The 68633-nt window shown below is 46.5% G+C and overlaps 1 protein-coding gene across 4 annotated transcripts; it reads right to left on the bottom strand.

Annotated features, from left to right (window-relative positions):
- Positions 1-8582: 8582 nt before the first annotated feature.
- SLC6A20 (solute carrier family 6 (proline IMINO transporter), member 20) lies at positions 8583-47636 on the bottom strand. 4 transcript variants are annotated; one of them, XM_011981089.1, is made up of 12 exons: positions 47604-47636; positions 47356-47515; positions 33078-33218; positions 31037-31128; positions 26787-27014; positions 23506-23616; positions 22207-22448; positions 21230-21392; positions 16546-16750; positions 13968-14127; positions 10911-11076; positions 8985-10178 (listed from the first exon to the last, which is right to left on the bottom strand). In XM_011981089.1, exons 2-12 carry the CDS (start codon positions 47474-47476, stop codon positions 10029-10031), a joined length of 1779 nt encoding a protein of 592 aa, XP_011836479.1. In that variant the 5' UTR covers positions 47477-47515; positions 47604-47636; the 3' UTR covers positions 8985-10028. The 4 variants fall into 4 exon arrangements, with proteins under 4 accessions (XP_011836482.1, XP_011836479.1, XP_011836480.1 ...); XM_011981092.1 differs by lacking the exon at positions 47604-47636 and having other exon boundaries at positions 8583-9501; positions 47356-47595; XM_011981090.1 differs by lacking the exon at positions 47604-47636 and having other exon boundaries at positions 47356-47595.
- Between the last annotated feature and the right edge of the window lie 20997 nt (positions 47637-68633).

The raw sequence follows: 68633 nt of genomic DNA, 5'->3' as shown, positions 1-68633 counted from the left end.
AACCAACACCTCAAAGATCCTGTAACATTAGGAGGACCCTCACTCGTGGGAAGTGAGATGAAATTCCTTGGAAATGGCTTGCTTTTATGTCCATGTGCTCGCTCTCGTTCTCTCTCTCTGTCTCTAGCTGAAATTTGGAGCACTTCTGGAGTAATGTGGGTTCTCTGTATTAACAGTTGTTTTCTGACAGTGGATCAGAAAATATATATATATATATGTATATATATCTTGAGAATAAATTATATATACATATATCAGGATAAATTAAATATTTAAAATATTATCTTCCCATAATTCATTTTTCCAGTTTCCTAGTGAAATAATTTCAAAATTTGGTCATTAATTTGAGAATTAATGAAGTGTCCTTGTACTCCCAACCAGGGACTGCAAGGGATGTGAGATACGTTCCAGCTCTGAATGACCTCAGTGCATCTATCACTGCATAACAAATTACTCCAAAACTTACTGGCTTAAAGCAACCCATATTTATTCGTATTTATCATCTCACAGTTCCTGTAGGTCAGGAATTTGGGCATGATTTAGCTCTGTCCCCCATTTCAGGGTCTCCCACAGGCGCCAGTCAAGGTTCAGCAGGAGCAGGGTCCATTTTAAAGATCACTCTCGTTGTTGGCGGGTATATTAGTTCGTTTTCATGCTGCTGATAAAGACATACACAAGACTGAGGAATTTACAAAAGAAAGAGGTTTAATTGGACTTACAGTTCCAAGTGTCTGGGGAAGCCTCACAATCACGGCGGAAGGCAAGGAAGAGCAAGTCACATCTTACGTGGATGGTGGCAGGCAAAAAAATGAGAGAATGAGGAAGATTCAGAAATGGAAACCTCAGATAAAACCATCAGATCTCGAGAGACTTATTCACTACCACTAGAACAGTATGTGGGAAACCACTCCCATGATTAAATTCTCTCCCACTGGGTCCCACCCACAACAGGGAATTCAAGATGAGATTTGGGTGAGGACACAGCCAAATCATATCAGCAGGATTCAGTTCCTTGTGGGCTGCTAGACTGGTCCACTTGCTGGCTATTAGCTGAAAACCTCAATTCCTTGCCACGTCGGCCTGTTCAACATGGCAACTTGGTTCATCAAGTCAGCAAGAGAGAGTCTGCTAGCAAGGGGGAAGTCACAGTGTCTTTTTTCTTCTTTCTTTTTTTTTTTTTTTTTGAGACGAAGTCTCGCTCTGTCGCCCAGCCTGGAGTACAATGACGTGATCTCAGCTCACTGCAACCTCCTCCTCCCGGCTTCAAGCGATTCTCCTGCCTCAGCCTCCTGAGTAGCTGGGATTATAGGTGCCTCCACCGTGCCTGGCTAATTTTTGTATTTTTAGGAGAGACGGGGTTTCACCATGTTGGTCAGGCTGGTCTCAAACTCCTGACCTCAGGTGATCCACCCACCTCGGCCTCCCAAAGTGCTGGGATTACAGGCGTGAGCCACCACACCTGGCCAACAGTGTCTTTTATAACTTAATCTGGAAATTGTTATCCCATTACTTTTACTGTATTCTATGCACTAGGAGTCACTAGGTCCAGCTCATTCAAGAGGAGGGGAATAACACGAGCACATGAATACCAGGTGGCAATCTTTGGGGGCCATCTTAGAAGTCTGCTGACCATAGTCAGTAAGGAGCGAATACAAAGGTGAAGTGCAGAGCTATTGCTGGAGGGAGTCAGGTGGCTTCCTGGAGGAGGTGGGGCTTATGCTAGGACCTAGGTGTTCTGGCTATCTAATGCTGTGTAGCAAATTAGCCCCAGAAAGAAAGAGCGGGAGGGAAGAATGAAGGAGGGGGAGGGAGAGGAGGGACACAGACACAGCAGGTATACCATGAACGCCCTATCCAGGGCAGCTAGTTGAGTTCCGCAGAGCCAGGGCACAATTCTGCTATTATCCTTAACTCCTGGCTATGTTTCCTTCTTTGGAAGAAGTGTTGGGAAAGGCACCTAGCTTGTAAGAATTCAATATTCCACCTCAATCTAAAGCTTTACTGTTTTCCTCTGTATGCTTTTGGGCATCTGGAGCATGGTTGGGGAGAACAGAACTTGCACCTTGGAAACCCATGCTCTCCTTCCCACTGCCATCCCTACATCTTCCCAGAGATGACCACTAGCCTTGCATTTCTTCCTAGTTTAGCACATAGTATGTATCACTAGATACGTAATATCTATATAATGTATATGTAATATCTGTATTGTTTAGTTTTGCTTTTTTTGAAGTGTCTAGAAATGGCATCATTCCATATGCATGATACAGCTGGCCTTTGAATTCGGCATTGTTCTAAGATTCATTTACACTGATGGTTTTAGTTTGAGTCCAACCTGTTGTTGTCTGCCTTGTTTATTTGTTTGTTTGTTTGTTTGTTTGAGACAGGATCTCTCTCTGTCACCCAGGCTAGAGTGCAGTGGTGCAATAGCTCACTGCAACTTCTGCCTCCTGGATTCAAGCAATTCTCCTGCCTCAGCCTCCCAAGTAACTGGGATTACAGGCATGCGACACCATGTCCAGCTAATTTTTGTATTTTTAGTAGAGACAGGGTTTCACCATGTTGGCCAGGCTGGTCTCAAACTTCTGGCTTCAAGTGATTCACCTACCTCAGCCTCGCAAAGTGCTGGGATTATAGGCATGAGCCACTGCGCCCGGCCAACTGTTGTTTACTTTGAATGACTATATTACAATATATGTATTCATTTGGATCTATTTATGATGGTCATAAATCATTTTTTGTCTAGTCTAATATTGATGGATATTCTGGTTGTTTTTGGTTGTTTGTTTTTGCACTAAGTACTGCTGTGAGCATTGTATATGTCTCCAGCTCACACCGGAAATGGTATCTCTATGCTCCATGCCCAGTGGTAGAATTATAAGCCTGAAATATATAAGGTAACATGAAATTCTCTTCTAAATTGCTTGTGCCATTCATATTGCTCCCAGTTCCACATTATCACCAATGCTTGGCACTGTCAGACTTCTTAACTTTTTAATCCAGTAGGTATAAAAATCGTATCTCAATTTTGGCATTTCTCAGATCACTAATGAGATTGAGCATCTTTTCATAGTTTTGACATTCTTTATATTTTAGAAAATAATTATTTGTTAGTTGTATATACTATAAATATCTTCCCTCTATTTTTAACTTGTCTTTTCATTTTCTTATGACTTTTGATGAACCAAGTGTATAAATGGTATTGAATTGACCAGTGTTTTCCTAGCACATTTTGTGCTTATGTAAGACAGTATGATGTCATCTGACAGAGTCCAGCGTTCTTTTTCCTCTAGAGTTATCCAGTTGCTGAGGATGTTGTTGAATCTTGTCCCTCCTGGTCTGCAGTGCCACCCCTATCGTCTCTCAAGTCCGCTCTGCTTGTGGGTGTTGGGGCTTTCTATTCTCATCTATTTGCCGGTATGTTTTCACTGCTGAGAACGCATCTTGCAGGATGGTTCTGTCGCTGCCGTGAGCTCTGGGCTCCTCAGTCTGTTAGGCAGAGAGCTTGATGTCATGCATTTTCCTGACCTGCAGTACGGTTTTGGAGTAATGTGGGTTCTCTGTGTTAACACTTGTTTTCTGACAGTGGATCTGTGGTGAGAACTGTTTGCAAACACTGGATTACACAGAGTTATCTAACCTGCGGGACTTGTCAGAGGTTTGAGAAGTGACTCTCCTGGAGGAGGTATCTACCGTGCAGCAGCACCCAAACTTTGTAGCCTGTGGAATCTTTTGTTCCTAGAGCATCTCATAGGACCAGCCTTCATGGGATTCATTTTGTGAAAGGCCAGCATGGAGGTGACTACTCTGGCCTTGAAGCTGAAAAACATGGGCTGTAATCTATTTGGACCTCACTTGAGTATTGAATCTGATGGCACCTTAATGCTAAATTTTAAAATTCTTATCCAGGTGGCAGTTCCCTAAGATCCAAGCACATACACATGTACATCTGCACTCACCTCCTGAGAGATCCGGGTAAGTCTACGAGTGGGGAGTCTTCCTTGATGTCCGGCTCTCATCCTTTCCTGCCTCTGGCCTTGTTCCTCTGGGCTGGACATCCATGTAGAGGCTCCACGATGTGATCTCACTGGGGGGACCAATTAGTAAAGGGCTGTGACATGTTTAAGTGAATTCCCTGGTCCCAGGTGAAGGAGTTAGGTGGTCTGTTTGTTCCTAACACTTGCCTTGATAGATTATTCTGAGCAGGAATTTGCTTTTTGTTTTTGTTTAGCCAAAAGTCCAGGTGTTTGTCTTTCTCCACTCACTATTTTCAGTGATGCATGCCTATTGCCCTTTATTCTAGTTGTACAAACCTAAAGTATCATTCACTAAAATACTGTGTTAACATTTTGTGTCCTAAATCAAGCTCCTATTAGAGTTGGGTTCAAATATAGACTGACATTAGGAAAAGTAGAAAGTATAAGTGGTAAGTCATGTTTAGCAGAATTTAGGATGTTCTCTCTGAGCTTCTGGGACCAGATTCTCCTGGGTTTTGTTTTTGTTTTTTTGTTTTGAGACAGGGTCTTGCTCTGTCACCCAGGCTGGAGCACAGTGGTACAACCTCTGCTTCCCAGGCTCAAGTGACTCTCTCACCTCAGCCTCCCGAATAGCTGGGACTCCAGGCATGCATCACCAGGCTTGGCTAATTTTTGTATTTTTTTGTAGAGACAAGGTTTTGCCATGTTGCCCAGGCTGGTCTCGAATTCCTGGGCTCAAGCAATCCGCTGGCCTGGGCCTCCCAGTGTTGGGATGACAGGCGTGAGCCACCACACCTGGCTGCTCCATTCCCTGTTGATCCCTCCTCTCTACTTTACAATGCTGTGAGTCAGGAATTCAGGCATAGGTTGGCTGTGTGATTCTTCTGTTCCAGATGGCACTGATGGAGGTCACTCAGTGGGATTCATTTGACAGATTGGCTGGTCTGTCTGGCCCAAGCTAGTCTGGTGCCCAGGCATGGCTGGAAGGTAGACTGAGCTGGTCCTGTGAGCTGGAGTACAGCAGTGTCAGGGTGGTGGGCCTTCATTCATGGCAACTTGGAGCTCCCCAAGTGAATGTTCCGGCAAACCAGGTCGAAGCTGCATGGCCACATGATCTAGCCTTGAATGTCAAATGGTGTCCCTTCTATCATACTCTTTTGGTTGAAGCAGTCACAAGCCCACCTAAATACACGGAGCCTATCCCTCCATGGGAGAGGTGGAAAAGCACATGTGGCCATGTCTGAAAACACGTTGGAGTTCCTGTAGGCCTTGGTCGCAGGCCCTCTTCATGTATACTCACCCTGGATGACCTCGTTTAGACCTGTGACTTTAAATAACATCTCCCCACTGTGACTCCCAAATTTATATCTCTAGCCCAGACATAACCCAACCTCCAGATTCTTATGTTCAACAGGTTACTGGATATTTCCACCTGATTCACAGACATCTCAAACCTCACATGGTCAAACCACTCCTGAGTTTTACTCTGTAGGCCAGCTCTGTTCCCCACTTTCCTCATCTCCAGAAATGGCACCAGTATCCACCCAGCAGGTGAAGCTCTTTATCCCCCTTTCCCTTAGCTGGGCATCCAACCCAGCAGCACGACTTGGCAACTTTCCCTCCAAAGTATAGCTCAAGCTTGCCTATTTTTCTCCATATCCATTCCCACATCCATGCTGCCATCATCTTCCATGGGTTTACTACAGTAGCTTCTGGAGTGATTTTCCAGCCTCCCCTTATGCCCCACTCCCATCCATCCTCCGTGGCAACAGTGATCTTTCAAATATAAATCAGATCTTGCCAGACCCCACAGTGAATCCTCAGTGGCATTGTTTCTCTTCAAGGAAAATGAAGCTCCTTGCTGTGGCCTGCGAGGCCTTATGTGATCTGGCCCCTGCTCACTCCTCCAAGCTCACTTCCCATCACTCGCTTTCCCATTCCAACCACAGGCCTCCTCTCTGCTCTTTCCCTCCTCAGGGCCTTTGCATCTGCTGTCGCCTCTCCTGGACAGACCTTCTAGGAATTTTAATGACTCATTTGTTCTTTAAATTTCAGTTCACAAAGCTCCTCAACCGCTTAAAGTACTGTCCTGTTAACGCCACCACATCGGGCCATTTATTTGCTTCTTAGACATGATCACAGTCTGTAATCATATCATATCTATTTGTTATGCATCATTGTCTCTCTCCTTTTCCAGAATGTAAGTGCCATGAAGGCCAGCGACTGTGTCTATCCTGTTCACCATTGCCCCGGCGCATACCAAGGGACTGGTTTGTAATATACTATTTGGGTGATCTCAAAAAAGCCTGATCCACCCACTCTGCAGGAGGGTGAATAATAGAAAAGTGACCCACATGTAAGAGACTGGTCAGGAAATTCAGGTTAAGAATTTCCTATTTGTAGATCCACTTTTTGCCTTGCAAAGGGATGTGTAAATCTGTTATTTTTTTCTTCCCCTGACTGATACAGGGCAGAAAATTGGCTTATTTAATTCTTTACCCTGGCTTTTCTACCGATAAAGTGGCATAAGTTAATTTTTCCATGCAAAGTAACTCATACAAAAATCAAATACAATAGTTTACACACTCCTCCCCCTCAGGTGAGGCTCTGAGGTCACATTCAAACCTCATGTGGTTGTGCACGGCCCTGGCCAAAAGGAGACGCTGAGATGGGCAAGACTGCCCGGGATACTCTCAAAAGGAGTGGCAAGATTCTGCACCAATTCCAAGGGGCTCACATTCTGTTTTAAATCTGGCCAATTAGAAATTTTTTTTCTAACTTTTCTTGTGGACTCTCTCATCTTCCCATGATAGACTTCATCCACTGCATTGGTGCAATCTCATGGGTTACATGAGGAGGTTACATGGAAAAGCGTGGTGGAAAAAAAATTTGGATGGATTTGCCCCCTCTTATTTTCCATTTTTTCAAAATTAGCTTATGTTTCTACATGAGGAAAATCTTGTGTTGAGAGAGGTCTTAAACTGTATCCAGTAAGTGACAAAAGCAAACCCAAAAATAAAAACTGTAGATACACTTGCTTAGTTATTTACTATGACAATTGCTAAAAAACAAATATTTCCCTACTCAGTTTCTTGGAGCTAAATCAAGGTTTACTATGTTTCCAGTAAAAACAGAAAACTTTCCGGAGTCTGTGATCTGGCCATCGCGCCATGGTGACTACTAAGGGCACAGGGATGGAATGTCCCTTTTTCTCTCCAGCTTATTGGAGGGTGAATGGACAAATGTCGACATGGCCACTTTTGTGCAGTACCTAGGAAATGGCTAAGAACACTTTTTGAGATAGGATTGATTACTGGCTCAAGAGGATTCTTTTTTTTTTTTTTTTTGAGACGGAGTCTCGCTCTGTAGCCCAGGCTGGAGTGCAGTGGCCGGATCTCAGCTCACTGCAAGCTCCGCCTCCCGGGTTCACGCCATTCTCCTGCCTCAGCCTCCCGAGTAGCTGGGACTACAGGCGCCCGCCACCTCGCCCGGCTAGTTTTTTATGTATTTTTAGTAGAGACGGGGTTTCACCGTGTTCGCCAGGATGGTCTCGATCTCCTGACCTTGTGATCCGCCCGTCTCGGCCTCCCAAAGTGCTGGGATTACAGGCTTGAGCCACCGCGCCCCGCCTCAAGAGGATTCTTGAGAAATGCTCTGCTCTTCATGAAATTCACAGAAACGAGACATTTTCATCTGGAGCACATTATTCTGTAACAGTGGTGCTTCATCTGTTTGAGTTCCATGAGCAGAAACTATTCTGTAGAAGTAGCTCTTCCATATAATTGGAAATGCTCAAAAATGCTTTTTTAAAATTTATTTATTATTTTTTGTTTTTGTTTTTGTTTTGAGACGGAGTCTCGCTCTGTCACCCAGGCTGGAGTGCGGTGGCGTGATCTCGGCTCACTGCAAGCTCCACCTCCTGGGTTCACGCCATTCTCTTGCCTCAGTCTCCCGAGTAGCTGGGACTACAGGCGCCCGCCACCATGCCCAGCTAATTTTTTATATTTTTACTACAGATGGGGTTTCACCATGTTAGCCAGGATGGTCTGGATCTCCTGACCTCGTGATCTGTCCACCTAGGCCTCCCATAGTGCTGGGATTACAGGCGTGAACCACTGCGCCCAGCCCAAAAATGCTTTCAAATTTTTAAGTCATTTTATAAAATGAAAATATTCCTCAATGTACCACCCATATCCTTTCTTTTTTAAAGGGGTCCTCTCGATTTGGCTGCACATTGCAATCACCTAGGGAGTTCTGGGGACTATGGAGGCCCAGGTCTTGCTTCCAGAAGGTCTGATGGGTGGCCCCAGGGTGTGGTGTGGGCATCTGGAGTTTTAAATGCTCCAGAGGTTGGAATGGGTTGCAAGGTGGGGACACTGAGTAAGGTCATGATATAGGACATTCATCTTTTCATTCCTGAGGCTACCTGGTGTTCAAGGCTTACGCACCCCGACTGATGGCTGATCCCAGGTGGCCCCGAGTTGTAAGACAGTGACCGTGAGTGGGGGTTGAGAGGAGGGCCAGACCCTCCAGGATTCAGAGCAGACTCTGAATGGAGAATGGCGATGAGTTTTACCAAGCATACTGCTTGTGAACATATTGTTAACAAGGCACATCCTGCACAGCCCTAAATCCATTAAACTTTGATTCAATACAGCACATGTTTCTGTGAGCGCAGGGTTGGGGCTAAAGTTACAGGTTAACAGCATCTCAAAGCAGAAACAATTTTTCTCAGTACAGATCAAAATGGAGTTTCTTATGTCCTCCTTTTCTACATAGACACAGTAACAGTCTGATCTCTCTCTCTTTTCCCCACAGGGACTAATGTGATATCAGAGATACGGTGTGTCTTCAGCTACAAGATGCTCTGTTTGAATTATATACATTTCAGAAAACTTATGTACAGATGAATCATTTAAAATGAATTGTAAGTGGTATTGTGGTCTTGATAGAGTTGGCCACGATGTCCAAATGTAATATTAAGCCTATGGGAAAAGTCAGATCCACTTCTTTTTTTTGAGTCAGTCTTGCTCTGTCACCCAGACTGGAGTGCAGTGGCATGATCTCAGCGCACTGCAACCGCCACCTCCTAGGTTCAAATGATTCTCGTGCCTCAGCAGCCAGAGTAGCTGGGATTACAGGCCTGTACCACCACTCCCAGCTAATTTTTTTTTGTATTTTTAGTAGAAACGGGGTTTCGCCATATTGGCCAGGCTGGCCTCGAACTCCTGACCTCAAGTGATCCACCTGCCTTGACCCCCAAGGTGCTGGGATTACAGGCGTGAGCCACCATGCCCAGCTGAGATCCACTTTCATCCTCACAGTGGCTCCTGACTCCTTTTCCAATGCACCAAGACACCACGGAGGGATGTCTGCGCAGACTTCTAATGTGGTTTGCGGTTGCAAACTGTCGTTGGGGCAATTTTTTGTAGAAAAGTCTGGTCCTGGACCCACTGTCAGAGAACTTAGAGAAAGGTTCCCTGTGGGGGTCCCAAACAAAGATCTTCTTTCTTTATAACCTGTCATCCTAAGATTTAAAGGGTGGAAGGGGAACACAGAAGTTGCATATTCACTACAACTCAAAAAAGAAGATAATTAATTTTGCACCAGTGACAAATATGTCATCTTAGGCACTTCGAAACTCCTTAAATGGATCTAAAAATATTTGTCCTCTAATATTTTGGTGTCTCTTCAGCCAAAAACAAAAATTGCTTAAATTTGGTCCCATAAGAATTATAGTCATATTTCCGTTCGCAATGTGCCCTAATTCTAGGACTTTCCTGGAATGAAGGACCACCGTTATCTTTGAGAATGGCTTTCATAGCCCGCCCCCTTTGATGACGAGGAGGCAGGCGACGGGGAGGAAGGGCGGCCTCCGGAGGGTGTGTGTTCTCCCAACGGAGTCTTCTTCCTGCACACCTTCCTCATCTTGTTTAGACGCTCAGGAAGTTGACGGGCTGAGCACTTCTGGCTTAAGCATTTGAAAAAGCAGCAGAGGAGTTTCCGCCTGTAAATAGTATCCGTAAAACTGTGAGCGGCTGGGAAGCCCACATCTCAGGCCACGGGGGCCGCGTCTCCCGTCTTGAGGTGATGCAGAACAAAAGTCCCCAGGGCCACCAGGGGGATGCACATGGTGGAGGAGGCCACAAGCAGCCCGATGACAGCCAGCGCATAGGCCGGGTAATCTTTGGTCACAAGCTGGCCCTGAAAGGAGAGACTGAGTGTCAGCAGAGAGCACCTGCTGAGAGCACTGCCCCTGGGCCTCAGGGCCGCCACCCGTGATGTGGAGGCGGTGTGACGTGGGCAGAGAGCATGTGGGGCCGGTGTCCTTACTCCTGGGGCCACCAGCTCCGCAATTCACTAGCACATGTGCCAGGGGCCTAACCGCCCTCACCTTCTTTTTCTTCCATAAACTAGGAATAACAGTAACTACTTGAACCAGTGGGTGTAGAGCTATTGTTTGGAGCTACCCATAATGAATAATCATGGTAATAATCAAGCACCTTACGTCTAAGGCAACATTCAGGGCACCTAAAATATAGGGGACTACTCTTAGCCCGGAATGGAACTTTCCATGAAGGTAGCAATGTTCTCTATGAGTGCTGTCTGCTGTGGTGGGCGCGGAGGGCAGCGCTGCTCAAGAGGCAGGAGCTGGCGCCTTCGCAGCGGGAGTTTTTCTCAGCGTCCAGGGGACAGGTCGATGGGGAAGCTGTGGAGCAGTGCCTTCCTCTCGCCCCACTGAAGCATGTATCTAAAAACTCAAAGCCCAGTTCCTCTGTCCTGGGCTATTTCTAAAATGCCTCAGTGATATTTCCATGTCGTGACAAATAACCTACCCACACTATGGAAACAGTTCCCTGGTTTCAGAAAACGAATGGCCCATGCTTTTGGGTGACCATGGGGGCCCAGCACCAGCCCTACAGAGACAGCAGATACCTGGGAGGCATCCCAGGCTTGGTACTTCAGCGTCCCCGTGAGGATGTAGTCACTCAGGTAGAAGACAAAGAGGCTGACAATCAGTAGTGGGCTTACGCCAGCCCACATCACCTTCCAGTACCAGCTCACAGCTCGGCCAGTCATGGCCTTAAGATCACTTTCAAATCTATTTGGAAAACAGGGAGAGAAAGTCTGGATTATCCAGGCTGCGGAGGTGAGGGTGTCCAGTTTACCCGTCCCTATTCACAAAGGAACATTCTGTTCTAGGTGGTAACTGATGTCTGACTTTGGCCACTGGACTCCTCTGTGACACCTTCTTGAGAGAGCAGTGCTGCGGTGGGGAGGGGAGAAGGGCTGAGACTGCCCAGAAAGGGTGACGGAGCAAGCACCCTGTGGATAGTGGACATCAGAAGATGCCTTCCTAGTGCCAGCCTTCAGACGAAGGTTGCTGGCATAGCCCAGAGGGCAGCTTCCAGGAATGGTGGGCACAGGCAGCAAGGGAGGGACATTTGTTGGGCTGGTCATCAACGACAGGGCTTCTTGGGCAGCTCTGCCCACCCCCCAACCCAGCCCGCTGCTGTCAGTCAGTGACTCCCTTTCCCAGTAAATGCCACGGAGCAGAATCACTTGGTCCACTGAAACCAGAGCAGGTTTTCTGGGACAGAAGAAGAGCCAACCTCGGACTGAAGGCCTTCCTGTAGCCCTGGCCTGTTGGAGCTGGTCTAGAGCGGCCAGGGCAGTGAGGCCCAAAGGCGTTGCCCACAGCCACCATCACCATCTCCATCATTCCTGTAGCTCTCTCGTTTCCCTCTTCTTTACTTTTAAACCTACATTTAGCAGCAACACAACAGCAGCCAGTTTCTCATAGACTTGACAGGCTAAGTACACGTATTTTTGAGTACACATACACAGTATAAAAAGTATCTTTGGCATTTTGGGAGATGTTGGCCCAACGAAACTCCCCATTTCACACAGGAGGAACCAAGGCCCAGGGTTGCGATGCCATCTGCCTTAGGGCTTGGTAAAGACCAGGCCCAGAACCTGGGTTGGCCTCCTGCCTCCAGCCCAGAGCCTTTAAACCTGCTCCCTACAGCGGGAGAGGCAGCCTTGGCGGGAGGGGCTGGGGTGGTGTGGGTGTGACATCACCGGCTGCAGCCACAGCCCCTCCCTCCCTGGGACCTGCTGCATGTCCTGGGTGTCCATGCAAGGCTGTGCGGAGACCACCACCTGCCCTTTGCTGCTGCTGACATAGTGGGACTCTAGGCTGTAGGCCGTGAAGGCTCATGTATGTGACGTGGAAATCTGGGGCTTTCAAAAATCGGACAGGTGAAAAAGTGTTGGGGGTCCTCTTGTCCCTTCACACCCCCATTACCCCCCGCTTTCTGGATGGAGAAAGTTGGGAAGAGCTGGCTGCAGAAAAGCCCTAGGACACTGTCGCTGGGTGGTCACTAGATGGCGGTGTCCCCTGAGCAAGCCGAAGCACTCCCCATCTACCACTTACAGTCAGTCCACCTACAACATCTCCAAGGCACGTTTGTTTCCGCCTGTCTCCCTTTGCCAGCCCCTTTTTGATGGACTTGTGCCCCTCACCCATCTAGTGACCTCCAGTGGGCCCTAGGTTCTGTTCCTCTCTCCCAACCTTCTCTTTTTATCCTGAAACACTCACCCTCTCAGTGACCAATCTCTTTCTCCCTCTAGACTGGCATTTCCTAGGTGACCAGGGGTTTTCCCAGTTTTAGCACTGAAAGTTCCACATCCCAGAAAACCCCTCAATCCTGGGGAAACAGGGAGAGTTGGTCCCCCTAACGCTAGTGTCCTTGAAATGTTAGTAGCTAAGGGTGGGAGTGGGGTGAGCGGAGGGTGAAAAGGCATTCCTTGACCAAGTAAGTCTGGAAATGCTGCAATTCTAACCCTCTCTTTGGGATCCATAACTGTCTTTAAGACTCTGAGAAGTCCTACGGGAAAGACATCGATTTGGCTTTGTTTAACTTATGTCCTGAAATGAATGGACCATGGGAGATTCCGCAGCATGGCACAGGACCCTGGCCTTTGCAGGGACATAGCAGGGAATGCTGCTTCAGGAATGCCTGCCTCCCAGAGTGTTGTCAGTGTCTTCCTCCCCACCCCGAACCAGCATGGAGGATCAAAAAGACTGGGGAAGAGGGCAGAAAACAACGTGGCACAGCCTCCTCGCCCAAACCGGTGCCCACTCGAGCAGCGCTGCCCAAACTGATGTGCCTCAGGCCCCCCGGACATAGCGTGAAGATGTAGGATCTGATTCAGCAGGACGGGGTGGGTCCGAGCTTCTACAGTCCCAATGAGCGCCTTGTTGCTGCTGCTCCCGCTCTAGGGACCACACTTGGGGTAGCAAAGCTCTCTAGGCCAGTGATTCTCAAAGCGTGGGTGCCAGACTCATCTGGGAACCTGCTAGAAATGTGAATTCTTGGCCCTCCCCAGGCCTGCCTGATCAGAACCTTGGGTGTGAGTCCCGCAGCTGTGTTTGACCAGCCCAAGGGACTGTGAGGCACACTCGAGTTTGAAGGCTGCTCTAGACCGGTGGTTCTTGCCCCAGCTGCACATTCCATCACCTGGGGAGAATGAAAACATTCCAGTCCTGTGCTGTGCACTGGGATTGAGAACCTCACTGACTAAATTTTCAATCTGCCAAATTTTCTAAGGTCTAAGTTATCAACTGCACTTTGGTCAGGGTTCTGGGAAAATACTGATGTTGGCCAATGATCAGAGCATCCAGTGCCTGGAGGCACAATTCCCTGCCCCAGTAAGCTGTGGGGGTCCAGCAGGGTCGACCCTAAAACATCCTGTGATACAAAGCAAAAGTACGGGAATAGAGAGAAAGATATTCACTGAAGCAAACTGAGCGTGGAATAGGGGCAGAGCATTAGCTGAGATCTGCGGGCAAAGAACAAACATTGAGTAACGATGCCAAGCTTAAGGAAGAGGTGAAGATGTGTATCAAGAAACAGCTGTTTTCCTTGAGGGGTGTGGCCTCTGTGGCTGTGTTTTCCCTGCGCAACTAGGGGTCCTGGGCCTCCTCACCTCCTCAACCCGTACACGTAGCACACGGCAATCGTCTCCACCAGCACGATGAGCAGCAGGGACAGTGTGGCCGCGTAGTCGTTGAATATATCAAACCAGTAGTTCCCAGCCTCCATGGTGAACACCATGCCGATGGCACAGTTGACAAGGCACACCAGACCTGGGGGCCACAAGACCAGCTGCTCACCTGCCCAAAACCCCCCACTACTGCTCACCAGTTCTCTAAGGGACAGCGGGGCCACTGGCCCTCGGGGGACCTTGGCTGATTGGTTCATCCACATGGGTTGAAAGAGCTGTTGTGGGTTGGACTCTCTGAAGGTGTGTGCCATGTGTGTGGGGCAGGGGGCACAATGGTGTCCCGAAGTGTGTCAGCAGGAGTCACTGATGTTGACTCACTGAGCTGCCCTGCAGGGGAGGCAGAGCTTCAAGCTCAATGAACAAGCAGACGTGGTGGGCACTGCCATTCCAGGATCCCGCCCAGGCTGTGGGTCTGCAATTATAACCCTCTCTGTTTATCCCAACAACTCAGCCCTGGAGCTTATGAGAAAAGAATCAGGGGAGGAGGCTTGAATATGGGGTGGCCCCATAAGGACTTCCTAGAGAGGACTTGCATCCACCAAGAAGGGGGTGGGGCGGGGAAGAGACACATGTCCACCAAGATCCTCCCACGTGCCAGGCACTTGCAATGCGTTGGACCCTTAGGCCTCTGAGGCAGATTTCCGGAGCCCCCTTTCACTGATGGGAAGGCAAGGCTCAGAGATGTCCAAGGCTCCCCCGACGTCCCATAGCATGTCAGTGGCAGAGTGAGGATTCAGACCCAGGCCCTTTAGCTTCCAGAACCTGGGCCTTCATCCCAGTCTCCTCCAGTTGCCTCCCCTGGGGACCCCATGCGTGTCTGAGTCTAGAGCCCACACCTGCCCTTTCCACTACCACACCGTACACTGCTAGCTACCGAGCCCTCCTGCCATCCTGATGGGGACACACAAGGAGAAAGGGACCATGTGCTGGCCAAGGGCTACAGGCACACCTAGTGTTGGCTACAGAGACCAGGTCCGAGGAGGGGGGCTAAGTGCTGCTGGACTCTGAAGAGGTGGGGGCAACTCCAACTGGAGTGGTCGGGGCTTGAAGGAGATGGCCTGGGAGCTGGGTTTGATTCGTCCTGCATGTGGAGGAATGGTGTCTTCAGAGGCAGAGGTGTAGGCCACAGGGTCCTCGAGGCACTCTGGTTGCAGATGGGCCAGGGAATGAAACCATGAGAGATGTAATTGGAAAAGCCAGCTCATTTCCTAAGAACTGAAATGTCCATCAACAGCAGAATGGATAAAGAAACTGGTATGTGATCTTACAATGGATTATTATATAGGCAGAAAAAGGGGCAGACGATCGCTGCTCGAAACATGAGTGGATCTCACAGGTAGATTCTGAGTGAAGAAAATAGGTGCAGAGTATGTACAACAGGACTTCGTTCATATGAAATTCAAGAACAGAAAGGCCAGGCGCAATGACTCATGCCTGTAATCCCAGTAGTTTGGGAGGCCGAGGCAGGTAGATCACTTGAGGTCAGGAGTTTCAGACCAGCCTGGCCAACACGGTGAAACCCTGTCTCTACTAAAAATACAAAAATTAGCCAGGCATCATGGTGTGCACCTGTAATCCCAGCTACTCAGGAGGCTGAGGCATGAGAACAGCTTGAGCCTGGGAGGCGGAGGTTGCAGTGAACCAAGATCGCACCATTGCACTCCAGCCTGGGTGACAGAGTGAGACTGTCTTTAAAAAAAAAAAAAAGGAAAAAAAAACCCCTAAAATGTAGAAGTCAGAATAAAGGTGAACTCCAGGGGTGCATACTTCCTGGGAAGGGGTGTGAAGGAGCTGTCTAGGGTGCAGAAAATGTTCTGTATCTTGACCTAGGTGGTGGTTCCTCGAGTGGACACATATGTAAAATCCACTGAGTTTGCACTTAAGAATTGTACACTTTATAATGGTCATACTTCAGGCTGGGTGTGGTGGCTCACGCCTGTAACCCCAGCACTTTGGGAGGCTGAGATGAGCGAATCACCTGAGGTCAGGAGTTCAAGACCAGCTTGGCCAACATGGTGAAACCCCGTCTCTACTAAAGACACAAAAATTAGCCAGGCGTCATGGCGTGCACCTGTAATCCTAGCTACTCGGGAGGGTGAGGCAGGAGAATCACTTGAACCCGGGAAATGGAGGTTGCAGTGAGCCAAAATCACGCCACTGCACTCTAGCCTGGGTGACAGAGTGAGACCCTGTCTGAAATATATGTAATATACTTCAATGAAAACAAACAAAAACAACAGCAAGTTCTCTCCTAGCCTGGAGAACTTCGAATGTCAGGTTGGGGAGTTGGGTCGGGGTGGCCACTTCACTTCCCTGTGATGTGGAGAATGGAACGCACAGGATGAATCATGTGGCCCAGGTCCTGGATTGTGAGAAGACGTGGCAGGACCATGGTGAGGTGGCTGCAGCCCCCTCATGACCCCTGAGGGAACTCTCCCTTGCTCACTCCCATGCCCTGGCCCTCCTGATCCCCGCCCCCTCCACTGGCTGGCCTGCTGACCTGAGATGGCCTCCTTGGGCAGGTGGCTGGAGATGATCTTGCTGTCTGTCAGAGGGGTAAGGATGGCCGCTGTGTTTCCCAGCATGCTCCCAATGCCCAGCATCAGCAGCATGAAGAAGTAGAGCACCGACCACAGCTGGGACACCTCCATGTTTTTAATGGCCTCCGTGTAGACGATGAATGCCAGGCCAGTGCCCTGGACGGCCTGCCCAGGGTGAGAAGACACCAGTTACATGCATGAGGGACTTACAGTCTTATTCACACATTCAGTGCTAAGCAACGTGGGGTACCTTGGAAGTGGCCATGAGAAGCCACATTGTGAGGTTGGAGCTTCCATCTGCAGACCAGCCCCTTACACTTAGCTGGGTCGAAAAGGAAAGGGAGCTGCTGGGAGCTCATATATGCAAAGCACGTGAGAACTTGCAGCCAGCCTGCAACACTGAGTTCCCCTCTCCTGCCCCAATTTACGTAAATTCTGGATGAAAAAGAATAAAACAATGCATAATTTCTGCTTCTAATGTGATGACTGACTAGGTGTCCTGAAACCTCTGTGGCTGGGACCTGAGGAGGGAGGGTGGGGCCAGGGCAGCAGGAAGCAGAATTGTGGAGAGCCAGCTTGGTCAGCAGGCAACCAGGAGGGCCAGGTGCTCAGCGGTCAGGTCCCTGTGTTGGTAACGCTGTTGCAGAGATGTTAAACTATGGAAATTGAGGCTGGAACTCCTGCTTAAAGACAATCCCCCAAGGGGCTCAAAAGGGATAATAAGTTGTGTGTACTCCCTGGCTACCCACAGAAGAAGCAAAAACAAGCCCTCCCTGGGTAGAAGCCCCCCAATTTAGACACATAGGTTTCCCAGAGATTAAGCAAAGTGCTCATAAACAGGGATTTACAAACCCACAAGGAGAGAAGTCACTGTGAGTGAAGAACTAGCAAGAATAAGAAATAAGATTTAGAACAACCCTCCCCAAGGGTGGCAGATGTTGGATTGTCAGATTCAGAATTGCTATGGACTGAACCGTGTCCACCTGAAATTTGTATGTTGAAACCCTAGCTCCCAATGTGACTGTATCTGGAGATAGGGTCTTTAGGAAGTAATTAAGGTTAAACGGAGTTATAATATTGGAGCCTTAATCTGACCAGACTGTGGTCTTATAGCAAGAGGAAGAGACAGAGAGAACTCTCTATTGTGTGAAGACACAGTGAGAAGATAAGTATTCTTGAACCAGGAAACAGGCCTTCATCAGAAACCAAACCCTGCTGGACCTTGATCTTGGACTTCTCAGCCTCCAGGACTGTGAGACATAAATTCCTATTGCTTGCTGGGCACAGTGGCTCATGCCTATAATCCTAGCACTTTGGGAGGCTTAGGTGGGAGGATCACTTGAGCTCAGGAGTTTGAGATCAGCTTGGGCAACATAGCAAGACCTCGTCTCTACTAAAAGTAAATAAAAGAAAATAAATTTATGTTGTTTAAGCCACCCAGTCTATGATATTTTGTTATAGCAGGCTGCATTGACTAATACAAGAACACAGGTCAATTCTATAGCATACCAGCTGCTCAGAGGCATACTGAAAATAGTTGGTTTCATGTGCTAACAACAAGGGAGTGACTACTTGTAGAGAACTTAAAAACAATAGTAAAAATCTACAAAAAGTTGATATACTTTTTATTATTATCATGAGCCAGCAATTCTAAACAGTGTTAAAATACTGCTCTCCTTCTCTTGCCTATGGCCACGACTGAAACAGTTATGTATGAAATGTTTAACGAAACAAAGAATAACATTACAAAGATAAACATGTATCAAGAAACTATTGGGATGGACAAATAAATTGGAAAAAAATAGCATCTATATTAAAAATATAGTTATTGAATTAAAAGGTTCAGTTGACAATTAAATACCAGATTAGATGCAGCTGAAAAGAGAGTTAGTGAACTGAAAGATATATCCAGGAATGACTCAATAAGACAAAAAAGGATAAGAAGATGGGAAAAATAAAAGAGAGGTTAAGAAACCTGTAGGACAGGAATGAAAAAGTCACATCTAATGAAGTTCCAAAAGGAGAAAAATGAGATAATCAGAGACAATGATTATGAGATAATAGGTACGAATTTTCCAAAACTGATAAGAAACATGGATCCATAGATCCAGGAAGCCCAACCTCACCTAGGCCTAGAGTGGATAAATAAAAATATATTCATGCCATGTCTAGATTGCAGAGGCCAAAGACAAAGAGAAGATCATGAGAAAGAGAAAAAACTGCTTGCTTACAAAGAATGAAATAAAATTTCAACAGCAACAATGGAAGCCTGAATCACATAGCAAACATCTTCAAAGTGTTGAGAGAAAATAACTGTTAACCTGGAATTTTCTACGCTGAGGAAAAATATCTTTAAAAGACAGATGCCAATTACAGAATAAAATTTAAGAAAACTGCTCTAAATGAAAGTATTTTAAGGAAAAACCTTTGGAGACACTGGGATGCAAGAAAGAATGGTGAACAAATAAAATGGCAAACATGTAGGTAAATACAAGAGCTGTATAAAATAATAATAATGTCATGTCCAGTGTATGGGGTTAAAGAGACAGAACTAGACAACAATCATTTAAAATGGGAGCAATAAAATGAAAGTACTCTAAAGTCCTTTTGAATTTTGGGAAGGAGGTCAAGATGCTGTTTAACTTTAGACTTTATTAAGTTAAATATGAAAGGAAAATTTCAAGAAGAAATCAAGCAGCCAAATTCCAAACAGCAGGGAATAAAGTGGAATGAGGAAAGAAAAGAAAGAAAGAAAGAAAAAAAGAACAAAGCAACAGGAAAAACGAAGTGTAGATAAATCAATAACCAACCATGTAATTCTTGGCTGTAGAGCCAAGCTCAAAAGTAGTGAGGAAAACTCCCAGGTGCCAAAACCATAAAGGAAAGTTGAAGTGAAAGCACTGAACAGGTGCGGAAGCCGAAGGACCTCATGGATCACCTGAACAGGACCTAGGCCTTGAAGGCTGGGGTTTGGGGGCTGCGGTCTGATGCCTGCCCAGGGAAGTAGGCTCATGCCACAGGCCAGTGCAAGCATGGAGCTAGGGCTGAACAAGCAGGAGAAAAAAGCATTGCCTAACCCATGAAATGACCTACAGTGGTTGTACCCAGGAAACAAAGTGCCAAACAAACCCAACCCAACCAAGCAACCACCCCAAAAATACCAACCTCCAAAGTAGCTTACTGGCAACCAGAGCCACAGGCCCTCCCTACTCCCTACCCTTGAAAAGTATTACCTAGGAACACTCTGTAGAAATAATCTCTAGAAGTGTTTACTTTAAATATAAGAATTAGACAAATATGCCCACTATCACTTCTACTCCCATGTGCTAGAAATGCTAGTGAATACAATAAGAACAAGGGAATGAGATATAAGCATTGAAAAGAAAAATGCGAAATTCAGTCTGCAGGCGATAGGACAGTTTAACATAGAAAACTGAAGCAAGTCTATAGCTAAATGTGAGAATTAATAAGAGAATTCATAAAGATTGCTGGATACAAGGTCAACATACAAAATTTTTAGCTTCCTTTTGCAACAAAAACAAACGATAGAATGAGGGGTAGAGATACCATTCACAATACAATAAAACAGTAAGGTAATAGAAATCTAATGAAAGATGTGCCAAGATGTTCATAGAGAAAGTTAGCTGAAGAATATTTTAAAAGACCTGAGTGAATGAGAGAAAGTATGTTCCTAAGTCGAATGTCACAATTCAAAAGATATTAATTCTCCCCAAGTTACACTATAAAATCTATGCAAGTCTAGTAAAAATTCCCTAGATTTTTTTCCAATGAAACTTATCAAACTGATCCTCAAACTAATGTGAAAAAATAAAGCTTCCAGCACAGCAGAGATAATTCTGTAAAATATAAAGATGACTTTCAGTAGCAAAAATTAAAAAAAAACCCTCCAAATGTCTATTAGTAAGGGAATGGATAAATTGCAGTATACTTGTGTGATGGAATAAAATGCAGCATTTAAATGAACAATGAGGTTCCGCATGTGTTATTGTGGACAGATCTCAAAATTAAAAGGCTGAATGAGAGAAGTATCTTTCCAGACCATTTATGCCTATTTAAAAACTGCCGACATAGGAGTCCAAAGGCTTGTTGAAAAAAAATAAAATAAAATAAAAACTGCCAACAAAACAATGACATTATTTAAGAATACATGAATGAGTATAAAAATGTAAAATATAAAATATAAAAATGAAGGTTCTTGCCTCTGGTGAGTAGGGAAAACAAAGGGGACTTTTTAACTTCATCTTTGAAACGTTCTTTCCCTTTATATAAAAAAAATCTGAACTCAAAATGACAAAATGTTTATAATGGATCTTTCTGAGTGGTATATATATGGGTGTTTGTTATATTATTCTCTCTACTTTCCTGTATTTTAAAAGCTTAGAAACACACAAAAAAAAGAACGGACAGAGATGTCCCCCAGGAAGTTTACTGTAACTAGCATTCTCCAGCAGCCCTCAGGAGAGTGGTGGTAAAGCCTCTCTTCTCCTTGGAGTTGCAGGAAAAGTTATTCAAGATCCTTCTTCATCTTTATGGACCTCACCTAGCTCCCAAGTCAGCAGCTCACCAAGGTCCCCATGAGTGTGTGGAGAGAAGATAGTCCCCAACCTTGCCTGGGCACGTTACCGTGTCTAGCTCCGACTCCAAGCTGCAGTTTTTGATGTGCGGGAACACCTCGCTGTATTTGCTTGGGTAGGCAGATGCGAGGTAGCCCTTCACCTGCTCCAGGTTGCTGGCCGTCAAAAAGCCATCTTCAAGGTCAAAAGTGTTGGTCAGCAGCAGAGTCACCCTGCAGAACACACCATCGGACCGACCTTCACTGATCAGAAAGGCAGCTGTCACCAAAGCCGCCCGTCAGCCTCTTCTTTTCTGATTAGGTGAGGAAAGGGAACCTGTTGCTTAGTGACCTTTTAAAGGGCGGGGTAATTTTGAATGGCACTGAAGAAGCCTCAGATATGAACAATGATGACAACAGGCACCAAACTCACACAGCGAGGCTATTTTAACCTCTGGACCAACATAGTCCAGCAGAAGTTTCCGTGCTGATGAAAATGTTCTCTATCTGGGCTGTCCCATTTGGCACTCACTGCCACATATGGCAACTGAGTACTTGATGGTGGACACTGAGCAACTGATTGAAAGTAACATGGGAATATGAATTAAGTTGCATTGATTTAAATGTAAATTTGTAAACAGCCACTTGTGGCTGGTAACTACCCAACTGGACAGCATACCTCCTGGATGATGTCCATGTATTTTGGGCAAGGCGCCACAGAAAGTGTATCCTGCAATCTCTGTGGCTTAGCTAGAGGCTTCTTGGTTACTTTTGAGGTTGGGGAGATGGAGTAGAAGAAACAAAGTTTGATTGTCGTATGTCCTATTACGCTAAGTGCTCGCAACACATTAACGTGCCCTTGTCCCTGCCAGGCAGATGTTGACATGCCCCAGGCCCCCCAGCAACTGGTGGTGGTATAAGGAGTCTGAACGTGAGCCCTGGATTGAGGACTCCAAAACTGGTGCACTTTGCCCCAGCCCTTGCCCAGGCGACCCTTCAGCTCAGAGCTCAGGGAGGCCTGGGACTCGGTGGGACAGCCCGAGCTTACTTCTTCAAGCAGTTTTCATAATTGAAGGTGGCCTTGAAGCCATAGATGGAGAAGGTGACGATGCTGGCAAATATGGAGGTGAAGCTGTTGATGAGGGACACAATGATGGCGTGCTTCTGGCAGTTGTTGGACGGCTCATTGTAGCTGGCGAAGGCGATCAGGCTGCCAAAGCCCAGGCCGAGTGAGAAGAAGATCTGGGTGGCTGCGTTGACCCAGGCCTTGGGGTTGGCCAGCTGTTCCATCTGGAAGGCCAACAGGGACAGGGCTGATGAGCCCTGGGTGAGATTCCAAACAAACACTTAGACCCTCAACAGGAGAGTAACCCAGAGAGGGGAAGGAGCTCGCCTACAGCACGCAGCCATCGGGGCACCCCTGGGACTGGAGACCAGCTCTTCTGGCCCCATCCACTCCCTGGCAGATGAAACACACAGCTCAAGCTGCACACCTCCCATGGCTAAGGTGCTGTGGAGAATACAGGTGCTATGTGGAGGATATAAGGTGCTACGTATCTTCTACAGCACTTCAGTCATAGGAGGTGTGTAAACAGAAGCAGCTATGCTCACCACTATACATCAGTGCAGAGGTGTGCAACGGAATACTGCAGGGTAAAATAATTAAAACACACATGGAGCCCTGATTCACAGGCAGACACTGCACAGGTCTGGGCATTCAGAGATGGAGGTGGTGTGGCCTGGCAGGGGAGGTCTAGGTGTGGGTTGACTCTCGGCACTGACATCAGGGGGCGTTTGGAATGGGGAAGGAGGAGGATGACACAGTCATTTAATTTCCAGGGGCTAGATTTGCTAAATGAAGAACTTGCCCCATCCCAAAGGCAAGAGGGCACCCTCCATGGATGAACCCTGGGTGTGGGGTGCATGAAGAGTGGGTGGGTTGGGAAGGGATTGTAGGAAACCCTGTAGGGAAACGGGTGCAGGGAACCATATGAGCCCACAAACAAGATGACCAGAGCAGTGCTCATGGGAAAAAGCTTGGTCCAGTTTGAAAGGGGCTTGAGGTGAGGCGGTGGTGGGGGTGCAGCAGTTGGGGGACAGTGAGGATGAAAAGGAGAGGCTGAAAGACTTAATGCTCCAGAATTAACAGGGAGTGGGGACGACCTGGCTGAGGAGGTGATCCAGCGACTGCAGGTACTCCACACTCCCACCACACCCTGGTGGGCTCACATCAGCTTCCCTGGGTACAGCGTTGGCCCACTCTCCATCTTTCCCTCTTCCCACCTGTCCTGGAAGGTGGCAGGATGAGTGAGGGGCGCCCTTAGGGCCCTCCCGCTTCAGCCCGTACCTTGGGAGTGAACATGTACATGAGGCCGTTGGTGGCTCCATGGAGCATGAGGCCCCTGATGAGGTAGATGATGAGCACGCAGTAGGGCAGTGACGCCGTGAAATACACCACCTGCGGGCATCAGAGGGCAGAGTCAGCCTCCCGGAGAGGTGGGGTCCACAGGACAGACCCACGCCCCACGGAACACCGCCACATCTGGGGTATTCAGGCTGCACTGCCCAGCTGCTGACAGCTGGAAAAGGCATGGAGATTCTTGGTCACACACAGGCTCTGGGTTAGGGCTGGAGAAATGGGTTGGTGGGATGTGGTCGCTCACAGTTGTGACCAGCAGGACATTTCTTATTCGGTAGAGAAGAGGCAAACAGGTACCGAGCCTCTGCCTTCCACCCTCCCTTCAACCTGACCTTATTCTGGAAAGGATTTGAGGTTACCCACAAAAATATATCAGTCACATTAACATTTCAAAATTGCTAGATAAAGAAATCAGCCTGAAAAAAATATATGGGCAATCCAGTAATGAGCCCACAGGAAAAAGCAACCCATAGAATCTGTGCATGAGTCTCTACCCAGTTTCTGAGCCAGATTCAGCTCCGAGCTTCCCGGTGGCGTACACACAAAGCAGGAACACAATTAAAAGGAAAACAAAAATCTGCAGCTTGGAGAAGGACAGATTTCCCCGGGATTGGGGCCTGAGAGCAGATTGGTCATGAGTGCTCATGCAGGAAAGCAGCGACGTGTAGAATAGAGGACAATGTCTCCATAATAAACACAATAGGAAATTCAGATCTGATTTTTATGGCAACCCTCCAAAAAGGGTTTACTTCCTTAGGCTTTAACATTACACCTGAATGGACATTTTTGTCAATCAGATCTTCTTTCTCCACCAACATGCATGGTAAGTTCAATGATGTTTTGTTAATATATTCGGTGTTCATGGTAGCGTTAGTAGTCACCTGTCATGCTCTGGGTGATTCTAACTGTTACAAAGCCATAGAATACAGACCTTCAAGTGCACGTGTGCCTAGCCAGGAATGGAATTTTTTCTGTAAATCAACTCATATGTGTACCAGAGCCTCATTTGTAAAGCAAATAAATATTTTGCTAGATTGTCTTTTGTGTAAGAGTTCCCTTAAAGTTTGAGTCTCTCTGTGAGAAATATGGCTGGTGGCTCATGTTCAGGTGAACTTGAATTACACTTGACCCTCCCTTCCCACTGAGGTGTGGTGTCATCTTCTTATCCATTTCCAAGGCCACCAGAGTGGCATTCTGTGCCCTGTCACCCAGAGGACAGCAGGTGGAATGCGGGGTGTCTTTTATCACTGCTTCTTAGCTGAGGTTGTTGTAACTTGAGAAGAGTAATAAATCCACCCAAGATTATAAGAAAAGAAACCAGATAAGAGATAGAGATGAAAAGACAGGGCACTCACTCGTGACCAACATCCATCACAATGGGCACTAAGCAGGCCCTTGGGGCCAGCCCCGGGAATTTCCCTCCTTCTCCCGAGGTGAGCAAGTTTCCCGGAGGCTCATGGAGTCTGCCCAAGTGGGCAGAATTGCTCGACATGTGATCCAGCCTAACCTATTGGAAGAAACCAATTCTGACCATTCTGCAGAGATTCTGGCAGGAAACAAAGGCAATTCCAACAGGGGATGCCAGGAAATGGCATATGGTCTGTGACAAGATTAGTTCCCTTTACGTAGAGCTGTTGGGGTATTTTGCCATGAAGAAGGGTATGGCTGAAGCAGAGGAAACAGACGATAAGAATAAATAAGTTTTTATGGCATGACAGGTCTCATGTAACACATTTCTAAGTGATCAGGAAAAGTAATGGTCTCTAATCTCTGTATCTGCAGATGTTACCCTCTGATCTTTTGGATCATGATCATAATAACCTGGCAAAGATAAATTACAAAAATATTTTTTATGAGCATGACAGTATGGCCAGGCTTTACGATGGGACTGAGTGAGCTGCTGCAGGTTCTAAGCTCTCTCAGGGGAAGAGCACCTGTGCTCACCGGTCCCTCTCCTCAGCCATAGCACAGGGGGCTTTGGGGGCTAAGAGGCTGGCCATCAGGGGGTCTTGGAAACCAAAATAAAATGTCCTACCAGGCATGATACTGGAGTTGTCCCATGGGCCCTGGAATACCATGGGTAGCTCTGGTCTAATGCCTCAAGAAATACATGGGGGGTGTGGTGCAGCTGGAGGAGGCAACTCAGGTAGTCAGAGGGTGAGGACCGGTGGGCTCTTAGGACTCTCAGCAGGTGACAGTTGGAGTTGATGACATCATTAAGGCATAGAGAGAGCTATGTGGCTACCAAACCAAGGCAATGGGAAGTCTTGGGGTGAGGCTGGGCTTTGCCCTCACTAGCTGTGCCCCTGGGCAAGTCAATTTACCTCTCTGAGCCTCAGGTGAGTGGGATCATGAAATCTACCTTGAGGGGCTGTTGCCAGAATGAGACAATGTGGGTGCCCAAGCCATGTTGGGTCTACGGTGAGAAGTGACGGTGAATGAGACAGGGCGTGCTAGGCTCTGGGACATCTGCTGAAACTTCAGGCAGGTGACGGGTGATGGGAACACTGAAAGCAGATCTTCCACATGGAGCAGACTAGAGCTGCAGGAACATGTCAGCCCCAGTGAAAGTGTGAGCCTTGGGATGCACCAAGAAAGGACTATGGAGATCAAGCCTGACAGCTATGGAGGGTGATTGGAAGCAGCTTAGAACAAAGGGTCAGTCTCAAACTCAGCTGAACACTAGAATCACTTGGCAAGCTTCTAAAATCCCCCCACCCACCCCATTGCTCAGGGCACATCCCAAACCGGTTACTGCAGAACTTTGGGGGCAGGGCTAAGGCATGAGATTTTTGAAAGCGCTCCAGAAAATATCAATGTGTAGCTGAGTTGGAGAGCCAGTGGCTAGGGTGTCTTGAGGACACATACAGTCTTAAAGAAAAGCAAACTCACTGTCTGGTTGCCTGGGTGGTATGGATTTTGGGCCGACTGGTACAGAAAAACTTTTTTTTTTTTTTTTTTGGTAAGAAAGTCCTTGTTTTGAGATTTAGGGTTGTAACTTTAACCACCTCTGGCCGTCTCTATAGTCATCTAGTAGGTGACTTGTCCCAGCAACACCATCTGTGCCCTCTGCCCTAACATAGCTGCTGCCTCTCCACTGCAGAGGGCACTCCCTTGGCATTGCCCAGGGTTGGAGACAGAGGCAGCTGCCCCTTGGCGCACCCTCCCACCCGCCAGGAGCACCGGGCGTCTGTGCCTCGCTGTCCCACCTTGCCAGTGGACTCGGTGCCACGCAGGATGCACAGGTACACCACCAGCCAGGCCAGGAGGAGGCACAGCGCCGGCTCCCACTGCACACCCCCGTTCTCCTGGAGGGACGGCGAGATATTGAGGGTTTTCCTGTACCAGAAGTACTGTGTGGAGGACGCCTTCTCGCACTCCTCATCGTAGCCTGTGTGGTTACCATTCAGTGGGCAGACAGACCACGGCAGGGGATCCTGTGGGACCAAAGCGAGTGTTATCCAGAGAGGTGAAGGCTGAGGACAAAGGCTGTGGCAGGGGTGAGGGAGGTGGCCCTGAGTGGAGACTCTTGAAAGAGAAGGGTGCTGGTCCCGGAAGGGCAGGTGGCTGGAGCCCCTGAAGGCAGACCGGGAGTTGGAGAGTTTGTCAGGGGGCACGGGTGAGGCAGGAAGGGGTTGGAGGAGGGGGCTCTGCTCTCGTTGCAATTCTTCAGGTGCTCCCTGAGGACTACTGAACTCCGTGGTGGGTCCCAGAGACTGAACAGTGAATGGACCACGGCCAGGCCAGCTATGATGATGGGACTCCGACCCACAGCCTGTGCACAGTCAGCTCAGGCATTCAAACCACACCCTCTGCAGCACTGGCCCAGATTGCTTAAGACTTGGTCAATGACTGAGAGAGTCCCTATTTTTTGACTAACTCAGAACCAACTAGAGAAAGTGACAGCCCAGTTCAGAGTAGCTTAAGCAGATGACAGTCTTACTGGCTCCACCCTGCAAAGTCCAGGAGTCTAACTGCTTCAGGTATACCTTGACTCTAGCTCAAAGAAGTCACTAGCACCAGGTTCTCTCAGACTCAGACAGGCAAGACAGCTGTGGGGCCTGAACCTCATCTCCTGCTAGCTTCCAAACCCAGTGTATGTTGCAGGAAATGCCATTCACCACCAGCACTTAGTGAGCACGGAACCTGAGACTCATGCATCTCAGGACTTGTTAGGGACTTGCGGAAATCAACAAAGACCACCCAAGTGAGAATAAGCAGAGGCTCTTTCCTTAGGGCTTGCTACAGCAAGGGAGGTAGCAGCATCGCTTGCATTCGGCAGGGACTCCAAGGCAGGCAGGGATTGGGAAAGCTTGTTAGTAAGGAAAGAGAAGGCTCCAGGTGTGCCCCCACAGGAGGCTGTGGGCATGTCACTTATGAACACAGGAGCCTCAATGGTGCATGCATCGTGACCATGACCCAAGGCCAAGTAGTAAACGGTGGTGCTGAGATGGGAGGGAGGGGAGGAAAAATTACTTCTGACTTGCGGGGTGGGAGATCCCAGCCCTGCTCTTTGAGGACCAGCCCCACATTGATCAGTTTTGCACATATCTGGGTTCTGCAAGTCCAGATTTAATTAGACAAAATGCATCATTAATGGAAGCAAGTCTGACCACCCCACTGGGCTCAATCCCGTATTTCACAGGAAAAGAACCAAGGCTCAGGGGTATCACCTGATGGGTCATGGCTGCTGTGCCAGTAGGCAGCTGGAGCCCAGGTCTGCATACCCAGACAGTGCTCGAGACTGTGCTGGTGAGGACCTCCATGCCCACCCCTGCCATACCTCCCCAGGGCCACCCTAGCCTATTGGAATGTGTGAGCTGGTTTCTCGCTTTGACCCATATCGTGTTCAAAGCTGGCCACCAACAGTCCTTCCCCTCCCCATGTGCACATTTCTCCCATCCAGAAGTGGCATCTCTTGCCTCACCCTGTGAGCCTGGGCTGGCCTCCGATGCATGCTGACCAACTGAATATGGTGAAGAGATGCTGTGTGAGTGACTTCCCGGCCCAGGCCTTCAGAACCCTGTAGCTAGCCTCTCACCCTCTTGGAGACCAGCTGTGGGACATCCAGGCTAGCTTCCTGAATGATGCAGATGCAAGCAGAGGGAGGCACATGGAGGGAACTGAGATGCCTGGTGGCAGCCAGCACCAAGTCCCAGGCAGGTGAGAGGGGTCCTAGTAGACCTGAAGCCCAGTCAAGCTGTCAAGCTGCCCTGGCTGACATCCCCTTGGGCCATTTACAGCCTGTGTGGGACTGACCTGAGTCTGTTCACTGGACCACCTGCTGATGCCAGCCCAGGCCTGCTTCCCAGGCTTGGCTACACAACTAAGTCACCCAGGGGTGATGTCCAGGCTGCACCCTCAGTGACTCTGATTTCATCTGTTTAGGGTAGGGCCTGGTCATTGGATTTTTCACACCTCCCCACCCCGCGCCCCACAACTTCATCTCCCCAGTGTGCAGCCAGGGTGAAGAAGGTTTAGAGTATAGGAGAACTTGTTAAATGGGCCAGTTCCCAGTCTGACCTCCCTCACCCACCTCTGAACCAGCAGGTGAGGACAAGGATCCCTGCATTTGCATGCATAACAGCACAGGTGCTCCTGCTGAGAAGGGCTGGACCCAAGGCTGGAAAGCCTGGCCAGGGAGTGAGTAGACAGGAGCACAGACTCCGGGACCAGGTGCCTGATTCCAACCCCACCAGCTATGAGCTACTCGGCTCCCCTCTGCTCGGGTGCTCAGTGCGCTCAGCCTTGCAGGGTGGCTGTGATGATTACCTGAGTGAACACTTCTAAAGTGCTGGGACCTGTGTCTGACCCAGAGCACATGTAAGTGAATGTCTGCAGCTACTATTCCTCTCATTATTACGGGACCATGGAGGAGGGCTTCAAAGTAGAGGGACTAAGGGATAAGTCCACAGACCTATGAAGGATGCAATGAATGAATACTTAAGTGATTTTCAGGAATTGCTGGCCCCCATTCTTCTGACTATTAGAAAAAGGTGCCCCTTTCTTGAGGCACTTTATTTTTGCTTTCGGGGGATGAGCAACTTCTTCTGATTTTGTTAGGACAAGACACATTGCTTCTGCTTTTGGAAACTTGTCTTAATAAGTATACAAATCTATCATGTTTACAATGTGTATGGCAAGCCCTTAGTGGGGGGGTACCATTGTGCAGTGCACAACCTGCCCAACCATACATGGCAGCCCTGCAGAGAGGATAGGAAACAGTCACCAGGCAATAGAGTGAGAAGAGTTGCTCTGTTTCCACCGAGAAGGCTGGGGAGAGGCAGAGTTGTGGCCAGTGTTTATGAAACTCTAGGTTGAACCAGGGAAAGAAGGAGGAACTGCAGCTAAGCTCAGGGCACATCTTTCTTGCCAGAGATATGTGCAATGGGGCAAGCTTGGTGGAGCTCATTGGGAAGCCAGAGTAGGGTATGCCAAATCAGGATTATTAAAGTCATTCACCCAAGCATTCCTCACGCCCCCACAGAGTCAAGGCTGTGCCCAAGCATCCCAGAGGCAAACCCAGTTCAGTCCACAGTCCATGCCAGCCCTGTCTTGCTTGTGGACCTAGGGGACAGGCATATCCCATGAAGGCCTGGCTCAGGGGCAAAGGGTAAGGCATTGGCCTGATTAGCTCCTGCCTCCTCCTCTGTTCCCATCTGGGAAGAAGCCAAGGTGAAGGTGGTTCCTGGAAGCAGGTGGAGGCAGTGGAGGATGGGGTTCCTGAGAGCGGAGCGGCAGGAGCCAGGTAACAGAAATGAGCATGAGCAGTGGAGAGGAAAATTCCTCTTGTCCTGGATCTAGCACCAGCTCTCTGTGTGGAATTGGAGTTCTCGCTTCTCTACAATTTCCAGCCCCTTCCACGTTTTCTACGGAGTGTCAGCTGCAGTTATCATCAGAAATGTGTGGTTTAAAATGTTTAGGAATGGCCCTACTGTGTTACAGGGTGACAGTGGTCCTTCTAGGAGAACTTGGAGGTCTGCAGGGAAAAGGAGAGGCTCAGGCTGGAGTCAGAAACCTGGAAGCACAAGTGGCCCTGTGGAAAGTGGGAGAAGGGGACTGGGAGGAGGACAGACGTTGCTGTCTTGCTGGATTGAGGGAATCCCTTCCCATCAGTCCTCTCCGCAGATTTCCTCCTAGGCACACTGTGCGGTAGTTATTAATTGTTTGTTGGAGGGAGTCACGTCCATCAGAGAGAATCCACTGAAGGCCATGGACCTGCTCTCCAAGAACACACACACTCACACCGGTGGACTCTTGCTTACAGCATAAGGGGTCCGGGTTCAGAAGCCCTCCACGTGGTTTGGGGTGCATGGCTTCCCCTCCACCTCACACCACCCACTGGCTCCCCGCCCCGAGGCTGCTCACCTTGCCCCACACCCCCTCCCCTGAGCGGGTGGCCCTGCTTTTCTCTCCCTTTCTCGCTCCCACTCCTGTTCTGGCACGGGCCGTGGCTCACCTGGAAGGAGTGGAAGAGGTACCAGAAGGCCCAGGCGTTGATGACGTTGTAGTACATGGAGAGGAAGAAGGAGACCACCACGCTGGCGATCCCTGCAAGGAAGCAGAGGGCTGCGCTGAGGACTGAGGATGGCCCTTCCCCCTCCGCCAGGCCCAGCGTGTGCTCCCAGGATGCACCTGTGGCGAGGCCTCCCTCCGCCAGGCTTGTGTGGTGAGTATTAAGCGAGACCAGGCAGCTGTAAGCACTTTATAAGGGTGATTTCTTTTTCTCCAACCTCCCTCCTCACCTTCTGGGACAGGAGGCTGATGACATGTTTTTGAGATCTAACTGCCAGGCACTGTGTTAAGTAAGTACTTTACGTGCCTTTGGTCCTTACGACGGTATTATCTTCGTATCACAGAGGAGAAAACTGAGGCCTGGAGCCTGCCCAAGACTACCCAGCTGGTAAGTGGCAGAACTGGGTTCACAACGTCATGCTGTGAGAAGCACTGTTGCTGTGAAGTGCCACCTTGTGCCAGATGTACAGTTACGCTCCCTCCTTGGCTCACCAGCGGTTGAGTCACCTGGTGGCCAGGAGAGGAGAGGTGGGGAGGGGGCTGCCCGTAATTCGGTCAGGTCTGCCCAAAACCCAGGGTGGGTCCTGAGCAGAGAGAGCAGAGAGAAGGATGGCAGCCAGCAGGGCTCTGGGGCTGGCCCACACCAACCCTTGAGAACCAGCATTCCCTCCTCTCCCCAAGCCCAAGTGCTGGGACACTCAGTAGTAGAAACTGGCCATGGTGCACGTGTTTACCCCCACAGGCATCGGCATATGCTATAAACCAGGGCTTCCCTTCCCCACTCCCACTCCACTCTGAGAGCTGGTTGTTAAATATTCACCAGCATCCCGTGGTTGGCACAAATATCTGGTATCTTTCTTATGATGCAGAAGATGCCTCTGAGAAGTCCTCTGTGATTACTTATTCAGGCAGATTGTAAAACCACACACTTCTGTGTTAAAATTTAATAGTCTAGCGAAACCCCGTCTCTACTAAAAATACAAAAAAATTAGCCGGGCGTGGTGGCGGGCACCTGTAATCCCAGCTACTCAGGAGGTTGAGGCAGGAGAATCGCTTGAACCCGGGAGGTGGAGGTTGCAGTGAGCCGAGATTGTGCCATTGCACTCCAGCCTGGGCAATAAGAGTGAAACTCCGCCTCAAAAAAAAAAAAAATTAATAGCCATTCAAGACAAGGAGGCAGTCTGGGGTTGGAGATGATTTGTGAGAACACTGGACACATTTCTTCTGCATCTGCGACGAGGTCATGTATATGTTTCCACCCTCTTTGCTCTTGGAATGTCACTCTGCTTTCCTGCCTGCCTTCCTTTCTGGGGCAGGAGGGGTGAGCATCACACACAATGGCCACTTCTGGTCAGGGGTCCTTCTGCATGCAGAGGCAGCCCTGGTCCATAAGCGATGTGCAGGGCAGGTGGAGGTTGTCCTGGAAGTGCCTGGGACTCTGGCTTAAGGTCACTCAGGAGAGGCATGAGATGAAATAGCCCCCTCCTGCTGTCCGTGTGGGCCTCAGCCTCCCCACCCCAGAGACATTAATGGCACTCTGCAACACCTCAGCGGTGTAAAGAAGATTAAATGAGCTCATGCACATATATCCTACAGGCTGGCTCCCAGCAAGTAGTAGGTGCTTACTAAAAGAGAGAGCTGTTATTTAACAGGGAGCAGTTGGGGGAGTTTCCAGGACTTGGAGTTACAGCTGTTTCCCTTTTACAGGTGACCAAGCTGAGGTCCAGAGAAGAGAAGCAGGGTGGCATCTGTTCCCCAAGGGGCATGCATCCTCCCTGTCTTACTGCCCTGTGGGTAGGAAACCAGCTCCTCTCAGCCCACATTCTATGACATCCCCGCCAGGCCAGTTGTTCACTCCAGGCAAGGGCTCTCTCTTGGGCCTTGTGCTCGCCCCTTGATCCAGCAGCTTTGCTGATGGGATCCCACCCACACTCCCATGCTGCCCAGGTCTCTGGGTGGGAGAGGACTGGAGGGGCCCCACGTACCGACACCGCTGAGGTATGGGCTAATGGTCCTCCAGGCACCGATGCTGCCCTGCCGCATGCGCTGCCCCACAGCTAGTTCCAGGTACAAGAGCGGCATTCCCTCCACGATAAGCATGATGATGTAGGGGACCAGGAAACTACCTGTAGAGGTCCAGAGCTGAGAGCCAGGCCACCACCAAAGGGCTTTTCTCCACCACCACTCAACCTCTGTGCGAACATCCTTCCATCCTCCTGTCTTTCCACTTGTCCATGCATTCTCCCACCTTTCCATCATCCATCCTCCTCTTTCTACTCATCCTTCATCCTTCTTTCATTCCACATTTTCATCCATCCTTCTTGCTGCCATTCCTCTCACCTATCTGCCTACCATTAATTCATCAACTTGCCGTCCATCCTTCCTTCCATCCATCCTTCCATCCAACCATCCATTCATCCATCCATTCTTCCATCTATCTTTCCATCCTTCCATCTATCCACTCTACATGCATCCATCCTTCCTTCCTTCCATCCATCTATATTTCCATCCTTCCATTCATCCATCTGTATTTCCATCTTTCCATCCATCCATCTATCCATCTATCCATCCATCCATCCATCCATCCATCCATCCATCCATCCATCCATCTATCCATCCATTCATCTATCCATCCTTCCATCCATTCATCTGTCCATCCTTCCATGCATCCTTCCATCCTTCTATCCATCCTTTCATCTTTTTATCTTCCTACTCAGCCACCTGTCTGTTCGTCCATCCACCCGTGGATGACATGCAGCCATGTCAGTTAAACTCTTTAAATTCATTCTCCCTAGGAAGCAAACTGCCACTGTCCCAAGCTGCTTGAGTGCCTTTCTCAATGCCTCCCCTGTCCCAGCCCTTCTGCCAAACCCCACATTCCACCTTCCATTTCAGCAACTAATAGTCGATCAGAGCCAAGACAATTGTGTTGTTAAATATGTCAAACATCATGCCTGGATCCATGCATTCAGCTGTCCACCTCTATGCACTTCCTTTAGGCTTTGTGCACAGCCCTGATGCTGCTCCACATGAGGCAGTGTATGAAACAGACACTTACTAAGCAGTTACTTTGGGCCAGGCCCTGGCTGGTGTGGAATGGGAGAGTAGCAACCATGCTCCCTGCCCTTGAGGTTCCCTGATGTTGGTGATAGTGAGGAGCCAGGGAGTGTGAATTTTGTCAGGGTGAGCTTAAAAAAATGTCCAGTGGGAAAAGAGGGCAGGACTTCTGATCAAATAAAACCCAGACACTACAACTGCAAAGATTAAGGGCTGATTACAAAGAGAACTGGATCCTCAGTTGTTAAGGTAAACAACAAAATAACTATGCTTACATGAACATCTAATATTTACCAAAAAGTCTCCATTGTACACATGTACCATCCTGTAACCCACTCTTCTCACCCTATGGCATTCCCCATCACTCTCCCAATCACAGACCTTTGCATCACCCCTTAAAGAGCTGCATGATATTCTGCTCTGAAAATGAGCCCAGACCGCATTTAATCAATTGTTAGACACTCGGGCTGTTTCCAGCTTTCTGCCGTCCTAAACAAAGCTGTGAAACAAAGCCTGGTCCACTTGTTTGTGTATTTCCTTGGGATACAAATCCCAGAAGTGGAATGGCTGGGGCAAAGACCAGGCAGAGCCCCCATGGCCACACCACAGAAAGAAAGGCACGAGCCACCTGCACGGGTGAATGAGCGCTCACACCACCAGGCTTGGAGTTCCCAGCTTCATCCTGCTCATGTGGGGGCCTATAACAAATCCTGCCCTCTCATGTCCAGACACTGCTATAACTCTTCCAGGCCAGGCTCCCTTCCTTCCCTTCAGAACCTTGTTTCAGCACCTTGTGAGTTTCCTCTCAATATCAAAGGAGTCCAAGAGGTCATTAGCTCTCAATCATGAAATATCTGACAATAAAGATTGGGCTCACACACTGAGGCTTTGAAGCCACATTCAAACCCTCAGTGGTTATAAGATAATCCTGTTTTCACGCAGGGTGTTAAACAGTAACTACGCAAGGCCTGACAAGGTCCGGGGACGACTGTCTGTTTGACAGGGTCTGACTGCCCAGTGCCCATGGGTAGGGTGGAAATCTAAAACCTGATGCCAAGTGGGAACATGAGGGCTGTTTGGCCCTAGGCATCAATCATTTCTATCACTCCTGCCCCAACCATTCAAATAAACACATAATCTAGGTGAATTTGCTCTGCAATAAATTTTTCAAGAAATGATGCTAGAACAACCAAACATCCATATGCAGAAAAATGAAACTCAACCTGTAACTAAAATTTTATACCAAACAAATCTCAGAATGGATTATAGAACTGTATGTACAACTAAAAGCTATAAAACTTATAAAAGAATACAGGAGAACATCTTTATGAGCTTCAGTTAGGCAAAGATTTCTTAAATACAATGTTAAAAGCACTATCTATGGAAGAAAAGATCGATAAATTGGATTTCATTACTTCTTTGTGAAAGACACTATTAAGAGAATAAAAACACAAACTGGACTGGAAGAAAATACTTGCATCTTGAGAAAAACTTTGTATCGAGAATATATAAAGGATTCTCAAAACTCAATAAGAAAAAGAACCCTTTCAAAAAATGTAAAAAAAAGTGTGAATAGGCATTTCACCAAAGAATACCTGTCTTAGTTTGTGCTGCTATAACAGAATACCAGAGACTGGATAATTTATAAAGAATAGAAATTTATTGGCTCATGGTTCTGGAGGCTGGGAAGTCCAAGAGCATGGTGCTAGTATCCGGGGAGGGCCTTCTTACTGCATCATCCCTTGGCAGGAGGCGGGAGGGCAAGAGGGAGCAAGAGGGAGCAAGAAGGAGCAAGAGGGGGCTGAACTCTCTTTTATAACAAACCCAATCTCTCAATAATGAAAGCACTCCTGAGATAATGATATCAATCCATTCACCAGGCCAGAGTCCTCATGACCTAATCACCTCTTAACAGTTCCACCTCTCAACCCTGTTGCATTGGAGATTGAGTTTTCAACACATGAGCTTTGGAGGACGTATTCAAACCATAGTAGGATGATTCCATTTATATGACATTCTGGAAAAGGCAAAACTACAGGGACAGAAAACAGGTCGGTGGTGGACAGGAATAGGGGAGTAGGAAGGGGTTGACTACAAGGGGCATGATTTTGGTGGTAGTTGTGATGGCTAATACTGAGTGTCAAATTGATTGGATTGAGGGATGCAAAGTATTGATCCTGGGTGTGTCTGTGAGGGTGTTGCCAAAGGAGATTAACATTTGAGTCAGTGAGCTGGGGAAGGCAGACCCACCCTTAATCTGGTGGACACAATCTAATCAGCTGACAGTGAATGTAAAGCAGGCAGAAAAAAGTGAAAAGGTGAGCCTGGCCTAGCCTCCCAGCCTACATCTTTCTGCCGTGCTGGATGCTTCCTGCTGTTGAACATCAGACTCCAAGTTCTTCAGTTTTGAGACTTAGACGAGCTCTCCTTGCTCCTCAGCTTGCAGACAGCCTATTGTGGGACCTTGTGATCGTGCAAGTTAATACTTAATAAACTCCCCTTTATCTCTCTCTCTCTCCCCCCGTCCCCCGCGTCTCTCTTTCCCCCCATTAGTTCTGTCCCTCTAGGGGACCCTAATACAGTAGTAATACAACTACATGCCTTAAAGGCATGTGTGGAGATTAAATACAGCCACACATTCTTCAGCGCTCCTCCCCTGAAGAGGTGGAGTCTATTCCCCACCCTGTGAGGCTGGGCTGGCCTTCGGGCTTGCTTTGTCCAGTAGAATGTGGTATCCATGTGGGTACCAGAGCCCAGGCCTCAGGATGTCTTGTAGCTTCACCTTCCTCCTCTTGCAGTGTGCCTGAGACAGCCACATAAAGATGCCAGTCCAGGCTCCAGAGGACGAGAGGCCATGAGGAGGAGAACTGAGGGAACTCAGCCAGCTCAGCACCCACTACCAGGTGTGTGAGGGACCTTCTGGCTGCATGAGCAAGGCCAGACACAAACAGTAAAGGAACAGCTCAGGCGCCCACAGAACTGGGATAAATGATTAATTATTGTTGCTTTAAGTCACTAATTGTTTTTTTCTTTTTACCTCTCAATATTTTCAATATGTATTTCCAAAAGCAAGAACATTCTCTTATATAATCCCAGTGCAATGAGTAAAATCAGGGAATTAACACCAACATCAAACTATTATTTTATCTGCAGCCTTTCTGCAATTTTCCTGACTGTCCCACTGATGTCCTCCAGGCATCCAGGCTCCAGGTCACAAGCACACAAGGCCTCTAGTTCTCAGGTTTCTTTAGTCTCCTTTAATCTGGGACAGCTCCTTAGACATTTTTTGCCTTTCTTTGTCTTTCATGACCTTTCACGATGCTTTAGAGGAGCACTGGCCAGTTACTTTGTGGAATGTCCCTCATTTGGAGTTTTGGCAGAAACACTAAAGTGATCCTGTGTCCTTGTCCAGAGGCACAAGATGTCAGTGTGTTCCATTCACGGTGATGTAGACTTTGCTCGCTTGGTTGAGGTGGTGTCTGCTGGATTTCTCTGCTGAGAGTTACTATTCTCCCCTTAGAAATGATTATCTTCTTGAATATATTCTGAGCCTCAGTAACTATCTTATTTCTCATACTTTTGCCCAGTAGTTTTGGCATCCAGTGAAGATTCTTGCCCAAAACAATTATTGCTGCGTTGGTTGCCAGATAGCAATTTCCTAATTCCATCATTCCTTCTAAGTCCTGGAGTTCTTGAGTGGTTTGTTATGAATAAATAGGTAACTGAGGCACACATTGAGCCCTGTGGTAATGTCTCTGCCACTGTGAGTCCACATTGCCCCAGATGAGTGGGACACTTACGGTTGCAGAATTATTGGAAGACGTAGACTCAGCTCAGCCTGGGGAATCCTTACTCATCACCACCTCCCTGGCACCCACTGTCACATCTCCACTGCACCACCCTCCAGGCAGGTCTTTGTGATTCCACCCTCCAGTCCCCTCCGTGCAGTTTGTTCTCAGATGGTGACACACCTGCCCCTTCCATCCCTAACCTCTCACCCAGTCAAACCTTCCTTGGCTCCTCCTTCCACCTGGAATCAAACCCACACTCCCTCCCTTGATCTCTGAGGCTAGGGGAACAGGGTTCCCACCTTTCCCTCCGTGCCGCTGGCCTCTCTCCATCCACTGCAGTCACACTGGCCCTCCTGCTGGTCTCGCCTCAGCACCTTGGTTCTTGCTGTTCCTCCTGCCCAGGATGCTTTCTCTCTTCTTTCAGTGCTCCACCCAGACTTGGCTCCCCCAGAGCTGCCTTCTCTGCGCGCCCTCGCTAGAATAGCCTTCTTGCCCTCTTGAACTCCTTACCCTGCTTGATTTACCTTCCGAACAGTTCTCCACGTGAATAATGCTATAATTTTCTTTGTTCACTTGAGATCTGTCTCTCTACTAGCAAAGAAGCTCTCCTCTTGTTCCCTGCTCTGCTCAGAACAGCACTGGGCAGAGAGCCAGAGTCCAGTGAATATTTGTTGAATGCAGGAAAGAATCCTTAGGGTCCCACTGGATCTTCCAGATGCATCACTTCCTCCAGGAGCCACCAGATCACCCAAAACTAAGACCCATCCTCCTGTCTTGCAAGCCCCTGTTGTTGAGGCACCTGCTGCTGCACTGAATGTCTACTGCTCTGTCCACACCTCCACACCTAAACAGTCAGCTCTTTGAGGGTAGAGATGGGATCTGCATGGCTTATAGTTGATCTCTAGCTTCTAATGAAGGACCTGGCACAGAGTAGGTGCTCAGTAAATGCTTGTTGAGTAACTGGCTCTACCATGGTGGATAGAGTAATGCTTGGGCTTGCTGTCCATGTCTTCTCTTCTTGTAATCTCCACCTCTTTATCCTGTTCTTCTGAACTGTGGAATAACTTTGAGATAGGGTCTTGCTCTGTTGCCCAGGCTGGAGTGCAGTGGTGCGATCACAGCTCACTGCAGTCTCGACCTCCCAGGCTCAGGCGATCCTCCTGCCTCAGCCCCCATGAGTAGCTGGGACCAAAGACATGCATCACCGTGCCTGACTAATTTTCAATTTTTTGTAGAGATGGGATCTCACTATGTTACCTAAGCTGAAATTACAGGATGAACCACTGCACCTGGCCCTGCCATATATGATTTCTTGCTCGGGGCAATCCATACTGGCTCTTGGTGAGCCCTGTTTCCAAAAAAAAAAAAAAAAAAAAGAAAGAAAAACAAAAAAAAGAAAAAAAAAGAAAAAGAAAGCTATCCCATAGCTCAGAAGAAAAAAAAAAGGATAAAGAGATGGAGATTACAAGAAGAGAAGAGACATGGACAGCAAAGCCAAGCACTACTCTATCTCTATTAAGCATTACTCAGTTCCAGCAGTTGTGTCTACAGAAAGAACACTGAGTTAAATTAAATATAAAAACATATTTAATACTAGACATATAGCCTGTGATCTTTCAGAAATTATAAGATTCACATAATACCATATTAATTTATATAATATTCTAGGTATCCCCGATACCTAATAACTAGTAACAAATAAAATTGGCTGCAGAATTCTCCTTCACAGAAATGAAAATCTGAAAACAACAGAAAAGCATCTATAGAGTTTTGAGTAAAAAACATTGTCGCCAATTCATGTGGCTACAAAGGATGGATGTTCTCAGACATGCTCAGAAAGCGAACCACCTATTTACCATTCCTGAAAAACTTAAGTGCCCATGAACTGCATCTAACCAGTGTTGGATCAAAATAAGGAACTCAAATATAGGGTTGTGTTATAATAGAGCTAACTAGTGGTAAATAAATCAACAAAACAGAATCAAGTCTGAAAATAATACTGTTAATATCATTGTAAAGTTATACAAATGGAAAATGCAATTTCTGAATGAGAAGAAATAAAACATAAATAGTAAAATAGTCATCATAATGTGTCTGAAATCCCAGATTAGATTATATCAATAAAAGTTGTTAAGTGGAATGGGGGTGAGGAAAGAAGCAAGAAGTACAAGTGTGTTAAATTTTTTTCTTTCATAGGGTGATATCAATAGATGACATTTCATTCTTAACACTGATAACCAGAGAAAATAAGTATACTTTCCCCCCCAGATTTAAATTACTACCAATAGAAAAAATAGGAATTATACCTTCTAAATCACTTGAGGAAAAAAAGTGAAGAATATATACTTCATATTGTAAAAGATCAAAACAAAATTAAACAATAATAACTAACAAAAAGGAAAAGTAAGGCAGTACAAAATGTGATGAAAAATAACAGCAAACATAACCTGATAATAAATATAAATGGATCAAACTTCTCCACTAAAACATGAGGATCACTGGATTATAATAGCATAAAACTTCACATAACTTAAAGTTCCACAACTAGAGAATGGTTAAGTAAGTTATGTTACCTCTGTAAATGGAATATTATGGAGCTATTTAAGTTTATACTTTCAAAAAATATTACATGATTTTGGGAAGGATTAAAATAAGTTAATTTTGAAAAAGCAAAATACCAAGTCACATATAAAAATATGGTTCTAATTTTTTACAGCAAAAATGTTAACAGTCATTACCTCTGGGTGGTGGAACTTCTGGTAATTTTGTATTTTATTATTTGTATATTTCTGCATTTCACAGAATTTTTTTCTAACTTTTATATTTTTAGTAGAGGTGAGGTTTCACCACATTGCCCAAGCTGATCTTGAACTCCTGAGCTCAAGCGTTCCTCCTGCCTTGGACTCCCAAAGTGCCGGGATTACAGGCATGAGCCACCACACCCGGCCCTTTTACACAATTTCTACCATGAGCACTCATTACATTTATAACCCCCAAATTCACACCATATGTTATTCTAGAGCATGTTGTTGCTCATTTTTCTAATTATCACAGCCAGTACATTGTCTCTTTGCTAAATCTAGGAAACTCACTAGAAGGAGACATTCCTTTCTGTATGAAATGTATCCCTGCAAGCCCTCACATCATACTCTGTCTCCTTTGAGGGCCACAGAGATGCCAGCCCGAGTCGGCGCCTTTCATGGGAAAGCTTACTCAGGTGTCCAAACTCTTTCTCTCCCTCCACTTACATACGTTTGTTTTCCAAAAACAACAACAACAACAACAAAAAACAAAAAACACAGCAGGGATTTTTTTTTAACCTTTTTTTTCTTTCTGGGGCATGCGTGTGCTTGTGTATGTGTGTGCACATACACACATGTTTAATGTAAGGAACACTGAGCACAATCCCCCAGGGGGTGCTGAAGCTGCTGGTCTGGGGGTTCCACTTCGGGAACCACTGCTCTATTCTGTGAGACTCTCGACCCCAGTGTCTTCCTTTTCCTTATTCACTCGCCTCCATCTTATTCTTCCCCCAAAAGTTTCCCATTTGGAGTCAAACCCAGTCAACTTTTTGAAAACCAAAAACAAAGGCACAGGTGAGATAAATGAAAGCCATCTTTACTCTTCCTGACCCTCACTGGTTTAAAACTTCTAGAATTCCTCTCCCATCTGTTCTCTGCTCTCCTTGCCCTCCCCTCGGGCAGCATCACCACTTCACCAGCTACCCAGTGCATCCCTGGCATCCATGCTGGCAATCTCTGTAAACCACAGCTCTGACTGTGCCATTTCCTTGCTTAAAATCTGGCTTTGCTGTCAGAGCTAAGCTCCACCTTCTTCGCCTGTTATTTGGGGCCCTTAGGGATATGCTGACTCCTTTTTCATCTTCAGCTTCCTCTCCTGCCATTGCCCTAGTCCCCGCCTCACTTCTCACAGCCACATGAGGTTTCTGGCCATTCACCTCAAATGTGTGCTCTTGTGTGCCTTTTGTATACACTTTCTTCTGCCTGGAATGTTTTCACCCCTAATTCTACATGATGAGCTTTGACTCCTCTTTCACAGCTGCTACTAAATGTTGCCATTGCCAGAAGGCTTTCTAGATCTTCTGGAGCAGTCAGTCCTTCTTGAGTTATTTCAGCGAAGCCTCTGAACGGTGCTTTGTTAAAGCTCTTCCTACTTGCTCCACCCCCAAACCTTGCACCCCATAATCACCATAATCCCGACAGCATAGTCCCTGACTTACAGAAGATACTCAGTGAATATCTATTGAATGACTTAAATGAAGTGTCTAGAAAGTTTATATTAGGTATTGTTTGTAAGATAGTGATTCTCAACCTAGGTTGCACAGTAGAGCTCCCTAGGGAGCATAAAACTCCTGTTCAGGTCACACCTGAGACCAATCCAATCAGGATTTCTGGGGGTGGGACAGAGGCATCAGTATTTTTTAAAGCTATGGGCTGATTCCAACACGCGGACAAATAGAGGCTTCTCCACCAGTAGGCAGACTCTGTGTTCCTGACTGGTCACTCTTCCTCCCTATCAAGTGGGAGTGAGACATGTCAGACCCCACAATGCATCAGGCACAGGAAGGATGGTGTATCAGTCTGTTCTCACACTGCTGTAAAGAAATACCTCAAACTGGGTAATTTATAAAGGACAGAAGTTTAACTGGGTCACAGTTTCACAGGCTGTACAGGAAGCATGGCTGGGGAGGCCCCAGGAAACTTACATTTATGGAAGAAGGTGAAGGGGAAGCAGGCACATCTTATATGGCTGGAACAGGAGGAAGTGAGAGAGTAGGAAGCTGCTACATACTTTTAAATAACCAGATCTCACTGATAACTCACTATCACGAGAACATCCCCAAAGGGGAAATTCACCGCGTGGGAGGTGATCCAATCACCTTCCACCAGACCCCACCTCCAACACTGGGGATTACAATTTAGCATGAGATTTGGGTGGGGACCCAACTCATATCATATGGATTTAGCCCAGGGATCAAAGGAGGGCTTTGTTGAAGAAGTCGTCTTAAATTTAGGGAGGGGGTTTCCTGGAGAGGATGAAGAGCACACTGGGAAGATGCCAAACATTTTGGGGTATATTCAGGGAAGGTCGGAGGCAGAGAGGAGGTTGGACCAGAAGGGACAAGGGATACTTGCAGGTGGACATCGCACAGGCTCCTGGCCAGACCCTCCTCCAATGTCAAGGTGAGGCATGGGTGAGTGTCACAGGAGAACCACAGGAAGAAGTACCCTGAGCCACAGCAATTCTTATTTGGGGGTCCTAGAAAGGCCTGGACACCTGAGGAGTCCTGTCCTGCCTGTGGCAGATGAGTGCAGGGTGCTGGGGAGACAGTCTTGCCTTATCACAGAAGTGGCTTGAGCCCCAGCTACTTCTCCAGAAGTCCTGTTCTCTCTGACTTGTTTCCTATCTGTAAAGGGGGGTGGCAGGACTAACTGTGGCCATGTTGTGAAGACCAAACCGAATTCCTTCAGAAAATGCTTCACATTATGCCTGGCACATGCTAGGAGCCCAACAGGGCGGATGTTACCACGATTGAGTCTGGAAACCTTGGGGGAGCAGCAGGGGCCCCTGATCATGGTATTTCCCAACTACTGGGGGTCCCCACCCACTTTACAAGTAAACAGCTGCAGCACTGTTCCCTGATCCATGCATGGACTGACCCGGTGTGAATCAGTCCCAGGCTGGGTGCTGGCCTGAAGAGCTGTGGCCACCACAGCACCTGGATCCAGACTGGCTTACAAGAGCCAATTAGCCCCACCTCTCCCCAACCCCACACTCGGGGACAATACGTTGGCAGTCTGCAACTGGCCATGGTGGGAGGATTTACATCAAGGTAACCTGCAAATTCTTGGAATTGGGTCCTGCTGTTCCACCAAGAGCCAGTTGTTAAACATTCACTGGCACCCCACTGCTGGGCCAGGGGCCACATAAGCAACCCTGACCCTTCCCTGAAGTGTGGTCCATGGACCAAGCCTTAGCCTTACTAGGGAGCTTTCTGGAAATGAAGAACCCTGTGCTCCCCTACAGGCATCTGGATCAGAATCCCTGGGAGTGGGGTCTAGCAACCTGCAGTTTATGAAGATCCTCAGGTAGGCTACAGTTTGACATGCAATGCTCTAAGCAATTTGGGGTAGGCCGTAACAGGCGGCTGAAAGAGCTGGTTTCCTGTCCCAGAGAGCAGGAGCTTTGCAGGGATGTGGAGCATTCCAGTCTGAGAGTGTCATTGTCCTACTGCATAGTCAGGTGTCCTCTGATTTCCCCCTCAATAATGCAGAGAGAAAATTTAAGAGAAAAAAAATCTGTATTTCCACCAGCCACACAACTGTTCTCATCTCTCCATGTTTCTTTCATGCACATCTTTATATAATATAAATAGTGTAGTATTTGCTTTTTACACCTTATCACACACACACTTGCATCCCCGATTTCTTCCCGAACAACCACTGCCTTAGATTTTGACGTGGTTGCCCAAGACCTGCTGACTTTTTCCAAAAGAGATTTTGTGAAGTTCTTTGGGTTGCCTTTTATTTGTTTATTTTTTTCTAGAGCAGGCAGCCAGGGCTGTACAGAGATGATCAGTACCTGGAATGTAATCTTCAGAATTAACATTCCTCATGCTGGGCCTGGCCTGGGGAGCAGGAAGCAAACAAGCCTCTCCAGTCACGGGCAGAGTCCCATGGAGAGGGGCACAGATCCCTAATCCGTCTTATTCTGGGAAGTATTTTGGCACAGCCTGGCTCTGTGGTTTATAAACAAATTCTTTGTTTGCTGGGGGTATTTGCAGCTCCACTTACAAGGAAGTTATACACCCCTCTGCAGCCTTTCATAATGTGGCTGATTTTTACCTTCCGGTAAGGGCTGTAAAGTGCCTGGGTTTGGGGCTACACAAATCACTTCTTAAAGGTGACTTTCCTGTGCAGTGAAAGGCTTGGGAGAGCCCCTAGCATCCTCTAGCATCATTTATTCTGTGGCTTTTCCTAAGACTTTGCTCATTCACTCAACAAATATTTATTGGATGGCTCCTGTGACTCCATCACATCACAGAGGTTGGGCTGGGGGGAGACAGAGAAACTGGAGAACAATGTTGCAGTCCTTCTGACCAAGTGCTTATTTGGCCTGTGAGGTAGTGAGGAGAGTCAGAGAGCGCAACAGAGAGAAGGCAACATTTGGCCCGGCCTGGAGGGAATGGTGGGAGTTCTCCCACCAACAACAGCAGGTGAAGGAAATATCTTGTGTAAAGTGTTGAGGCACAGAAGGAGGTGCTCATGGAAGTGTTCGGAAGGCAGGGGAGGTTTGAAGCTGTGTGGCAGGAAATGAGGTGGAAATATTGGACAAATGGTCAAGTTAGGTGGTCAAGTGCCTACTGTGCCAGGTGGACTGTTTGGTCTTTATTCTGTAGACACGTGACTGAGAAAGTGCCATCCACCAGACTCACACCCTCTTTTTGTCTGTGCACCCAGTAATCCATGCATACACCCAGCCAACAATCCATCCTCCGCCCGGCTTCCATTAATTTATCTAGCCACCCATCCAGCCGAAGCATCCTCTGCACAAGGCACAGGATTTCTTCTTGTTTCTTTTTCTTGGAACCTGAGGGTCTTGAGGTTTCCCTAGCAACCCCTTGATACATATTCAACTCCAGAACTATCAGCCCCACATGCATCCCTCTGCAGACTATTTTCAGGTGATGGTGGTATTATAAACAAGGAATTAAGTAGTCATGTGACAGTGAGGCTCACCTGGACTGACGACTGGGAAACATGTACCCAGGATAAAGGTATCACGGGTAGGTCTACTGAGCACAGAATGATGTGGAAATCTCATTCTGACAAATCATTCTTTTTAAGAGTCAGTTATAAAGCTGTCAGAGCACATGGCAACGCTGTTAGAGCATATGGCAACATACGCCCTTCACATCATTATGGTGTATTTATGCGCTTCAAATTTAAAAAAGGAATCCGGAAATTAAGAATGCACTATTTAAAAAACTCTATGAATTAACCTTTTGTTGATTTGGGGTGAGGGGAGGAGGGAGCAGTGTTTAGCTCTTGGTCTTCTCAAATGGGTTCATTTTTGTAAATACTTTGGTCTAACATCTTTCATGATCTTTTATGGTGAAAAAAACATGCAGATTATAGAAGTCCTAATACACAGACGCATACACACACACACACACACACACACACACACACACACACGACAAGGTAAACAAAAATCACCCAGAAATTTTGTTAACAATTTGATGTCTTTTCCCCATTCTTTTCTCTGCATATTTTAAAGCAGTTGTTTTTAAATATCAAATCCATTTTACATAGCTTTAAATCTGACTTCTCCTCCCTCCACTTAATATATGATGCGATAAAATACAATTTTTTTTGAAAATGCCGCCTTAATGGCTGCGAAGAGCAACATTGAATGGATGCTCTAGAATTTACTGAAGCAATCCCCTTTATTTGAGGGCTTAGGAAGTTGCCAATGTTTTGCTTTTATTAAATGATGGTGACCATCCTTCTACCTCTGTCAGAACTCTGACAATTTCTAGATACAATTCCAGAAACGAGACAACCGAGAAAAAAAAGTGTTTTAAATGCTGAGACTTAAATCTCTCTTGCCATACTGCCTTCCAAAAAGGTACTTGGGCTTCACGAGGTTCTTGGCATCTGTAGGAGGTGTTCCCAGCTTTCCGCAGCGCTAGGGGAGTGCGGTAAGAGCGCGTGGCTGGCTGGCTGTCCCCGGAGCGTGCATGATGCTTCCGAGGAAACATTTAAGAAAAACAAAATAAAACAACAACAACAACAACAAAAACCTAAAACAAAACATGGAATGATTTGCATTTCCTGCTTTCTATCGTTCCAAACTCAAACCAATCTGCTTATAAAAACTTTAAAGAAATGGCTCAAGATCCTCCTAACCTGAGTTTCAAACCGTTGGTTTAAGTTTCGGATCTGAAAGCTGTATAACGAGTTTCTGTTGAATAAGACAATTTCCTACTCACTTTTTACACCTAAACGTAAGGTTTACTCACTGACAAGTCAGACCATTGCCACTTCTCTCGAAGGAGGAGACAGCGTCCCCTGCGCTCTCAGAGCCGCAGCCTGGCCAACAAGGGTGAGGGTTGGGGGCTTGGCCGCCCCCGGGATGGGGCGAGGGGTTCCCGAGGGCTTGGGAGGGCGGCTTGGGAGAGAGCTCCGGCTCCGGAACGGGGTGTCCTGGGAACAAACACTCCCGGGTCTGTGACTTCGGACAAATCACGCTCGCTCTCCCAGCCTCAGTGTGCCGTTCTGTAACTTGGGTCCAACCCCGGCGCGCACGGACCGAACGCCCCTCGGCACGGAAAGAGCCCGCGGAGACGCGCACAGAGCGGGGCTGGGGCCGGGGCGCGGTGAGCACTCACCTCCGCCGTACATCTGGCACAGGTAGGGGAAGCGCCACACGTTGCCCAGGCCCACAGCGTACGAGATGCAGGCGAACACGAACTGCAGCGGGTTGGCCCACAGCGGCCGCGTTTTCTCCATGGCCCCGGCCTCGGTGCGCTTGGCTCCGGCTCGGGGGTCCGGCACGGCGGTCTCGGTGCGCGGTCGCCAGGAGCACCGTCCCGCCCCCGGCTTGGCTTGGGGGTGGCCCCGCGCCTCCGCCGCCGAAGCAGCTAGCCGGTTTTTAAATTGCTAATCTCATTAACGGCGCGCCCGTCCGAGAGGCGAGGCTGGTAAATGGATGACGGCGAGCCCCACCCCACCCGGCCGCCGCTGCCGGGAAGGCACCCGAGATTACAGAGGACAGGGCGGCGTCCGCCGGAGTACTCCGGCTCGGCGGGGCCTTTCCTTAGGCTGCGGAACTCCTAGGAGTGGGCGCTTTCCCTCGCCACTCACCTGTCATTTATCAAGCGCCTACTGTGTGCCAGGCCTTGTCTGGGGACACGGCTGTGAACCACATCCCAGCTCCCTCTTGGAGCTGACATTCTGGTAGAGGGAAACACTTGAATTGGACTGCATGAAATGCCCCATTTTCAACCATTTTTTTTTTTATTTATAGAAAGGACAATGTCATATGGTTCAACCTAGCCCACTTATAAGACTGAGAGACGCGAGGAAGACACCTAAGGCAAAGTAAAGGGGTAAGCAGTTCCGGGGGATGGTCAGGGATGGTTAGGGAGGGCTTCTCAGAGGAGAGGACATAACATTTGCCAGGGAACAGAAAGAAGTGAGGGACCTTCCTGGCAGTCCCGTTCTCTCCATCCACCCAACAGCTTGGCCCTGCGTGCCTACTGGGTCCGGGAACCGAATCAGGTTTTGAACTGTTACGGGGGACTCTACTGCTCAGGCCAGCCTAGGGGCCAGAAATTTTGATTTATTAGGCCAGGGTAGGGAACTAAGAAATCTCATATTTCTGCCAGTCTTACAATGTGATTTGACTGAGGGTAGTCACTGGACAAGACAGAGCTTGGTGCTTTGCAGTAATGTGGGATCTGGGTTTGTATCCCAACTCTGCTACTGACTTAGCTGTGTGACCTTGGACAAGGCACTTGACTTCTCTCAGTCTCTGTGTACTCCTCCGTAATGCCAACAGATGTCTTCCCCTCTCTCCTGCCCGGCAAGGAAGGGCTCATGTGAGGATTAATTGGGAACTTAGCTTACTACCTGGCACAGAGTAAGTTCTCAATAAAGAGGCCATTATCAAGTCTCCAGCAGGCTGAATGAATGAATGGGTAAAACATTAATACTAATGCCGTGCTTTCAGCAGTGCCTGGTACGTTGTAAGAGATAATAAAATGCTAAATGATAATAATAAAATTTAAAAGAGATGGAAAGCAGAGTTGCTAGTGAAAATCTGACTTGAAGCCAAAATGAAATCAGTGTTCTAGGACAGCTCCTCGTTGGGCTTTCCCTGGAGTTCCTCCTGCCTGTCTGGTCCCAGAGGAGAAGCGTGGGCAGGCTGAGGGAGGTGGAGGCTTCCTCAGACACATTACCTGTCCTGGAACCTCCTACTTTGAAAAAGCAAACAGAAAAAAAAGGCAGCACAGCAGGAGAAACTATTTTAATTTTTTAAACTTCAGATTCTAGATAAATGTTTTTCCTACCCATTGCCTCCTCCCCAAAGGAACCTACCATCGTGGTGTCTAACCCCATGGGTTAGTTTTGACCTTGATGAAGATGGAATTAAATGGGATGTACTTTTTTTGTGCCTGGCTTCATTTGCTTACCGTTGTTTGTGGGGTTCATTCATGTTCTAATGTGTTGTGTAGCTGTGGGTCATTCTCTCTCACTGCAGTATAGTTGTCGGTGGTGTGAATATGCTGCAATCTACTACTGACGGATGTCTGTGTTGTCTCCGGTTTGAGGCTGTCATGAATAGAGCTGTGATGCGCATTCTAGTGTACAGTCTTCCGTAGATGAATGCACTCACTGCTGGGAACTTCCTGACCTTAGGTGTATTTGGCTTTAGCAGATATTGCCAAACTGTTTTCCAGAGTGGTAGTACCAGCTTATGCTCCCTTTGCATCCTAATACTTGTCATTCTGTTTTTAAAGGTCTGTGCAGTCTTGTGGGTGTATAGTGATAGTTCATTGTGCCTTTTTTTTTTTTTTTTGAGTCTCGCTTTGTTGCCCAGGCTGTAGTGCAACAGCGCAATCTCCGCTGACTACAAGCACCACCTCTGGGCTTCACGCCATTCTCCTGCCTCAGCCTCCCAAGTAGCTAGGACTACAGGTACCCACCACCACGCCCGACTAATTTTGTTTTTGTGTTTTAAGTAGAGACGGGGTTTCACCATGTTAGCCAGGATAGTCTCAATCTCCTGACCTCGTGATCTGCCCGTATCAGCCTCCCAAAGTGCTAGGATTACAGGTGTGAGCCACCATGCCTGGCCCATTGTGCCTTATTTTAACTTCCCTGATGACCAGTAAAGGCTGCATACCATTCCATAGGCTAATTGGGCTATCTAGGTATCTTTTTTCATGAAATGCCTTTTCAAATTGTTTGTCAGTTTTTAATTGGGTTGTCTGATTTTTTCCTACCAATTTGTAGTTCTTTATATATTCTGGATATATGTCCTATGTCAGTTTAGTGTATTACAAATTGCTTTTCTCAGTCTGTGTTGCCTTTTATTCTGTCAGTGGTGTCTTCTAATGAAGAGATATTTTTAACTTTAACAAAGTCCAATTTCCCAATCTTTTCCTTTAGTGTCCTCGTTTAGTGATTTTTCTTATGTCCTGTTTAAGAAAGCACTCCTTTATCAACTCCAAGGCTGTGAAGATATTCCTGAGAATATATAAGACTCAGGCAAAATGAGTCTCAGCCATCCATAGATAGGGCTACCCACCCTCCCCCTACAAAGGACTCCTTACCGCAACGGCAGCATCTGGAGTGCCAGCATTTGCTTATGCTTGTTCCCTGGACTCCAATTCCACGGGGCTGCCTTTTTAATGTTGTTTTGTATTGTTTAGACAGAAGGCTTGTTGCTGCCTCCAGCTATCTACTTGCATGTTCTTGTTCTCATATGTAAGTTATTCCTAGAGGGTACCTGGCTATGCAGGGACCTTCAGGAACTGGGCACTTTGGAGAGATGCCTCACCTGGACCATGAGGCTGGCTGCTGGGACCTTGTTGGTTTGGTGGAGGCAAGGCCTCTCTTTAATTCCCCACCCCTGAGATCAGGCCAGCATCTCCTTCCATTCATACTGCTATACTCCCTGGGAGCCCATCCAGTGTGTGAGGCCCTGTGTGGCAGCTTTGGGCAGCACGAAGAATCACCCAGATAACCCTAAAGAGCAGTAAGGAAATGCAACGGGGCAGATGCTCAGGGTTCCTGGTAAGGTCTCCATGACTTTCTGAAGCCCATGTGACAGCCCTAATCTGACAAGGCCAGTTGTGCTGCTGGAACTCCTAGAGTGGAGAGGACAGGCCTGGAAGGTTTGGGGGGCTTCCGCAGAGAGCCAGCACGACAGAGGGTGGAGAGGAGTGGTAGGCTGGCAGGTGTGTAACCACTGGCTCTCTGCAGAAAAAGCTCTGATTTGTCGCATTTGCCAATTTCTATGGTGTAAACACTCTTACTATAACCTTTTTTTTTTTTTTTTTTTTGACAGAGTCTTGCTGCGATGCCCAGGCTGGAGCGCAATGGCACAATCTTGGCTCACTGCAACCTCCATCTCCTGTGTTCAAGCAATTTTCCTGCCTCGGCCTACTGAGTAGCTGAGATTACAGGTGCCCATCACCACGCCCGGCTAATTTTTGTACTTTTGGTAGAGATGGGCTTTCACCATGTTGGCCAGCCTGGTCTTGAACTCCTGGCCTCACGTGATCCACCCGCCTTGGCCTCCCAAAGTGCTGGGACTACAGGCATAAGCCACCTCGCCTGACCTTACTATGACTGATTCTAAGCTACCAAGGTGATGTCACTAAACGTGGAGACATGCGGTAGCACACCATTGTACTGAGTCTCCACTATCCAGATACAACAGGCATAGATAATAGTACAGTCAATAATTAGGAAGTGCCAAGTTTTGCGTATTTATTAACTCTGTTTAAAATAATGTATTCAATTGTTAGCTTATGTAGTTTAATTCTTAGTGGCCATGTTTAACAACCAGCCCACAGAATTCTAGAAAATTTACCAGTTGGTTCTCAAGAGTGTGTGGGAGCTGGCTCTGGCATTCCACAGGGGGATCGGGGCTGGGGAAATCACTTCTGCATGGCAGGGACAAGGGGAGTGAGTTCAGCTCAGCGATGTCTGGTGCCCCATGGCAACAGGGTTTTCAGCTTAGCTGAGCCCCATTCTGAGTGCTCCTTGGGGCCTACAGTGCTAGTATGCAAGACACTGCCCGTGGACCGGTCTCACTGTGCCCCATGTCAATCAGGACAGACTTACCTGCAAGATCGAAGGCTAGCATGCCTTAGTTATCTGATTTCTGGAGGAGGTGGAGACACTGGGGAGGGCCCTGACTCAGCTGCATGGATGTGGGCTACTGGGCCCACGCCAGGGTTCCTGATTACCCTGCCGACTATGAAGGTCATGCAGCTTTCAATAATTTGCTCATCCTAGTGATTCCATTGTTACTTAACCACCATCAGTGGCTCCCAGTCACCACAAGATAAAGTCCAAACTCCTTAGCCTGGTTTGTAAGGTTCTGAGGATTTTTAAAATTGGGCCCTGAGGAATTTAACCCTTGCATACCTAGGCTCCTAGAGAAGCTAAACTTTTCACTTTCCGGAAAATGCTGTGCATTTTTATACTTTTGGGACGTCTCTCAGCCAAAAGCACCTCTGCTTTCTCAACCCAGAAAAATCCTGTCCTTTCTCTTGACCCAGATGTTTTATTACCTCTTTTTAAAACTTAAATTTTAACACATTAATTTTTTAGAGATGAAGTCTCACTATGTTGTCCATGCTGGTCTTGAACTCCTGGGCTCAAGCAGTGCTCCAGCCTCAGCCTCTTAAAATGCTGCGATTACAGGCATGAGCCACTATGCTTGGCCTTTTACCCTTTTTAAGAAGCCCGAGAACCCCATCTGCAACTGGAATATATTGCTTGCTCTTCCCTGCCCACAGGCCCTGGGTACATACCTGACTTTTTTTTTTTTTTTGAGATGGAGTTTTGCTCTTGTTGCCCAGGCTGGAGTGCAATGGCAGGATCTCAGCTCACTGCAACCTCCATCTTCTGGTTTCAAGCAATTCTCTGCCACAGCCTCCTGAGTAGCTGGGATTACAGGTGTGCACCACCACACCCAGCTAATTTTTGTATTTTTAGTAGAGATGGGGTTTCACTGTGTTGGCCAGGCTGGTCTCAAACTCCTGACCTCATGATCCACCTGCCTCAGCCTCCCAAAGTGTTGGGATTACAGGTGCGAGCCACCGCGCCCGGCCCACAGCTGACTTGTAATGCCTGCTAGTGCTGTGCTGTCATGAAGAGTGCATCGTATGTGTCCCCTCTGGACTGTGGCTCGCAGCATGCCTTACTCATCCTTTTCTCCCCAGCGCCAGGTACATGATTGAATCTCAATAAAAGTCAGCTGGTAAAGGAAAAACCTGCTGCAGATTCTGAGCACTTTAGTACAAGTTTATTTCTGCTGTTCATAGCTTCGGCAACAGTCAGATGTCTGCATTTCAGAACATTTCTTCAGCACATTCAAGTTCTTGATATGACTGTTCTCCCTGCTTCCCAAAGCACTTGCTCACTATCCCTCAGGGAGCACAAAGACACACACAGTACAAATAGGAATGTAGAAGCCACCAGGAGATTCTGCAAAGGAAATGCTGGGACTGCTGTGTTGACTTGCCTAGCTCAGGTGGTGAAGGAGAACCTGTGGGTGCACATGCACACATGTGTGCGTGTATGTATGTGTATGTGGTGCCAAAGAGGTGGGAATGTCCCAACTTTTCCTTGAGCCCTGGAACTCTCTTGGCTGCAAGTGGAGCTTCTGGCCTCAGAGCCCCGCTGTCTCAGAGCTGCCCAGCTCCTTGGAGCAGTGCTCCTTAAACATCAGTGAATCTCCTGGGGGTCTTGGTCCAATGCAGATCCTGGCTCAGTAGGTCTGGGACGGCACCTGCGATTCTGCATTTCCCACAAGCCCCCAAGGGATGGTGGTGCTGCTGGTCCAAGGCCCTCATTCCAAATCAGACTCATCAATACTCCCGTTCTCCAACCATGTTTGCCATTTTTGCCAATAGCCGTATTTATCATGCTTGTGAACCATGTGGACTTTTATCATTTTTCTTTAAATTAATTCACTTTTCACTTAAATACATTTAAAAATGAAATTTTACATCACTACCACATACGTTAAGCTAGTGTTTTAAAAATTCATTTAAGATAAATTGACGAAAAATTAAAAAGTTTAAATGTCTATGTCTGGTGCTGCCTCAAAACACGTTAGGTACTCCCAGTGGCAGATGTCCCATATTGGGCAACGCAGACCTTGCCCACAAACCGTGCCACAGAGCCCTAGAATTTCATGAATGTGCCTGTAGGATTGTGCCCAGGGCTTGGATGGGGTGGTGGGAATCCAACCAGAGGAGCCCCACCACCATATCTTGATATTCTGTATTGTGTTTCTGTGTGGAATTCCATTTGACAAAAAAGTTAAGGTCCAAAACGATCAGAAACCTGCTGCTGAGCCCATACGTTTGTTTTAGAGACGCCCTGGAGTCTGCGGTCCGATATGGAAGCCGCTAGCCACATATCTTTACTTAACTTTAATTAAAATGAAGTACAATTAAAAATTCAGTTCCTCAGTCACATTTCAAGAGCACAACAGCCACATGTGGTTAGTGGCTACTGTCAGGACAGCACTTATATAGAACATTTCCATCACTGCAGAAAGTTCCATTGGACAGTCCTGACTTAGGGAAGCTGGGAAAAGAATTTGGTGATAATGTTTGCCACAGTCTCTTGCCTTCTGGGCCTGGACTGTGGGCAGCTGCTTGGGATAAAGTAATGTCCCTCACACTGTCCCTTTGTTCTCAGAGAAGGAAAGATGGGAACTTCCTTCTCTTCTCTCCTCTGCCTCTCACAGTGCTGACCAGGGGATCATCTCCCAGGAGGAGGCCAGCTGTGCTGAAAGTGGCTCCATCCCTACAAGCTACTTCAGCTGCAAGATGGGAAACTGTAATACTGTCTTTTGAACTCCAGTCCCTATCTCTCCTGCTACCTGTCAGTCTCCTGGGCCCCGGAATGTGCTCTCTGCCCTACTGGTCCCCTATCTCTGGCCCTCCGTTTTCCCAGTGCCTCCCTCCCTGGCCTGGCCTTCGCGGTTGGTCAAGTCCACGTATCTCCCTCTTACTCACCTTTGCCCTCTGTTCCTTTTGCCTTTGTTCCTGTTTCCCTGTGCCACCCAAACTTGAGGATTTCTGGGCTCCCCAGACTGCTGCTAGGGACTTCTGGAAAGTCTCACAAAGCTATGACTGTATCTTCTGCAAGCATAGACTGTGAGGCTGCGGCGGGGCCTTCCTGTTGCTCACTTCTTTGTGATCCATGTCTGGCTGTGGTTCTTTCTTGTGGTCCTGGGGCAGGGTTCCCAGATCTTCTCCATATGCTTCAAACTTTTCTTTCCATACTCCTCATCTCGCTGATGATGTAATAAAGGTCTTGGGAATCTCCCAGATGGCTAAGGGAACCACCCCCAGGCTGGGCCTCCACCCGAGATTCTCCCTCCTGTCCAGTCAGCTTGAGTGTGGGCTCTCACTCCCTCCTGGGCCTTCGGCATCTCTCCCATCAGTCATCCCTCTCTCCCTGGCATTGATGATGGCTTTTCTTTTCCTTTCCTTTCCCTTCTTTCTCTCTCTCTCTTGCTGTTTGCACAAAGACATTCTCAGGTTCCACTAGAAGCATCTTTAAAACCTTCTAGATCTGCTTACCATCAACCTTTAGACAACTGTGTGGTCCACATTCCTTACCTCGGTTCCTCATCACACCCTTCACTCCTTTACCTCTTACAAGGTAGTAGTGTGGCACTCAGACCTAGATTATAACAAATCCACTCTGTCAAATATACCCAGAAACATGACCCATCCTTTTTTCCTTCTGTTATAATGGAGGGGTTAAGGGAAGACCCTTCTTCCTGGCTAAGCCCCTTCCCATGCCAGGACTATGTGTGCCTTCAACTTCCTCTGTATCTTCACACACCCGGGCTGATATAGGTATATGGTAATTTCTAAATAAAGACTAGATGACTTAACTTAAGGAAATTAATATTGTTAGAGAATAGAGAAATTTGGAAAATGATGTTAATGAGTACTCAAAAAGATATTAACTATATTCAATTTTTTTCTTTTTTACTTTTCATAATGAAATACATGTAGAGAAAATTACACATAAAAAAATCTATACCTCAACAGATTATCATCTCCTTGTGTCTTTCAGATCCCAACTTTCTCCCTGAAAAAGTATCCACTATGCCAACAGTCCTTTCTTTCCTTTTTTGTGTGGTCTTACCACTTAAGCATGAATCCCTAAACGCTATACTTTAATTTTGTCCGTGTTTGAACTTCATATTGTGAAAAAATAGAGTGGCTATTCTTTGATGTCTGACTTCTTTTGCCTTACATTATGTTTTCTTTGTTGTTGTTTCATCTAAGTTGATATTGCAGCTATAGTTTTTACTTGGCCAGTCTATTATATTTCTTATGTAACTACAAATTCTTTAACCATTTTACTGTTGATAGCTATTTGGATTATTTAGCTTTTGGATATTATGAAAAATGCTGCTTGGAACATTCTGGTACATGTGTTCTGGTACACATGTGTAGAAAGACTGAAACATAGTGTGTATGTATTTTAAACTTTGATAGATGATTCCAAAAGTGTTTCAATTCATTTATATGTATGAATTAGAGAATTCTAACTGCAATATATTCCTGCATAGTCTGATGAAAGCAAAAAAAAAAAAAAAAAAAAAGGAGAAAAGAGTTATTAAAAATTCAGGACAAATATAAACCACAAAGTAAGACAGGAGAAATATCAGTTCAAATTATCAGTAATTACAATAAATGTAAATGGATTCAATGGACCATATGAAAGACAGAGACTATAATGACTGGAATAAAAAATTCACACATACAGTTACATGCTATTGACAAGAGATATACCAAACATATGCTCACAGCAACATTTACAGTAAAATGATGAAAATAGGAAAACGCTATCCAAAAGAAAGCAAAAAAAAAAAAAAACATTAGTGATAGAAGGGACATCTATCACCAGAAAGTTATAACATTAAAAAAAATTACAGTTCATAAAACAGCTTCAAAAAACAAGAACAACAAATTGATTTATTCGTGGATTACATGGATAAACTGACATATCTACCATCATGACAGAGATATCTGTACTCATTTCTCCATTTTTGATAGATAAAGCAGAAAATAAAAAAAACAGGGAGTGAAAATTGATGATACAGATTATTAGGATAAAAACTAAAATGGAACTTCTAGAAAGAGCAATAATAGAAATTAAAAATTAAGTGGATGGATTTAAAAGTGGATGAGACACAGTTAAGGAGAGATTTGATGAACTCAAAGATATATCAGAAAAAAATTATGTGGCACATTGCAGAGTTAAGACGCAAAAAACAAGAAAAAATTTAAGATATATAAATAAGCTATGTAGGACAATAAAGTCTAATATATGCTTACCTAGAATTCTAGAAGGAGAAGAGAGACTGGGACAGAGAAACACTTAAAGTACAATAGCTCAACATTTCCCACCACAGATTCATGAAGCCCAGTGAATTCCACGTAGGATAAAAAAATGTAATGCCCATCAAGATGTCTCATGATCATGCTCCAGAACATCAGGGTGAGGCCCTTAACCCACATCAAAGGTCTCGCTGCAGAGGAGTATTTAATTGGTGGCATTTTGAAAAAAATTAAAAGGTAGAACTTAAATCTTGGACAGGTAAAATAGCATATGACAGAAGAGTGGTAAGAGCGGAAATGTTCTAAGGCGGTGAACAACTTTAGACTTTGTGAAAGTATGCAAAGCAAACATTTCAAGTTGTCCCCAGGTTTCTTTTATAGCTTTCCAGGATAGAAAGAATTCATACACTGCATTTGGTTGTCATGAATACAGTTGCTTTTAGGACAGTTTTCCCACCTTTTTATTTTCAAGACATTGACTTTCTAAAGAGACCAGGCTAATTGTTTGAATTGTATAATGTCTTACATTGAGGATTTGTCTGATTATTTCATTGTGGGGTCATTTAATATGGCCTTTTCCCCCTGTAACTTGCAAAGAATGTGTTAATGTAGTCTTTATACGGCACACGCACGTGCGCGCGCGCACACACACACATTATAACATCCTATAGGCACTTAGGCAATTAACTGTATTTATTATTAACGGAATTTTGAATTTAAAAAGTGTATAGGCTAGGTGCAGTGACTCAAGCCAATCATCCCAGCACTTTGGGAGGCCGAGGTGGGAAGATCGCTTGAGGCCAGGAATTTGAGACCAGCCTGGGCAACATAGTGAGACCCTCTCTTTGCAGAAAATAATTTTTAAAAAATTAGCTAGGCATGGTGGTACACACCTGTAGTCCTAGCTACTTGGGAGGTGGGAGGGTCACTTGAGCCCAGGAGTTGGAGGCTGTAATGAGCTATCAATGTGCCACTGCACTCCAGCCTGGGTGACACAGTAAGATCCCATCAAATAAACAAACAAATAAATAATAAAATAAAAAGTGTACAACCTTCCTGAGTTTACATTCACCAAATGGGGCGTAGTGCTGACCTTCTTCACTGAGCTATTCCAAGCAATTTAGAATATTTAGCAAATATAACAAGAGGCAGAGAGCTTCTAGGATCAGAGGAACTGCTGGCCAGAGCTGAAGGCCAGGTGGCTGCACAGAACTGGCACTGGGTTGGCAGCTGCAGGCTACAGCTCCGTGTTGCTGTGGCTCTGTTTCTGGCCACACTTCTGTGAGATATGATAACAACTAATGGGACACAGATGACTTGAATGGCAGCCTTAAAAATAAAAGAAAATGAAAAGACATCTAAGACTTGAAAGCAAAGAAAGCCCAACTTAAAATAATATAGGGAAATACTAACATAAATGTTTAAACTTGTACTTCACCAGTATATACTGGTAAAAACTCAGGGCTTCCCGAGCCTCTGAGTAAGGTTACAAAATGATTTTAATATTCCATGTCCTTTTGCCTATATGCCTACATCCAAAGGACAACTGTGTCAACTGAGTAACCCAAGTGGATTTTCTGTGAATTGATGCCTGTGTTGTCTGAAGTAACTAATTTGAGTAAACAACACAAAGTGGGAGTCCTTTCTAAAGGAACAAGAGGAATGGAACAAAGAGGCATTTTTCAGGTCAGAGGGAACAGATGCAGAAATGAGCTTGTTCAGAAAACATTGTGGCTTCTCACCACGACCACTCAGCTGATCCCCCGCATTAAGGAAGATTCAGCCACGTGCTATGAAAACAAGGGGCTCAGAGAGCAGTGAGGAATCCTTCCTTCCTTTTTGTTGGTCTTGGCTGAATTTATTCCTTCGCCTCAAATATTTTTGCTGGGAACAAGCAATCAAGACCAACTAGAAGGCATAATCTGGTGGAGAAAAACAGATGGAGCACTGTGAAAATATTTTCAAGGGTCAGGGTACACCTGGGGCCATGCTGTCTCAATTAGTGACCCCCTAAGGAATTTCACTGTGTCCTGATGCGCTGTTTTGTACTTGCTCTTTTCATTTCATAACAGGAGAAGCCCTGTGAATCTCACTCTGCCAGAAAACACACATGCTTTGTTTCACAAGCTTGGTGGTTTAAATTATATTTGATTTCTTTCCCTCCTTAATACTCCAAATGTGGCCTAGGGATGGGCAGCGTTGGCATTGCCAGGGCACTTGTGGGAAATGCAGACTCTCAGGCCCCTCCCAGACCTCTAGAATCAGAACCTAGTTTTAAAAAGCACCCCCAAGGGATTTGCAGGCAGGTTAATGTCTCAGGAGCACACAGGCTTTTTAACCCTGGCTGCACATCAGGATCATCCATATGGAGCTTTAAAATACAGATGCATGAGACTCCCTGAAAAACCGAGCTTGGCAGAGGAGTCTCTTGAATGTTTGGCTTCTAGAAGCTTCCATGGTGGCTGATGTGGAATACCTTTCTCCAGAAGAGGAAGGTCCCTACCAACACTGCCCTGCCACTCATTAACATTTCTAGATCTTCTTCCCTCTGGCTCCCCTCCAGTTTCCATATCCCCAATGTCCCTTGTTTAAGGTCCACCTCTGCCTGCTCTTTCCCACTGTTAAAATTTCTCTTCTAAAATACATTCAGAGTCAACAGGAAAAGGTCTTAAAGATAATTTGTCATAGATACAACAACAATTTCTTCTCATGAACTTGAGGAGCCCAAAATCTTTTCCCTGCTTGCCAAGGTGCTATATTGTCTGAAAATAGCTCAACTGCTTGGGAATGGTTTTGCAAAATCGATTCCCTACTGTATTACAGGGAATTAAGTGCTCCTAAAACTTCCCTTCTGACTTTGTTTCCATTTCCCAATATACGGCCTACCCAGAATGATGTGTTATCATTGTCTGTCACATTTTGTTTCATTTATGCCGTACTTTTTTTGGGGGGGGGGAGCACAGAGTCTCGCTCTGTCACCCAGGCTGGAGTGCACTGGTGTGATCTCAGTTCACTGCAACCTCCGCCTCCTGGGTTCAAGCAATTTTCTGGCCTCAGCCTCCTGAGTAGCTGGCATTACAAGCACATGCCATCACGACTGCCTTTTTTTTGTATTTTTCAGAAGAGACAGGGTTTCACCATGTTGGCCAGGCTCATCTGAAACTCCTGACCTCAGGTGATCCATCTGCCTCAGTCCCCCAAAGTGCTAGGATTACAGGTGTGAGTCACCGTGCTTGGCCTATGCCGTACTTTTTGTGTTATAATACAGCATATATGGCATAGAGCATACTATGGAAAATAAATACACATATAAATGATAATTACAAGACAAGTGCTCTTGTAGCCATCTCCCAGGTGGTTGAGACTTGGTATAGTGTGTGGCCAGTTTTCATAAATATTCTGTATTTGCACAAAGAGAAAAAAAATTGGATGCTGCAGTTTGTTTTATTTATTAGGCCAAATCTGCTACTGTATTGTTCCTATCTTCTGTATCCTTACGATGATTTTGTGTCTGTGTGTTCCATCGATCACTGAGAGAAGTGTTAAAATCTTCCATTATGATTGTGGATTTGTCTATTTTCTTTTAATTGTGTCAATTTTTACTTTATAGAATCTGAAGCCATTAAGGACAAACTTTAAATTGTTGTATCTTCTTGGAGGGTTAAAATTTTAATCATATGGAGTGACTCTATCTCTAGCAGTGTTAAATTCTCTATTTGGATAATTCAGATTGTTGTGTGTTTTCTGCATGCACAATTATATCATCTGTGAATGAGTTTTTTTTTCTTTTTTTTTCTGGCCTCATGCTTTGGTTTAGGCCTCTACCACTATATATACCTGTCATTGCTCCAAAGTCTCCCTGTCATTGAAGCCTTAGTGATAGCCCTATGTAAAATGTCAACTACCACCCCAACATTGTTTCTCTCTTTCCTTCTTCATCGTATCCCTTGGGCACTATTTGGCATGTTGGCATGTTATATGTTTCTTGTTTATCAAGCCCGATTTGCTCATCTATTTAAGAGAGTTATTGAGTCTACGTGCCAGACCCTGTTCTGGGTATGGGGGATGCAGCAATAAACAAGACAACCGCAGATCTCAGCCCCCTTGAAGGATACATTCTGGTGGTGAGGCAGAAAAAAGTCAAACACCATGCTTCTACTTCAGTGAGGCCTGCCTTGACCACCATATTTTAAGAAAAACATCCCTTCTCTTGATTTTACTTTCCTTTCTACCTACCTTATGCCCCCCCTCTTTTTTTTTTCTTTTTGCTTTGCTCTGTTTTATAGCCCAGCCCATCAAGAGATGTTGATGCTTACTTTTGTCTCCAAGTTTCTCTGGTTACTTCTCAGTCACCTCAACTAGGCCCCTCAGCAGTCCAACGAAACTGTCTTGTCAAGGACACCAGTGACCCCCCATGTAGCTAAATCCAACAGTCAGCTGTCCTTTTCCTGGACCTGCCAGCTGCATGCCACCCAGGTAATGATTCCTTCCTGCTGATGTAATTTCCCCAGCCAGCATCCAGGGAGACGCTCTCTTGGTCTTCCTTCCTCTCACTGGCTCCAGCTGTTCTATCTCTTTTGCTGATGTCTCCTATTCCCTGATTCCTTGGGGTTGGAGCACCCTAGGGCTTCTCACTGACACTCACCTCCTTGGTGTGCCTACCTCTTTAATGGTTTAAAAACCCTCTCCATCGGTAACTCCCAATGTTGTATCTCTAGTCCAGACCACGCTTCAGAGGTCTAGATTTGTATGTCTGGTGCCTCCCAACATCCCCATTTGGGAGCCTGAGAGCCATTTCATGCTTGTCTAAAAGAGGATTTCTGGCCAGATGCAGTGGCTCACGCCTGTAATTCCAGCACTTTGGGAGGCCGAGGCAGGCGAATCACCTGAGGTCAGGAGTTCGAAACCAGCCTGCCCAACTTGACAAAACCCTGGCGCTACTAAAAATACAAAAATTAGCTGGGCATGGTGGCGGGCACCTGTAATCCCAGCTACTAGGGAGGTTGAGGCAGGATAATCACTTGAACCCAGGACGAGAAGGTTGCAGTGAGCCAAAATCGTGCCACTGCACTCCAGCCCAGGCGACACAGCAAGACTGTCTCAAAAAAAAAAAAAAAAAAAAAAAGAATTTCTGATCTTTGCCTACTTCCCTTCCCAAAGCCAGCTCCTTATCTCTGTTGATACCAAGCCTAGCCTAGCAGTTGCTCAGCCCCAAACCCTTGAAGTCATCCGTGAGTCCTATCTCTCATCTCCTTTCAATCTGTGCTGATAGTCTATTAGTTTTCCCTTCAAAATATATCCAGAACCTAACTCTCTGACACTGCTGATGGGAGTGTAAATTGGAAACCTGGAAAATTTGGGGGGCAGTGTCTACTAATATTGAACATTCATATATGCTGTGATCCAGCAATGACACTCCTAGATGTACATACCTACATCAAAAGATCCACACTAGACGTTTATATTAGCATTCTTTGTATTAGCCACAGACTAGCAAAACCCCAAATGTCCAGCAACAGTATAATGGATAAATTATGGAATATTGCCACTATATAGCAATGACAACAAAAAAACAATTGCTACATGCAACAATAGGGATGACACTCACAAGCAGTGTTGAAAGAAGCTGGACACAACAGAGTCTATGCTGTATGATTTCACGTACATAAAGTTCAAAAAGGAAGTCAGGAGAGTGGTTACCTTTGGAAGGGGATGGTGCCTGGGGGCCAGCACAGGAGGCCTCTAGGGGTGTAGATAACGAGTGATTCTTCATCTGGGTACTTTAGATAGTGTTTACTTTGTGCAAATTCTTTGAGCTGTAGGCTTATGATTTGTGCACTTTGTGTATGTAAGTTTTACTTAAATTGAAAAAGAAATCCAGCTTCATCCACCCTTATCACTTTTTTTCTTTTTGACAGAGCTTTGCTCTTGTTGCCCAGGCTGGAGTGCAATGGCACCACCTTGGCTCACCGCAACCTCTGCTTCCCGGGTTCAAGAGATTCTTCTGCCTCAGCCTCCCAAGTAGGTGGGATCACAGGCATGTGCCACCATGCCTGGCTAATTTTGCATTTTTAGTAGAGACAGGGTTTCACCATATTGGTCAGGCTGGTCTCGAACTCCCGACGTCAGGTGATCGGCTCCCTGCTTGGCCTCCCAAAGGGCTGGGATTACAGGCATGAGCCACCATGCCTGGCTCACCCTTATCACTTCTATATTTCTACCTCAGTCTAGGCCTCTACCATCTTTCACCTGGATGACTACTATTTTCTTTTTTTTGAGACGGAGTCTCGCTCTGTTGCCAGGCTGGAGTGCAGTGGCATGATCTTGGGTCACTGCAACCTCCGCCTCCCAGGTTCCAGCAATTCTCCTGTCTCAGCCTCCTGAGTATCTGGGACTATAGGTGTCCACCACCACACCCAGCTAATTTTTTATCTTTAGTAGAGACGGGGTTTCACCATGTTGGCCAGGATGGTCTCGATCTCTTGACCTCGTGATCTGCCTGCCTGGGCCTCCCAAAGTGCTGAGATAACAGGCGTGAGCCACCTCGCCAAGCTGACTACTAATACATTCAGTCACCTCTTCACCCCTGCTCACAATCTAGCCCAAGGATAGTCTTTTTTTTTTTTTTTTTTTACAGGGTCTCACTTTGTCACGCAGGCTGGAATGCAGTGGCATTATCATGGCTTGCTGCAGCCTCCACCTTCCTGGGTCAAGCGATCCTCCCATCTCAGCCTCCTGAGTAGCTGGGACTACAGGCATGTACCACCTGGCAAATTTTTAAATTTTTTGTAGAGATGAGGTTTTGCCATCTTGCCTAGGCTGGTCTCAAACTGAACTCAAGTGATCTGCTCACCTGGGCCTCCCAAAGTGCTAGGATTACAGGTATGCACCATTGCACCCGGCCAACATTCTATTCTTAATGCAACCACAGAGTGGTCCTTTTTAAATAGTGTCAGGTTTTATCATTCCAAGGCTTACAACCCTGCAATGGCTTCTCATATCCTTTGCTCAGTGTCTCCTCAATGAGGTCTATCCTGACCACCCTGCTGAAGCTGCATCCAGCATCCCTCCAGCACTCTTGATCCTCCTTGTTCTACTCTATTATTACCATAGCACTTCCTTCTTCTAACATATTATAGGGGTTTAAAAGGTAGTCCCCCAAAAGATACATCTACCCAGAACCTATGACCATGACTTCATTTGGAAAAAGGGTCTTTGCAGATGTAATTAAGTCAGGGCCTTGAGATGAGATTATCCTGGATTAGGATGGGCACTAAATCCAATGACAAGTGTCTTGAAGAGGAGAAGATGGAAGGTGACCTGAAGACAGAGGCAGAGACTGAAGTGATGTGTCTATAAGCCAAGGAATGGCGAGGACGGCCAGCAGCCACCAGAAGATATGAGAGGCATGGACTGCATCTCCCTCAGAGCCTGCAGAAGGAACCAGCTCCACCAGCACCTGCATTTAGGACTTCTGGCCTCCAGAACTGCGAGGGAGTAAATTTCTGTTGTTTTAAGCTACCAGGTTTATGGTAATTTGTTACGGTAGTCCTAGGAAACTAATACGTATACTGCATAATTTATTTATTATGTATTATTTTCTGTTTGCTGTCACTGTAAGCTCCTTGAGGGTATAAATTATGATTCTGTTCACAATGTATTTCAAATACCAGTGCTCGACACACAGTAGGCATTCAAACTTAAAAATAATTGATTCTACTGATAAAGTTAATAAATATTGATTAAAGTAGTCTAAGATTTCGTTGGATAAACGAACTGTGACGTATCTATACACTAGAAGGTACTACTCAACAATAAAAGGAATGAATTATGATATATACACCAATATGGATGAATCTTTTTTTTTTTTTTGAAATGGAGTTTCACTCTTGTTGCCCAGGCTGGAGTGCAGTGGTGCAACCTCTGCTCACCACAACCTCCGCCTCCCAGGTTCAAGCAATTCTCCTGCCTCAGCCTCCTGAGCAGCTGGGATTACAGGCATGCACCACTATGCCCAGCTAATTTTGTATTTTTAGTAGAGACAGGGTTTCTCCATGTTGGTCAGACTGGTCTCGAACTCCTGACCGTAGGTGATCAGTCCGCCTTGGCCTCCCAAAGTGCTGGGATTACAGGCGTGAGCCACCGCGCCCGGCCAATATGGATGAATCTTAAATACATTTTGCTAAGTGAAGGAAGCCAGATATTAAAGAGAATATACTGTATGATTTCATCATGTGAATTCTAGAAAAGGCACATCGAAGCTGTCAGCAGAAAAAGCAGTTTGGTGGTTGCTCAGGGACCAACCAGGGTCAGGGCGCCTGGCTACAAAGGGACAGGAAAGGACTTGGTGAAGTGATGAAAAGTGTCCTCTATTCTGATTGTGGTGGTGGTTCCAGGGCTATCTATATGTGCCAAAACTCTTCAAACTGTACCTTTAAAAGGGGTGCATGTTATTGTAAATTATACCTCAAAAAGGTGATAAAATAAGGTGATATTGCATTTATTTAGAATGCAATAATTGTCTAAAGCAAATACCCAGTACTGACTCTGGAGCAGGCCTAAAGATGTCAGAGTCAAAAAGTATATGGCAAGAAGGTACAGTAGAAGGAAGCTGAAGATATAACCCCAACAACAGAAAAGAGATAGCTGCTGATTACTGAGAGCTCTCCCAAGGATGTACGCACGAGAAGACACCATTAGTACAGCCCACGCTGTAGACCACGCAGTGACATCTCCCTTGCTGCATCAAGCCCCTGGAATACAAACCAGCAGCTTCTGTCATCAAAGAAAACCTCTGCTGGAGAGGCAGGAGGACAGCCTGAGCCCAGGAGTTCGATACCCGCCTGGGCAATACAGTGAGATCCCATTCTCCACAAAAAGGAAAAAGAAGGAAAGAAAGAAAATCTCTGTGGGGTAAACAGAGCAGCTGTCCTGGGGGATGCTGGTAGTTCTTTCTCCCTGTTCTTTCCTTCAAGATAGGCTTAATTCTGATGACAGATCACTGATTTCATTTATGAAGTGGAGTAAACACTGCTTAAAGTATTCAAAGGTTTCACTGAATATGATCAGGATCAAGCTCTTTAAAAAAGTTAATCAGTTATTGGTTCAGAAATACTGCTGGTGGCTTTCAAATAACAGATGTTTTATAAGAAAGAGAAAGAAATTCCAGACTAGTCTCTCTTGTGAAGACTGATGTAAAAACCTTCAATAATTTATCAGCTAACTGGAACTAGAAAGATATAAAATAGATAGTATGTCATCACTGTCTTAGACCAGGACCCTTGTAAATTATACCTCAAAATAAGGGGAAGCAGACTCTGAGGCCAAGATTGTGTGCAGGATGTCGATCAGGAGGGAGCTTTGAGGCCAACAGGTATAAAGGAAGTGAAGGCAGCAGGACTGGGCAGGCCAGGTGGCATGGCTGTTAGCCCCGTGGGGAGCTCTGAGGATGAGCCACACTTTGACACTGTCCCACACTGGGGTGAGAGAGTTATGTCTTCATTGATTGTTATTGGAGGCAGCCACCTTGAAAGGGAGCGTAAACTTGGGCAGGGTGGTTGTCTTCCGCTGGGCAGTGCTCAAATGGTAGACAGTGAAGGGCCAGCTGCTAGCAGGTCTTCCAGTGGCTGGGGCCATAGTCCTTTATTCCTGAATGGAGATTAGGAATAATCTGCACACAGTGGCAGCCAAGGCAAGGCCAAGTCAGATAGTAATGATATGATGAGCTGCTTTTAGTTTCAGGCACTTGATTACTTACATAGACAGGGAAAGGAAGTGGGTAAGCCAAAGTGCCAGGTTCCTGGGTCCTTCTCTCACACTGCAAAAAGGACAACACCTACTCAAAAGGGGCAGGATGACTGCAGCAGGAGTTGTGGGATACTTTGTTGCTGGTGAGCCAAGCCTAGACTGCAGCTAAGTGGTTTTGCATTCTGCAGGTCTATTCTGAGCTCTTCAGAGTCTCATCAAAACCTTCACAGGAAAGACAGGGAGGCAAGAGGAGCTGGCCTCAGGGCAACTCCTCACAAGCCTCCCATCCTCTCTGTTCTGGGAGAATCACGAGGCATTTTGCCAAGAACTAGGTTATTAATAACTGTGGCTCAACCCCTGCCCGTACAGCATCTGGGCCAGGGTGGAACCGTCCTCTACAGCACCTGCCGTAACAACCAAGTGGAGCATGTTTCAGGCCTCTAAGGATAGTTTAACCGTAAGAAATTAAATATCATTCACAACATTAACAGAAAAAAGAGAAAAATTATATCATCTCAATAGATGCAGAAAAGGCATCCTGCAAAATTCAACACTCATTTATAGTTAAAGCTTTTCTAGCAAACTACAAATAGAAAAGAATTTCCTTAATTTGACACTGAATATAGCAAGCATTATTCTTTTTTTTTTTGTTTTTTTGTTTTGTTTTCTGAGAAGTCTTGCTCTGTTGCCCTGGCTGGAGTGCAGTGGTGCGATCTCGGCTCACTGCAACCTCTACCTCCCAGGTTCAAGCTATTCTCCTGCCTCAGCCTCCTGAGTAGCTGGGACTACAGGCATGCACCACCACACCTGGCTAATTTTTTGTATTTTTAGTAGAGATGGAGTTTTAACATGTTGAGCAGGCTGGTCTTGAACTCCTGACCTCAGGTGATCTGCCCATCTGGTCCTCCCAAAGTGCTGGGATTATAGGTGTGAGCCATCATGCCCAGCCTGCAAGCATTATTCTTATTGGTGAAATAGTTAAAGTGTTCTCCCTGAGACTGGGAATGAATGAAGATGCTATCATTTCTATTCAACATTGGACTAGAGGTCCTAGCCAGTGCAATAAGGCAAGAGAAATAAATAAAAGGCACACAATCTCATTTATCCAAAATTATTTACCTGGAAACCCTAACTATCTGAAACAAAGCTGGTAACCTGGAAGACTAACGTTCTCTTATAAAGCAATCTAAAAAGGTCTTGGAGCAGCAAAGATGTCACAAAGCCTATGCTCTTCACACAGAGTCCCTTTAAGCCCTCATCCTGAGGCTAAGTATAATCCTAAGAAATGGCTCCATTTATTTTCCAAGCCCACCTTGGAAAATGGTAACAGAGATTGGAAAACCAAACAAAACCAGTGTTAGCTACTAGCCTAAAAGGAAAGAACATGCATAAACCATAAAAGGCAGACGCAGCAGTTTAAAAAAACAGTGCTTATAAACCACGGACTAAAGGGGCAAACAGCTCCATACCTCAGCAGTCCTGAGGGTACTGCAGTACAGGACAATAACTGACACTTGTAATAATGACTTTGAGTCATCAGGAAAAGATAAGATTATGCTTATGACTTACTGCTTAAGAAGGCAGGAAATTATATTTTGTATTAAAAGTTTTTAATGTTTGATTTTAAAGAAGTTTGGGTTATTTACATGGAGAAATTTTACTGTTAGGAAATTATAGGTAATATCTGATTTCTTTTACAACCTACCCACCAAGGTTTTTCATGGCTTAAGCAGTACTTGGCCAGGAAACAGAAGTTCAATTTCACAAGTGTTTGGATTGAGCACCTGTGATACTTGAGT

This window comes from Mandrillus leucophaeus, unplaced genomic scaffold, assembly GCF_000951045.1.
Source record: "Mandrillus leucophaeus isolate KB7577 unplaced genomic scaffold, Mleu.le_1.0 Scaffold22, whole genome shotgun sequence".
Lineage (NCBI taxonomy): Eukaryota > Metazoa > Chordata > Mammalia > Primates > Cercopithecidae > Mandrillus > Mandrillus leucophaeus.
The sequence above is the reverse complement of the archived record's forward strand: the minus strand, read 5'-3'. Positions and strand labels throughout refer to the sequence as shown.

Excerpts from the sequence above, each read along its gene's own strand:
- SLC6A20 (XM_011981089.1), bottom strand. The coding sequence starts at position 47,476 with ATGGAGAAAACGCGGCCGCTGTGGGCCAACCCGCTGCAGTTCGTGTTC. Across the intron at positions 23,617-26,786 it reads GCACCGAGTCCACTGGCAAG|GTGGTGTATTTCACGGCGTC; the intron begins GTGGGACAGCGA and ends TGATGCCCGCAG. Across the intron at positions 14,128-16,545 it reads GCCCAAGGAGGCCATCTCAG|GTCTGGTGTGCCTTGTCAAC; the intron begins GTCAGCAGGCCA and ends TGTGGCCCCCAG.